We start from the raw sequence: 72,089 nt of genomic DNA on the forward strand, positions 1-72,089 counted from the left end.
CACACAGACTGATACTTTGTTCCCTTAACATCCTCTACAGCGAAGGGAGATGCCTAGCGTATGAGGCACACACCACAAGTACTTGTTGAATGCATGCACAAGCACCTTGTGCGTCCAGGTTGTGCTAATCCACGAATGCTGTATCTCGCACTCTGCAGCATAGTTTTTAAAAATCTACATTGCGGTTTAACTGAACGCATGTTGCTTCCAATCCTACACCAAGATCCTACCTTCCTCAATTTCCTCACCTCTCCCTTGCAAAAATAAAAAGCGAGGGAGGGACTGAAAAACTTAGGGTCATGATTTTGGTCTTTTTGTCACACTCTGTCGGCTTCATCAGGTTCAACGAGACATAAATTAACAGCACCAGAATCAGCGCAGTGAGCTTGAAGGTGGGTGACCAGCTTTCGCCAAGGACGAACCGCGAAGTCTCCGCAGGCCGATCTAAGACACTGCATGCTGGGAGATGTAGTCTCTCGGGACATCTGCTGCAGCTCGGGACCCCACAGGATGGTGGGAACTGAAGTAAAGGGCTGTAGAGACTCCGCCTTAGTGACGCTCTGCATGCTGGGAATTGTAGTTTTCTTGCGACCTCGCACCCCCAAGGTTGGAACGGCTCCGAGGCTGCCGCCATTTTAGGTCCCGAGGTGCGGCAGCAGAGAACCAGAGCGCAGGCGGCTCAGCTCGGCGCCGGGCCAGCCCCGCCTCCGGGGCGCCTGGCGCCCGCCCCTCGCTCAGGCCCCGCCTTTCCCCACGTGTCTGCTGCCGAGGGGAGGCGCCTGAGCCGGAGCGGGCCCGCCACCCGTCCGGCCCCGTCCTCGTACCGGCTCCTGCCTGCGGCGCCCCGAAGCGGCCCGGCTGCCAGATGCTTCCGCGCCGGCTGATGCGGACTGGGCTGTACGCGTAGTGCCCGGCTCGGGCCCCCCGAGGCGCCCGCTGAGGTGGGAGCGGCCTCGACCCCGCGGAGAGCGAGCGGCTGGCGGACGAGGCGGCGGCCGCGGGGAGGAGGAGGATGGGGGCGAACCAGTTAGTGGTGCTCAACGTGTACGACATGGTGAGTGCAGCCCCGGGCGCCGCCTGCGCGCTCCCCGCCCCCGGCGGAGTTCCCAGGGGTGGGGGAGGGGATGCGGTCGTTTTCTAATCCGGCGCCGGCGACGCACGGGTCGGCGCGACCCTGTCCGCCTCGGGGCTTCTGCGCCCGAGGCTCGGGTCTGCTGGACCCGCTCCGGGCCCGGCCCCTCGGCGGCGAACGTGCTGTGCTCTTTCGGTGGCGCCTCGGTCGCAGTTCCGACCTCCCCGCCACCACCTGGCCCCGCGGCTGCCCCGCGCTCGGCTTCTCTCGCTGCTGCTGCTATTGCTGCTGCTGCTGCTGCTGCTAGTGCTGCTGCACAGTGCGTTTGTCTGAACGCTCAAGTCTTCCGAAACTCCCATCTAAGTCCAGAAAGTCCCAGCTATCGCTCTTTCTCCTAGACTCTCTCCAAAGGTGGACGCCAGCCCGCACACCCTTGCCCAAAGCAGCTTCAGGAAAGTGAATGTGGTTAAAATTTATCAAGCAAATAGCCGCGCTGAGTTCTTTCGAGATCACGGTGCTGCTCCTTCCCTAGATCCCGAAGGCCACTTTCCAGGTGATGCAACAGGTGGATGACATGACCACCGGAGGGGAAAGAACTAACTTGTTTATTGTGGCACCTAACTTTGAAGTGCTGCCTGCAAGCACAGACTAGAGTCCCAGGACTGGTTCGCCGGATCGTTGCAATTGAAATACTCCCCCGGAGAGACTCTGGGTAGAGATTTACTGCCCTGGTTAGGTGCATGCTTGGGTTTATTGGCTTGTCTTTGGTTACCGAGTTGTGTGTTTTGTAAAGATTATCTCTGCCTGTAGTGCTTAGAATTTTCTGTAAGTAGATGACAGATGAAAAAAAAAATCCCCCATCGATATTTTCGTTGGTTTAAAGATGCCTTACAGCAGAAATACTGAAGTGCAGACTCTTGATTGTCATTCACTGATTTAAACTGTGCTCTTTTGAATTGTTTGTAAGAGTGTAAGTTTAGAGTGTAAAAAGGGATTCCGAATACCATATCTGGGAATTATGTCAACAGAGCGTAGAGCCTGCTCCTGACTTGAAGTGAGTCCTCTATTAAGTTGTAGTGTAAGCCCGGAGATAAAAGGTGAGTTAGTGGACGAAGAGGTAAAATTGATATAAAAAACTAAGGGGCAGAATAATCAAGACAAGAAATCTTAGAACAGCATGGCACTTAGTAAGGCCTTTATCTTATGCCACTGTTTAAAAATCTCTAAACTTTTTGTGTTTGACTAGACAAACTTCTTTTCTGAGACTTCATGTTGCCCTTTATTGTTTCAGTGCTCTCCACCTGAATTTGGTTTCTTTTTTATTCATAAAGACCATCTCAAACCATCCCTCGAGGTACATTCTACTCTTAAAAATGTATCTTGAGATACGGCTATTATTTATAAATTAGGATTAAGCAGTGGCCAGAAGCCAGAAGCCGTGGTTTCAGAGCCTCGAAGAAATATGTGAAAATATACAAAGTTGTTGGTTTCATTTTTTTTAGAGCTAGGATGCAGTAGTTGAGTGCTTGCCTGTAAGATGTCATGGTTTCAATTCATGGTACCATGATGGGGGTACTTTTGAAATAAAACTTAAAAGAATGTCTTGACATTTGGTAGATATTGTGTAAATCAGGAAAACTTTTGCTATTTCTTTTGAGAGAGGCTGGAGATACTCAAACCAGTACTTTATAAGGAAAGAAAGAGTGTTTTGAACAATGTTAAATTTTTACCTAATTAACCAACAGCTTATTTCTTAACTTTCATAAAAAGTAAGTAGTTATGGAGGAAGCAGGCAGTGAACAGGGTCAGTTGACCTGCCCATAGTATCTAGAATTTCTAAGGGATAGCCTTGATCCATCATTTTCTTTATCAAGTAATTCTTGTGATTATTTCTTATGTATTGGTTTTTCCTATCGACAGTAGACAGTAGGAGAAACATAACAGAATGGTGGATAGTTGAATAAAAAACTTGTATGTTCTTTTGAGTTTTTGGTCTACAAGTATTGTATTCAGTACTATAATTCAGTAACTTATTACTAATTTAATTTTGATTTTGTAGAAGCAACAATATGAATTACCCGTTTTCCTTTAAGGAATTTAGACTGTCCTGATAGCAACAGTTCAAAATATGAGAACCAGGATTTTGTTAAAAGCAGAAACAGATGCAATGGAGACTAGGTTATAGGATCAGGGAACGCTGAAAGATAAAATGGGGGAAACTTGAAACATTGGTAGGATCTCCAAAGGCAGAGGACAAACTGACAGGAGTAGGAAAAAACAGGATGTACTGCTGGTCCAGTATAACCAGCATACATACAGAGTGCTTGAGAGAAAACGGACAGCTGCACTAGAATTTCATAAGTGGAAGTGATGGTGGGCTTCCGTGAAGGGCTGAGGGTCCCTGAAGGAGGAAAACTACTACACATTGCTGTGGAGGAAACAGTGTGATCCATTACACTGTAATTTAGAAGGCAGACCGGTGGGTTGAGGTACACGTTGACTCATGCTTATTTTTCTCAAGTCAGTTTTAACTTTTGATGTTTTTGCTTGATGCCAAGGATGAATTCCTTTTATCTTTGGTTGTAATTCCTAGTCCTGTTAGATGCCTTTGAGACTGTTTTCTGCAGGCTTAGTACATCAGCTATCTGCTCCAAATTTGACATAAAAATCAACCATTGGTTTTTTGCGACTGTGGTTATATCTGTTGCTGTGTATCCTTGTGCATCTTTGTCAGATTGTCACCTGCTTCAAATCTGTTTCCTGTTCATCAGATTGAGGCATCTGTGTGGAACATTCCTCTAGTTCTGTAACTGCTACATATTCCTTAGTAGTTGTATCAAAGCTACCTGTATCAACTGCTGGAAGAATAGTGTTAGCCTCAAAAGGTTAGTCATGGATGGTGCTGCTACTGCCTGCTCTCTTTGTGGTGGTTACCTTCCTCAATGTACTTGGGGTAGTCTACCACCAATAAAGTGTATCTGGTAGTTACTTTCTGAATCTTGGAAATGAGGTTATTCACATATTTCAAGTTTATTGGTATATATAGCAAAGAAGCTGATTCAGATTAGTTTAAAGCATGAGGACAAATCTCTTTAGCAGAAGGTTTTTCTTTTTTTCATTAGTCCACATTTTCTTTTCCCTATTGTGCCTACTAATAAATACCTGTAAAGTATGAAGGTATTTGATAGTGTTTGTAGATTTATTCTGTAAACAACTTTCTTTCTGTGCTAAACAGTTTCTGTACATCTTTAGAATCTTTTGTTTTGTTTTGGGTACCAAGATTCAGACTCAGAACTTTGCACTAGCCAGACAGGCACTGTGCCACTGAGCTGTACTCCCAACCCACGTCTTTAGAATCTTAGGGGGAAAAAAAGACAGAAAAAAAAAAAAATATTCCTTAGGGCTCTTCAGATTTAGGCATTTTTGCCTGTACTCCATTCTTTTGCCCTGCCTTTTCTATTAGTAGAGTGTGAAAGTATATGTGGTTTATATATAAGGTCTTCACATATATCTGTATATGTAGTTCATAATTTCTGAACAAGTTTCAGACTTATACATCTGAATATACTCTTTACCTAATAATATCTTGAATTGTAATATTCATAGTATCTCTGAATCATCACGTCCAGAAACAAATGTCTTCCCCCTCTACCAGATCACGCTACTGTTGACCTGTGCTCTCACTAAAACACCACCACTTATGTTATAATTTTATTTTGGTAACTAATACTTTCTTTTACTCAGTAACCCAACCCAGAAACTGGGGAGTAAATCTAAGTTCCTTGCATTCCTTGACAGACCCTTCACAGTCAATCATTAAGCCTGGTCTGTGTTTCAGTGTGGTTGATCCATACAAAAATAACAGAACTTAACAATCAGTGTCTTAAATTGGAAGGATATTTAGTCCTGGGTTAGCTCAACAGCCGAGTCACATAATCAAGATTTTTAGACTGAGGCAGGAGAATTGCCAGTTTGAGCCCAGCCCAGGCAACTTAGTGGCCTGAAGAGATGCTGTCTTAAACATTTTTTTGAAAAGAGCTAAGGATGTAGCTCAATGTGAAGGCCCTGGATTCAGTCCCTCGTACCACAAAAAAACCTGAGATTTTGCTGGGGATTTAGCTCAGCGGCGTAAGCACCTGCCTTGCAAGCAGGCAGTTGTGAGTTCGATCCCCGGTACCGATAAAAAGGAAAAAAAAAAAAAAAAACCTGAGATTTTTCCCATTCTCATACTCTGCTGTGTTCAGTCTTGTTGCCTTTGGTTTGACCCCCATGACTGTGGATTTACTGCCATAGCACTAAGTGTAGTATTCCCAGCCAGCAGGACGTAAAGGAGGGCAGGGACTTTCCCTATACATATCTGTGTCCTTTCACAGACAGGAAGAACATTGCTAGAGCCCCTCTGCTTTCCAAGAGATGACCCAGCATTGGCTCACATGTAACTGCTGAAACTGAGTGAGTGAGTGAGTATCTTGCTTTTCTAGCCTATATAATAACCTGCAGGTAAGGAAGAAAGGCATTTGGAAAATGGCAGTTGCTGGGGAGCTTAGAATACAGTACTGTTATGGTTTACTTTCTGAGTACCTATTTGTTTAAATTGGTGGTTTTACTCCTATTAACACTATTGCTTATCAAGTTTAACATTAGGTCCACATTATATTGTTCTGTCTAATACTTCCTTACTAGTATAATGACTTCCTTACTAGTTTCAATCTCTGGTATTACTTTTAATTTTTTAAATTTCCATTCTTTTACAAAGTTATTTTCTCGAAACATGATTGTGCCATTCCTTAGCCTAAAATGTAGGATAAAATCTAATACCTTTTATAAGATGATGCCTTCCTGGCAGTTAAACACCCATGCCCTCTGTCTGTGTGTACACTCTTTAGGTTTATGCATTGAAAATCTTTAGTTACCCAAACAGGCCGTTGTATATTAATTCACATCTCTGTATTTTGACATATGCTGATTGTTCTGTCTCTAATGTCTTAGTCCAGCTCCTGCACCCTCTGGATGTAGCTTAGCCTTTGCTTATCATTTTTGGGTGAGCTTCCTTGCCCTAATCATACTTTCTGCTTGTTTCAGTTACTGCATAGAGTATATTGAATTCTGTGTGTCTCCTTAAACTGTAAGTTCCTTGATAACATTGTAACAAGTATCTACAACAGAGCCTGTATTTATAAGGTGTTATGTAAATATTTGCCAAACAAATGGGACTGTTAACTAGCCAATTTTTACTAGGAGAAGCATGGATGAAAACCTAATTTGGTCTTCTTTGTGCCATATCCCTAATTCAGAGTTTTGTTTTTTCCTCTTGTCTCTTTGCTTAGTACATTGCCAATTTTTAGCTTTGATTATTGGACCAGATGAAGATAGAGAGGATCATAGAAATGGAACAGAAGAAAAATATTCTTACCTTATAAAACATTATTTTCAATACTGAGGGACTAGACTAAGGGAGTGGCTTTACTTGTCAAAATTAGATTTTTTTTTTTAAATTTTTATTTAAGGAGAAAAGAAAAGAAAGAAAAAAAAACAGTGAAGGGGTATAAGTTATACAGATTTACAGAATAAAAAAATGCGCAGTAGGAAATCACTAGTTAATGGATTACATATTGCCATCTTAGAAATAATTGTTCAAGTCACAAAATTAAAGCTTGTAGAGTGGACTTTCCAACAATGATACTGCAAACAGTTCTGTTCAATGATCCAATAAAACTCTGTGATATCATTTTCTATCTTATACATTTAAATATACATGCAGTTATATAGTTTAGAGCACTTTCTTTTCCTCTCTTTTGTACAGTGTCTATTACACATTTTGGGTTTCATTGCTCCCACGGTTCTTATTGCTTTTTTGGAAGAGAGTAAAACCAAATGTGACATATCAGAACAGAATCGGTCAAGTCAAAAGGGTGGACATAATAGATAATATAAAAACATAATACAAGGTGATCAACAATGGTTACCATAATGCCTCCCGCTATTTCTAATAGAATTGCCTATATCATTAGTTGTAATACAATTGAACTAAACCGTAAAGAATAAAACCGACAAAACCAAAACATTGGAGATATTGTAGGTCTTCATAAGTAGATAAAAGTCAACGAGAATGGGCGTTATAATGAATCTCATTATCTTCTCAGCTGATGCCTAAACTTTCGAACCTGATACTATCCAGCAAAACAGAATAGAGGAACCTCAGTCAAAAACAAGATGGTGAGAGTAATACAGGGCTTCAAATCGAGATAATAGAAAGTCAAAGTGGGTTACTATATTATATCCTGCTATATTTTTCCCTTTAATTAAATGGATAAAAATAAAAAAGTAAATAATGGAGTGGAGATTGAGAAAAAAGAGGGCATAACAGCGAAACAGGGTAGATCAAAACATAACCATTTAAGCAGAATAGTGTTTCACCACCAGATAATCCTGACCCACAAATAGTTACCATATTGACTCCCTCCCTGAAGTCCTTGAGTACAACTTCATATACTGTAGCATTAAGTATATCAAAACAATGTAAATCCATTTAAGAGAATGACAGCATTATAGAGTATTTAGAATCGACTAACAGAAAATGAACAATGGTCTCTGTATAATCTCCTTGTCTTTAAAAGGTTTTTTCTTATACTATCGTACATAACAAAATCCAATAAGATACAACCTGTTTAGACCATTGGAGACAGAAGAACAAAAGCTAAATGAGACTTCAAAACAAGATGGCACTAAATCAGCATTACCTATTAAGATGTCATTTTCTCCAAAAAAAAAAGCTGTTCCTATCATCCAATCTTCTCTGTCTCATTTCTGTTGAGCTCTTTTTCTGTCAGTAGCTGTCAGTTTGTCTTCTTCATTTTGTTCTCTGCTCCATTCGTTGTGGCCTCCCCGCCCCTATTACTGGGTTCTTTGTATTTTTCTTTTTTTAGAATATCCTGCAATACTTTCTGTAGGGTTGAATTGGTGGTTGCAAATTCCCCCAGTTCCTCTTTATCCTGGAAGCACCTCGTTTTTCCATCAATTTCCAGGGACAGTTGTGCAGGATATCTCAGTCTTGGCTGGAGATTATTATCTTTCAAAGCTTGAATTATTTCTCCCCATGCTCTTCGTGATTTGATGGTTTGTGAAGAGAAATCTGCTGTAATTCTGATGGGTATTCCCTTGTAAGTGATCTGTTTCTTGTCTCTTACAGCTTTTAATATTCTGTTCTTGTATTGAATTTCTGGAATTTTTATTATTATATGCCTGGGTGTTTCTCTGTTAGGGTTGTAGGTAGCTGGGGTCCTGTATGCCTCATACATTTGAGTATCTTTACCTTTTGCTAAATTAGGAAAATTCTCCTGGATTATTTCTGTGAGTAGTTTTTGTAGTTCACTTGTTTGTGTCCCTACTTCTTCTTTTATGTTCTTAATCCTTAAGTTATGGCTCCTCTTATCATCTTCTTGTCTTTGTATTATTGCTGTGTGTTTCTTTGTTATTTTTAAGAAGTTTTTCATTTCATTCTCCCATGTTTCAAGTCTGCCCTCCAATTCAGATAGTCTGTCCTTAGTTTCTTTCAAGCTGTTATGCCAGTCTTGGGTAGACTTCTTAATGTCTTGATAGTCCCTTTGCACCTGCTTCACATACTCAATGCTTTCTCTGTTTTCTCCATCAAGCAATTCTCCCCTCTTTTTCTGTTCTTCCATTCCACCATCTGCTTTTTCCTGGGTGGTGCTTAGCATTTCTCTAACTATTCTGCATACTTCTAGCTTCAGGTCATTGATAACTTCGTTTCTGAATTGGTCTATGAGGCTCTCTAAATGGCGCTTAATGTATATTGGTGCAGTGTCCACTATTGCCTGATTCTCAGGATTGGGGGCCGAGGAGCATTTTTTGTTGCTTCCCTTCCCCATATTTTCTGTTCCTTATAAAATGCAATCTTACACAGGAGGCCCGGCTTCCCTGCCTGTCAGCCACAGCCTGATCAAATTGCGCTGGCTAGTTGTTCCCGCCCACCGCTGCGCCCCAGGGAGTTGCGGAGGAGGCAGCCTACGCGGGAGTCAGTCGCTCCTCCGGGCCACCGTCAGGCTCTGGGATCTGGGTTAGGCCAGCCTAGGGAGTCCGCCAGTAGCGTCACTCCGGCCAGGCACCTTTCACCAATCCCGTCCGAGAGGGGAATGTGCGGCTGGAGTTGCCACCGCGCCCTGCTCTTACAGGACTGCCCGAGCCCAGAAAAACCTCCGCTGGAGTCAAACTGTGGTAGGGAGTCAGTTCCTCGCTCACCTCGCCACCAGTCAGCCTTCCTCCCTGTCCGTCGCGTTTCCGACTCCGTTCGCAGACTCCCGTTCCCGAGCCTCTGCGTGTCTCTCCTTGCCGAGCCGCTGTGGAGGTAGCCGGCCGCCTGGCGGCGGGAAATCCAAACCGCGGTTTCCGATGGCGCGGGGACTCCGTTCCTAGACTCCCGTTCCCAGAGCTCGGCAGTCGCGTCTCTCCTTGCCGAGCCGCTGTGGAGGTAGCCGGCCGCCGGGCGGCGGGAAATCCAAACCGCGGTTTCCGATGGCGCGGGGACTCCGTTCGCAGACTCCCGTTCCCAGAGCTCGGTGGTCGCGTCTCTCCTTGCCGAGCCGCTGTGGAGGTAGCCGACCGCCGGGCAGCGGGAAATCCAAACCGCGGTTTCCAATGGCGCGGGATCGAGCCTCCACACCGAGATTTTTCTGTTCCTATTTTAGCGCCAGGACTGTATTCCAAGTTGGATTCTCTCAGCCCAGTTCGTTCCTGAGTCAGCAGAGCATATCTCTACTGGTTCGTATCTCCTTAGTCCGCATCATTCCTGGCCTCTGAGCCGAGCCTTTAGAGAGCGTTCAGTAGTTGCTGTTGTCTGTCCGCCATGTTCTGCAGTCTCCCAAAATTAGATTTTCAAAGTCTCCAAAACATTGTCAGTTATTGACTTTTAACACAGATTTAACTAATTAATAGGATCTATTTTTTATTTTCTTATAACAAAGTATGTTTCTTGGGCCAGTGCCTCTTACATAGTATAGAAACAGTGACCCATGAGTCTAAACAAAAAAGATGATTATAAATCTACACAGCCCTGCCTTGCCTTGCCCTGCCGCCTCTCAGTGTACATGAGAAAATTCAAACTCCATATTTATTTTTATTGCTACAGTGACAAATTGACAAAAACGTGGCCATCTAAAATCACACAGATTTTTAGTTCACATTTTTGTAAATTAGAAGCCCAGGTGTTCTAGGCTGGTTGCTCTGTGGCCAAGCCTGTGTCCAAACTCATTCAAACTGGTTAGCAAAAATTGTTTACTTAAGATTTATTTATTTATTTATTTATTGAGTAAGGATTTCACATGTTCAGGCTGGTCTTGAACTTGTAGTGATCCTCCTCCTTCAGCCTCCTGAGTGCTAGGATTACAGGGCCACACCACTATGCCCTACTAGTTACTTAAGGTTTTAAATCTGTCTTATTTTTTAAATAATTTTTTATTTTAAAGAATAAAACCAAGCAAAATAAAATAATAAAGATAATCAAAATAAAACAGTGTAAGGGGTACAGGATTTCAAAACAAGATAATAGGAAATCAACAATGGCTACCATAATGCCTCTTGTCTTCAAAATAGCTGTCCATCCCATCAGACATAAGAAAATCAAACTAAACAACAGAATAGAACCAATAAAAACAAAACAATGAATGTGATACAGCACTTCAAAACAAGATAATAGTAAATCCAAAATGGTTATCATAATGTATCTTATCTTTGAAATCGCTGCCCATGTTATCATATATAATAAAATCAAACAAGACAAAACAGCATCAAACCAAACAATGAAAACAGTGCAGGAATTTAAATCAAGATAATAGGGAATTAACAATGACTACCACATTCAGAAGGAGATTGCCCATAGATGCTGTGTTGTGTATTATCCTCTAAATAAATAATCAGACTACTGGCTTTACGCCTGAAAACTCAACAAAACACTAAACACTGTAAGGGTTAAGTTGTACTTTACTTCAGCAGCTATCATCTCAGCCTGTGTTTCTCTGGATCAGCCTGTCACTTAATGGTGTGGGAGAAGGCTTGGCTCTTCTTGTCTCCCAGCCCGCACACTGGAAGGGGCTGGCATCTGGTTCTCCCCGCAGCCCATGTATGACACTGACTCACAGGAAGGGGCAGGCTTCTTGTTTTACTTTAGTCTCATTTCTTGCTGGCTATCAGCTGGGAGTCTTGCTCAGCTGCTTAAAATGTCTTGTAGTCTTGCATCTTCAAAGCAGCAGTGTATGTTGAGTCCTTCTGCTTCAAGTGTCTCTGACTTCTCTGTTTTGCCACATCTGTTCTACCTGCAGTTTATGTAATTAAACGGGACCCACCCAGATAGTCCTGTGTAACTTACCTATTTTACAGGATTTTAATTACATCTGTAGTCATTTTGCCAGTAATATAATGTATACACAGGTTCAGAGAACAAGGAGTGTATACAATTGAGTCAGTTCTACCTACCACACCATCTCTGAAAGACATATGTAAGTGGGAAACCTTCAGTGTTCCCCGTTTAGTAATTCCTTGAGTTGGTACAGAATATTTACCTAGCAACTTAAAATAGAAAATTTGAAGTATAAAAAAGAAGCATAGAAACCTTTTGTGATTGACAGCTTCCCAGATGTTGGTAGGGTTCATGCATGTTGGCAACTAAAAGCCGCAGGGATGTAGTGTGTTTCAGCGCACAGCTGCAGTAGTTCAGTGTACATCAGTTCCATGCCACATTTATGATGATGGATAAAATTAACAAAATGGAACTTTGGAACATAAATACTTCTATACCAGGGAGAGCCTATTTAGATTAATTTTTTGTTGAATAAATTTTTCTTAATATATTTTCTTTTACTTACTGTCAGATTCTCATCAGAAATACTCAAAAATTAATTGCAAAGCTTCAGTGCATTTTGGTATTTGTTATGTGACTTCTAACCCCTAAAATTGTAATTTAAAAAATAATTGGCCTCACGTTATTCAAAATAGTCTTTCCCTGCTAAAATGTGATCCTACCATCAAATTCTTAGCTGTACACAATTGTTGATTACTACACAGTCACATTACTACACAGTCTTGCAGGATAGTCCAGACGTGCCTTGTATTCATGGCATTTCTCCTGCCTCAGCCTCCCGAGGGCTGAGACTACAGACACATGCCACACCATGCCTACCTACCACACTATTTTAATTGTTAAAACTTCACGTTGTATTCTGTACGTGGCTGGGCCAGTTTCCCTTCATTATTAGTCCAAAGTTTTCTTGGCTTTAACTCACTTTCCTTCATAGAAGTATGTTTCAGTGTCTCTGAAATATTTGCACAGATTTTGTGTTTTGTTTTAAAGGTGATGTTAAAATACCCATAAAACCTCACCTTCTTAGCCATTGTAACTGTACAGTTAATAGTATTAAGTATATCCACAGAGTTCTGGAGCTAATCTCCAGAACTTACTCATCTTGCAAAATTGAAGCTCTACCCATTAAGGAACAACCCTGCATTCTCCTTCTCTCAGTCCCTGGTATCTGCCACTCTGCTCTGTCTATAACTTTGATTAGATACATACCTTATGAGTGGATTTGCTCTTTTGTGACTGACTTATTTCACTTAGCATAGTGTCCTTATTGTCTATCCATATTGTGGCTTGTCTCAGAACTTTTAAGGCTGAATAGTACTCCATTATGTATGCATATATCCCATTTCTTTATCTGCTTATCTGTCAGTAGTGAATTCCATTGCCATTTGGCTATGGTTAGTAATACTGCTGTGAACATGTGTGTCCAAATACCTGTCTTAAGTCCTGGCTTCAGCTCTTTTGATGTATTCCACTATTGGTCAGCTTTTTGTTGTTGGGACAAAATTCCTGACATACACAGCCTAAAGGAGGAAAGGCTTATTTTGGTCTACAGTTCTTGGAGGGTTAAGTCCATGCTTGGCTGACTGCAAGAGAGAAACATCATATCATGATTAGAAGGATGTTGCAGAGGAAACATCAGTTTATGGCATCAAGTATCAGAGGGAGCAGGGGAAGAGTCAGAAAGGCATCTATCTCTGTAACCTGCTTCCTTCACCCAAACCCATCTCTTAACAACACCTTCAAATATGGACTTATCCTTGGATTAATCCATTGGTAAGGTTAGCACCCCTCCCTGATCTAATCACATTCAGAGCCCCACCTGTGAACACATGAGACTTTTCTGGAACATTTTAAATCTAAACCATAGTAGCTGGGTGTGGTGGTTCATGTCTATAATCCCAAGACTGAAGAGGCTGAGCCAGAAAGTTCAAGGCCATGAGTTCAAGGCTAGCCTGGACTGTGCAGTGAGGCCCTGTCTCAAAAAACTGTGGGGAAAAAAAAAAAAAAAAAAAAGCTAACCCATAGCAGTGCCCAGTCTATAGGTTTAAAAAATTTTTGTTAATTAAATCTATACATTAAGTTGAGAATTGGCATCTGTTTTATCATTCTTTTCCTTCCCGTTAATGAATATTTTTTCTTCTGAAGTTTTGAGAAAATGCATGCAAACAAATTAATGCCAAGTTTCTCTAACCATCTGCTGATAGATCAAAGCTATCAAGGAAAATGTATGGGTATATCAATGGCAATAATGCTAAAAAGGAAAATTAAGAAAAAGAGAGGGGCCAGGTGTGGTAGCACATGCCTGTAATCCTAGCACTTAAGAGGCTGAGGCAGGAGGATTGCTGTGAGTTTGAGGCTTGCACTGTATAGCAAGACCCTGTCTCAAAGAAGAAGGACTGTATAGGTCATTCTGGGTTTAGTTACAGGTTTGTTCTGTTTTAAAGTCTTTTTAATAAATAAACAAACATTGACCAAGTTTTCCAGGGAGGACTTGAACTTATGGGCCCTCCTTCCTTAGCTTCCCACAGTGCTGTGACTGGTTACAGGCTGTACCACTGTGCCCAGCACAGTTGTAGTTTACAGTGCAGTTTCTGATAGGGTAGTCATGAACAGTCTCACCAGGAGGCACTCCTGAAAAGTGAAGGGAGTACACCTTGAGGATACCCAGGGCAGGAGTGTTCCAGCCAAACAGCAGGTACACCGGCCCTCACTCTGGCCTTGCAGGGCCTCTTCAGTGAATGAATAGCAAAAAATAAGGGAAATTTTTGGTTTCTCTGCTCAAGTAAATTCATGGGGATCATTGAAAATATAACAAGCAGTACCAGAATGGGAATGAATCAGAGATTAGGGTAGATTCCACAAAGATAAAAAGCGCCAATAAAATTTCAGTAGGAGTTAATAAACAACTATTGGAAACTAAAGAGCACACAAGCTTTAGAAAGTCAGAACTCTGTTAGGATCAAGTGCTAAGCGGAATTTTTTCAAGTTAAGCAATTCAGTTAAAGGATAGTTTAACTTTGAAATTTTAGGAGTAAAACAGCAAAAGAATCTTTACAAATATAGTTACTACAAGGGGGCTGGGGACATAGAGCTCAGTAGCACAAAGCCTGCCTGGCAAGTGCAAGGTCCTGAGTTCAATTCCGGTACAAAAAAAGAGCAGTTAATCTCTTTTATGATGACAAAGCCTAGGCAGATTGGTTATATTGGCCAAACTTGGAGTGCAAGAAAATAAAAAGTGTAGACAGCAAGACAGAGAAGGAGAAGCTAGGCAGTAGATACTGGTGATTCTTGCTTGTATTGGAAAATTGTTCATATGTGTGTAAATTTTTTTACTAAGATATAAATATTATTGGGTTAAAAATCAGACCTAGAAAGGAAAAAGTGAAGAGGACAGTTGTGTCTTATAGCATCAGAGAAAAGACAAGTTAAAATTTAAATATAAAATGAAGACAAGTAGGACCAAGCGTGTTAGGTATGAAATGACAGTGAAAAATGAAAATCTCCTCTTACATTTCTTAACTATATTTATAGTGTCTTGCCTTTCAGAACTTTTAAAATATATGTGGTCAAAACTTTTGAGCTTTGCCCAACATGGTGGTGCACTGCTGTAGTCCAAGCACTTGCGAGGCTAAGGCAGGAGGATGGTTGCAAGTTTGAGACCAGCCTGAGCTCAAAGGGAACCCAAGGACAGCCCGAACTGCATAGTGAGACCCTGTCTCAAAAAGACAAAACAAAAAAAAAACTTTATGTCATCAGTAAGAAAATTTTCCCCACATAAAATTATAAGCAGCCTTGTAGCCTTGTACACTGCTTATTGAATAATTCATACTTCACCATGTTAATTTGAGGCACAACCTACATCTGTCCGTATTAGACTCTCTACATTGTTTATTTAGTTACTTCCTACACCATTATTAGATCATCTAGTATATTTTCATATCTGGTAATACCGAAGTGTCTCTTATTCTCTTCAGAACTGTATTTACCTTTCTTACAGTTTCTTATATCTATTTGTTTGGGGTTTATTTGTTTGTTTGTTTTGAGAAAAGGTCTTCTATGTAATTCAGCCTGTCCTTGAAACTTATTATTTAGCTTAGACTGGCCTTGAACTCCTGATGATCCTACCTCAGCCTCCCAAGTGCTGGAATTACAGGTATGCAAAACCACACTTGGCTTACACATTCAGTTTTCAAATTAAATTTAGAAGCAGTTTGTTAGAAAAAAAATCTCTGAAATTTTAAGCGTAATTATACTATATTTGTGAATAACTGGGGGGAAGGTGTGTTGGTAGGGTTAACTGGATTGAGTTTTGCTATAAAAAGAGCTAACACTTTCTGTTTTCTGTGTGCCAGCCATTGTTCTGGGTCAGTTCCCTAATATTTTGAAGCTAACAAAACTGTGGCTTTGTTGAAAAACCTGCTCAGAATCTTAGGGGTTTAAGCATAGTCTTCAACCAAGAGCTCTTGACATTGAAACTGTGCCCTTAGCCACCACATTAGATCTCATTTTCCTTAATTCAGCCCTTCCAAAGGTACTGTGAGGGTGGGGGTGTAGGTGGGTAGGAGAGCCCTTGCCTTGCACAAGGGGGAGAGATGTGGGAAGGAAAACAGTATAGATGTTAAGATTTTTAAATGCTTTTAACTTAAAATCAGTAGATCTTGGATAAAACAAATTATCTTTCATAATGTGGGTGGGCCTCATTCAATCAATTGAAGGCCTCCCAGAAAGTAATTCTGTCTCCAGATAAGCTGCGATATTAGCTCTTCCCTGGGTCTGCAGCCTGTGTGCCTGCTCTACAAATTTCAGACCTGCTTGTCCCCAAGGTCCTCAAAATCACTTCCCTCCTCTTCTCTTCATTTGGGATAGACTCTACAGTGACCGTGACAACATGCCCTCTGTCATGCTTGACTAAGGACTCTAGTTAAAAGCAACTGTCCACTCTACACCTCAGCAGCTAAATGCAGCTAGAAAAAACTTTTGATCATACTGACTGATCTCTCAAATTGTGACCACAAATCCTAAGAGTGCCAGAAATGCTATCTGGCAGCGCTTCCTTATTCCATTGGTCAGTTGACTTCCCCACTCTCTAAGACAACTACAGTATTTCTTACTCTTTCATTTCTTATTTTACTCCAAGAAATGACCACAGCCTTTTTGACCAAAGTGGAAGAGGAGGAGTAATAAATTGAAGACAGTGTTCTCATCCTGTTACCACCACTGCTGTTAGACTCTCTTCCCCATTTGTTCATGTCCCTACCTGCGGTCAAACCTTCCACTGTGGACTGGATGCCATCTCTTTTGTCTGCTGTGTTTACCTTTCGAAGTGGTTAGCACTCTATTCTGCCTATCGATTTACCACTCTCTACTGTATCGTTTCAGTCACTACTATTCAGAAAGTGAATATGAGTTTCCAGTCCTTCTCCTTCTCCATAAACCTTCATGATATGGTTTAATGTTTCCTTTATTTACCACCCACCTTAATTAATGAATTAATTAATATTCAGTACCAGAAATTGAATTTAGGACCTTGCGCTTGCCAGGCAAGCACTGTGCCACTGAGCTATATTCATGGCCCATTCACTGTCTACCTTATTGTATCACCTTTCAAGACTAGCAGAAAGAGAGCAAGACCTGTGTGTTATTCTGTCCCATTCATTCTGATCTGTTGCTCTTTTTATCTTTAGATACCAGATAATGCAGCAGCATAGATTTTTTTTTTTTTTTTTTTTTTTTTTTAGTTTCTCTACAGCGACTATAAGGGCAGATTTGCCATTTTACTTCTTTTTATCACCAGCTTTTTACACAGTAAATTACTTTAAAATGGCTAGTTGACTTTCATGAAGTTTCACTAGGACTTACCTCAAAACAGCTTCTTTCCTCATTGTGTCTTATTTGTCACTGCTGCTGGGAGGACAAAATTCTGCCTATGATTTGATCGATTTAACTCATTTGACTTTGTGTTCTGAGTTCTAACTTTCTAAATCTTGTTCTCTTTAGTTTCCAGTTGCTATTTATTAACTACTATTACAACTTGCTGGGAGGTACCAATAACAGCTTCTGTCTTTCTACCTCCGGGCTGGCTGTACACTTTGAGGCCTGCCCTTCTTAGCTTTTTTTTTTTTTTTTTTTTTTTTTTTTAAGTACTGGGGGTTGAACTCATGATGCTGAACTAAACCCCCGGCCCCATGCTTTTATTTATTTATTTATATTTTATTTTTTTGAGATGGAGTCTCACTGTGTTTCCCATGCTGCTGGTCTCAAACTCCTGGGCTGAAGCAGTCTTGCCATCTCAGCCTGCTGGGGACAAGTCAACACTGGCTTCTCTGCTACTCTAAAACTTGTTCCTACCTATAAGGTGACAGATGAGAACCCTGAACTAGGAATGGGGAGCAAGAGGCTATACTAGAAGTGGCATAATGCAATTTTTTCTCTGTAATATTCCCTGGAATTGGGATCCATGGATTTATATCTTCTGCTTTCATTTTTAGCTGTGTGATTTTGGAAAAGTTGCTTAATTTCTCTCTTGAGTAAAATGCATACTTGGTGCATGATAAATACTAGAAAAGTATTAGCAGTTGTTACTTTCAGGATTATTTTAAACTAAGTGGGCTGTCATTTGTATGTTTTCAGTAGTTGCAACACTTACAGAAACTGATGTTTAGAATTTCCTCACTCTATTTAAAGAAATGTTATACTGCAAAGAACTGTACTGTACAAATTGAAGCAGTAAAAGAATTCTTTTATGTTTGATATTTGCTTCAAATTTTGTTTTAGGGGATTTATTTTGTTTTTTGTTTTGTTTTGCACCAGGGATCAAACTCATGACCTCGCACTTGCCACACAGGCGCTTCTGTTGCCTAAAACTAGATCCCCAGCTGTTTCTGTTATCTTTTTTGAGACAAGGTCTCGAAATGTAGTTTAGGCTGGCCTTGAACTCATTTAGTAGCCCAGGCTGGCCTTGAACTCTCTGCAGCACTCCTGCTGCAGCCTCTCAGGTATTACAGGCATGTGCCACCACATCCAGCAGAATTAGAGTTTGTTGAGATTTAGAAGTTTTTTAACATGTGGAAGTTGAGACTCTAGTTTTTAAAAGGAATATATCCTTTAGATTTCCCCTTCAAATTAGAATTTAGGACCGACCTGAAATAGAAGTTTCTGCATTACTTAAATTAGTGATAAAAAGTGCGCATGTTATATAATGATTAGGCAAATAGTAAGTAATGGTGATTTCATCTTACAGTACTTATCATGGTGTATGAGGGATCACCGAAGCATCACATTTTAGAGAAAATGATGAATTAACCTCCATTTTAGTCTGAAGTTGTGCAAGATATTTCAAAATGTTATAAAGAAAATCAGTAGCACAAGAAGTTATTTGTTAGGAAATAAGGTTCATAGGAAAAGATAGTTGAAGGCCAAAACTGGGCTCTGCTGACATCCTAGTGATTCACTGTGTGACCTTGGGTCAGCTACTTGCCTGAACATAATTTGCGTATTTTATATGGACTGTTATTATGAAAGAATAAGTGAACATACATTTTAAAATGACATCCCCAGAAGTTATTATTTTACTATATGTGTTCATGTTTCTGTTTTAATTGTTAGAAATTATGATTTACATTCTTAATGAGTTCCTTATGGTCAAAGACAGAATTACTCATCCTTTTATCACCTTTTCTTAGCACGGTCCCTGACACAATATAGGAGACATAAAATATATTTTGTCCAGTCAGAGTTGCTTTGTTTGTAACTTTGCTGGTAAGTAAGTATTTAAAGTAAGATTTAAACAGATACAATTTAGGAGACCCTTCTATAAAGGTGTTTATTTTATCCTGAATCAAGTAAGAAGTACATTTTCTATCACTTATTATACGCATAACTAAAACCACATGTTCAGAAAATATCTTTTTATGTGACCTCTGATAAGTTCTGTTCCATTACATTTTGTCTGTTAAGGTAATGTGGGTGTAACCCATTGAAATGATTTCTGGATTCATCAATGAGTTGTGGCCTACAATAAAAAAACACCTCTTCAGGCCAGCTGTATGAGAAGAGGAACTTTGTCATGTTGCAGTACTTGGCACATAGTAGGTGTTCAATAAGTACTTGTTGAATACATGAATTTCTTTTCTGTAAGTCACATTTGAGAACAAGATAAGCAGGCTGAGGGTAATGCTCAGTGATACGTGTGCTGTGCCTGCACAAGGCCCTGGGTTCAATCCCAACACCAAGAACAAAGAAAAAAGATCAGAATAAGGAGAAAATATTACATCCTTCTTTCTGTCTTTCAGCTTATTAGTATTCAAGTGGTCTGCTAGGTATAATACAGTGCACTAAGCAATAAGGAGAATACATAATTTAAATAGGCTGTCTCTACCCTCATGCGGTTCAGAGCATAATCTAGTTAAATACAAAAAGGCCTTAAAAGAAATTTGAAGATGTTTCTCAAGGTACTGGATACCAGCTGAGGTATGTGGTGGTATGTAGTACAATTTTAAAAATGCTGAATTTTTAAATTTTTAAAAACTTTTACAGTGAAAGACATGTTTTCATGAATCTCTCTTAAAATAGTTCCCTTGTCTTAAAGACACCCCATTGTTCTTGCCACTTTCTGTAGTGGTCGTGGAAGTTGTCTTTTTTCAGTGTCAAGTTGTACTGTCAAGGCTGTCTCAGTGTCCTGAATCAATTCAAAATGTTTTTGACTTCAGGGAAAGCCGGAAGCTGCCTTGTGTCAGATTCAGTGAATAAGGTAGATGAGGGCACACCATGTTTTGGCAAACCTGCTTTTCTGTTGGATGGCACTCTAATAGCATTCACTGTATTTTTTATCGCATCTCATAAAGACATTAGAAAGGATTTTAGAACTGTTTCAGAAAGTGGCAAGAACAGTGTAATAAGCGTGTTTGAAATAAAGGGAAGGATTTTGAGGGGGTAGTGGAAATGTGTTTTTTACTGTGATAAATTTTTAAAATTGAAACTTTCTCCATATATTTTGATCACCCCTTGTAAGTGTCCAGTAAGAGAGATTTGCCAAGAACTTTGTTCTTGATCCTGCCCTGTCTGTGTCTCATGACTAGAAGAGTCAAGTACTGGTTATATAAAATAAAGTTAGTCTTAAAAATATTCAGGGAACATCTGATTAGACATTTCAAAAATCTATTCTTTAAGCAAATTAATAGTAGCAAGTCATATTGCTCCTGGGTCTAGCTTGTTGTGGATCCTAAAATTTAGATTCTTTGACAAACATGGTAATTTTTATTCTGAAGCTGATAAAGAGGAGGAAATTTTAGTTCTATCCAAAATACATAGCACCCCACTTCCTTCACTTAAGGCTGCTTTACACACTGACTTATAGATAGTATATAGGGCCTTTTAAGAGTCAAAGTTAAAGTACAATAAGCGGCTAACCTTCAAATTCATCCTTTGACTTCGGACTTGAGAATAAAAGAAAATGCAGGCTGAATAATTGTGTTAAAACAGATGTAAACTGAGACTACCCTCAGCAAATTAGGAAATATGGCACCCTACCTTTCATATGCATTTGGCTACTTTCTCAAAAGAAGAAAAATAACAAACTTTACAAAACATTTGAAAAACTTAAAATTATATTAACTGAAAAGTTACTGGCGGCCCAGGTATTTAGCTCAGTGGTGCACTGCCTACCTGGCAAGCATGAGGTCCTGAGTTTGATTCCCACCCCCCAGAGTTACTGGCAAATCTTATAAACAGAAGTGCAGTACTTGAAACTTCTGACTACTTTGTACTGAAAGTTATCGGTAATACATAAGTAACCTAATGACGTTGTTATATAAAGTTTGGTTTTTTTGCTAAGACTTAATGAATGATGTACTTATGTTCATTAATACTCCCTGGTAAGGAAAAGATTGAATTTTTTTTAAAGAAATAATAAAAATAGAATAAGAATGTGGTGCCATCTTACCCAAGATGTTTATGATTTCATTTCAGAAAAATATGGGAATATCTTGTCATGAGTGTTTATGACTCAATTCTTATAATTAATCTAGTCCGAAGGCACTGTAAACAGCGTTTCATGTGACTTCCTGTTAGATAGCCTTTGCTGTAAGATTATCTTGGATTTGTTCCACAAGTACCAAAAAGACCTCATGAGATAGTTTAGTAGTGAATATCAAGGACAGTTTTAAATGAGACAGCAGTGTAGCAATTAATTAGCCTACAATCTCCATTATTCACAATTTATTTGAGGCTTTTTAACTGAATAATTGAAATGCCGTCTGTCTCCTAAGTACCCTTTTTGGGGATGTAAATCAAACACTTGATTTAATACTCATGATCTACCATAAACACTATACTCATTTTAGTTTTTGGAGGGAAGCGATCATGCTTTATACTTACATTATGTACCTTTTATAGAAGTTAGGCCCAGGCTCTAAGTGGTTATATTAAGTGTTTTAAATTCCAGACATAGCATTGATCATGTTTGCTTTCAAACTGGAAGGATAAAATTTTGTTAAATTGATAAGGCAAATCAATGACTAAAATGAAGTTTACTGAAAGTTGTCCATCAAAAGAATAATCTGACAGTAATATAGCACATTCAGTTCACTTATGCATACAATGATTTATAATGAATGTAGTATTTAGGCCTGGTTCGTTTGTTTGTTTTTTTCGTTTTATTTTATTTTGTTTCATTTGGGCGGAGGAGGCTTTTTTTTTTTTTAACTGCCTTCTCACATACTTTTTCTATTAATTGCTCCCTCTCATCGTCTGTTAGGACTTTATAGTGCTTTTAAAAAGCCTTCTAGGCTTCCATGACAGGTAAGTATCGCAGTGTGTGATGGTGATCTTTCATTGGCCTTTGTGTACTTAACATTTCCGTGGATGTTTGGAAATACAGGACTGTGAAACGCTAGGACTAAAGTGAGGTATGGTCTCTCTGGTCTTTTATTCATGTCCCTCACAAATACAGACATCCTGTCTGTAAACTGCTGCCTTAAAGAGACCTTGTACTCAAATCTTTTACTTCTGAAGAATATAAATAATTCTCCTGAGAATCTTAAGCAGAGTCAACTCTGCCATTGTTTGCTATTCAATTTAGTGAGTCACTAACCTTAGTAATTTGACAATATTTTTGAAAATTCTAGAAATCAACAGATAGCCAGATTAATCAGCTTGTTTATGCATGCATACAATCTTTTCCAGTCTGTAGAACAAAAATGTTAGAGGATCATAATGTCAAATATATGCATGTAGTGTTTTAATTGTGTTTACTGTGGGTCAAGCACTCTTCTAAGTACTTTATACAAGTTAACTCATTTAACTCTCACGGTGTGCCTCTAAAGTGAATTGTGTTATCCTGCTTCTTCATAAGGGTATTACGGGATGGATGGAGAAGTTAAATAGCTTTCCTCAGGTCACATAACTAGTAAATAATGAAAGCAGAATTCAAACCAAGGTGTTCTGACTCAAGGAGTCTAAATTAGACTCAGTTTTAAAGACAAATTAAATACCTTCGAAAGTTATCAGTAAGTCTTTTCTCTCAGCGTTTTTGTTTTTTGTTTTTTGTTTTTTTTTTTCTTTTTTCTAGACAGGGTCTCACTGCAGTTCAGGCTGGCCTTGAACTGATTTTGTAGCCCAGATTGGCCTCAACTCACAGCAATCCTCCTGCCTCAGCAAGTGCTGGGAATACAGGTGTGCATCACCACACTCCCTCTTTTGCTGCATTCTTTTGTACTACAGTTAAATACTACATGTTGTTATACTTGGATAATTTTTTTATTCAAGCAATAATCTCTGTGATAACATCACATATAATAGAAATGCCCTTGTGATCTAAATTAGAATAGAGGAATATTGCAGATTTCCCAGTTTGACTGTCAGAGAGACAGATGCTTAGATTGAACTGACCAGACGATATCCTCAGAACAAACAGTTGAGATGAGTGGTTGACTTGGGATATTGTGGTGACTCCTCTATTGTTTTGTGGTTTCAGTGAGACCATTTTGTGGCAGCCTCTGGCTGATTCATTGTTTTCCTTTGGTGTGTTCAGAAGGATTTGAAGAGTCAAAATATGTAAGCTAACTTTGCAATGAAAACATCTGATCTCTTGCATGATGGCTGAGGGATTCTATAGTTTTCAGCGCTGGTAAACTGAATATGGCGTCTCCTTGAATGGGTCTGTTCCTGATGTCCGTCCGGAGTCATTCCTTGCTTGCACAGCACTGCCGTTGTGTGACCAGTGTTCTCTGCAAAGCTGGCCCATAGCACCTATGTGTGTGTAACTCTTCCTCCCACCCCAATGTCATTTTATATAACCCTTCATCCCACTTCAGTAATTGTCTCAGAGCAACAGTTCTTAAATTCATCTGTGCTGAACAGTACTTGTCCTGGTACACTTGGACCACACTGTAGAAATAAAAGTGGTCCTCTCAATTCAAGTAAAAGGCCAGCTTTTAGGACTGTGCTTGGACAGAATGTCCTAGAGTAGTATTCATTTTTCCCAAGTTCGTGTTTTAAAACTTCTGACATCTGCCACAATAAAACCCATAAGGACATGTCCAACACAGATTAACAGGAATCTTGCTAACATCCAGTCATATCTAATTCAACAGCTTGTTTTGTTTGTTTTTCATGGATATGTGTCGCTGACTATGATTTCATTTTGCATATTTATATTTTCTGTTAGAAAAATTACAACTTCTGGTTCGTACATAGATCAATATTACCTGGCATGAATTTACATGGGTAAGTTTGAGAAGCCCCATGAGTTTTGTAGAGAGACTTTTGCTCAACAGCTGCTGTGTGAAATAAGTTTTGGTAGTAGTAAGCTAATTTTTTAAAGTAAAACAAAAAATGGAAATCACATTAAAGAAGCATTAAAAAATACAATTGCTAATTTCATAAATCTTACTATGAGAGGATAACAATTCGTTATGGCAGGGGAGTTTCACAAGGGAAATTATTCATTAAAAGGCTTGGTCTCATATGCTTTCTGTTTGTTTACAGTTAATTAAATCACCACTTAAAATAGGCATCATCCATAATGCCTGCAGAGCTTTGGCAGAAGGACTTGATAAGGGATGCTGACCTTGAATGAAACTCAGGTCTTCCACAGGCAGCCTGCCCAGTCCAAAAAAATTGAGCCTTCCAGGCATGGTCTCTAGTAGGTGATCTAGGGAGCCCTAACAGGAGCAGAAACTTTGGAGGGCGTTTCTTTCCTAAACACCTCTCCCTGGAAGGGTTATCCTCTTTCCTTCTAAATCTATTCAGGAAAAAAAAATTAAAAATCACACCAAAGAAACACTTCTAATTGCAGTTAACTAATTGCATCCATTTTATAAAAAATACATTCTAACAGTTCCTTCAAGTTGTGCTGCTGTATAAAGAGTTTGTTGACCAGAAAATGTATTGGAGAGTTGTTGTTTCCTGCTATTGTTGAGTATTACTTTTTATACCCTGTTTTTCTTCGATAAAAAGCATGATTTTTTTTTTAAGGCAGCTAGTTAGAATTACAAATGTAGTCTGTAACTTAAGAAGTAACCTAAAGATTTTTTTATTGGGAATATAGAATTTTAAAAACTATTGGGCTCATTTGAAGTTTTACGGTATCTAGTACTTTAGTTTTTTCTCATGAGAATCCCACATCATAATTTATATGCAGGCATGTGCCATCTGATGGCAGTGTATGTCATTAGTTGCTGTCTATATTATCAGGCAGTTTCTTCATGTAAACATAATCGAGTGTACTTAACCTGCATGGTACAGATCACTCACTCAGCATGGACTGTGTTCCGATGCCAGGGCTCAAGCTCACGGCCTTGTGCATGCTATGTGGCATAGTGTTGTAGTCAAGCGCTAAAGGGACACTTGCACGCATGAGACTCCTGCCGTGTAACACAGCACCTGGTTTTATAGTAAGCCTTTTTCTTTACATAAGTAGAAGGAGGAGTATATTCTGACACTAAAGAGTAAAACCATAAGCCAGCAACAGTCATTTATTAGCAAGTTTTATATGTCACTGAATAAGGTTTTAGGGGGCTCCTAAACCCACCCTACTCGTAAAATTAATTTGCAGGTTCACTGTCTCACATTACAAAAAAAGGATTTTCATGACATATCAGTAAGAGGCATTTGTTAGAATTTAAACACTCAGTGAAATAGAGTATAGGCCATCAAGCAAGGGGCACTGTATGTTCTGGTGCTGGGTGTATTTATGGGGCCTGGGGTGCTGCTTCAAGATAGCTGATGTAGAACGTGTAGTCCTGTGTCTGTCACGGTACTCATGGAGCGCTGTGTCAGAATGTGAAGCATGCACAGTGTCACAGTTGAGATACGCTGCCCGCTAACATTACTGCTGCTTTGAGATGGTGTATGGGAGGAAGTATCATTTATAGGTTTGTGTTGTGTCTTTAAGGCCTTCAGGAATTTTTTTTTAAATGAATTTCCTGAAAGGGACAAAGATTTGAGCAGCTTTTATGTCTTGAAGCTTCTTAAAAATAAAATTAAGATTTCAGTGTTCCTTGTCTCTTTCTACCTATATTTCTTCTACCTCACTGCATACTGTGAATAATTTTATGTTCTGTTAGGAACACAGTTTGTTTATATCAGTATTATTGTAAACACATGAATAATGGGTTCCACTACAACCTTAATATGTCTAGGGTGTCACTAGACAATAGGAATTTTTCAGCACTGTTATTTATAATCTTATGGAATAATTGTTGCACATGAGGTCTGCCTTTGACTGAAACATCATTCTTTTTTAAAAAAACAAAATGAATATTATATCTGAAGAGAAATTTATCCTTGGGGGACTCAAGGTACAACATATATAAAAAATGTTTTGTTTAGTTAAACAACTAGTTTGCCAGCTTTAAAATTATCTAGTTTGTTACAAATTAATAGAGCCTTTACTTCAGTTACTGCTGTTCTTTTTTTAGTAACAATTGTATTGAGATATTGCCACTCACCTGTTTATAATGTACAGTTCTGTGGGTTTTAGTGTGTTAGTTATAGAGCCATGATCCCCACAACTTTAGAAAATTTTCATCACCCAGGAGGAAAATCCATACTCATTAACCGTCATTTCTTTGTTGGAGGAGGGAATATAACTAGTTCATACTGAGCAATGTCCTCAACCCCTTTTGTATCTTGAGACAGGGTCTCACTGAGTTGCTGAATTGGCCAGATTGGGCTGGAACTTGCAATTCTCCTTCCTCACCCTCCCAGGGTGCTGGAATTAGATATCCACACCACCACACCTGGCTAAATTCCCCCAAACCTCCCAGTCTTAGGAAGCCACCAACATGCTTCCTATATAGCTGTATGGGTTTATCTATTCTGGGAAAAAATATAGTTTTTAAAATATAAACATACATATATGTGTGTGTGTGTGTGTGTGTGTGTGTGTGTGTGTGTGTGTGTAAAAAATTTTTTTTCCTCATAAAATGCAAAAGGGTCTTGCCAGGTAATTCAGGTTATCCTTGAACCCACTATGTACACCAGGCTGGTCTCAAACTCATAGCAATTGATCTTCCTGCCATAGCCTCCAGAGTGCTAGGATTATAGACATGTACCACCATGCCCAGCCTGGGTATTTCATATAAATAGAATTGTTTCATATCAATAAAGCCTTCTTCCACCTCTCAGGTTTTCAGTGCCCGTTTAGTAGTTCATTCCTTTTTGTTGAGAAATAGTATTGCATTCTATAGATGTATCACATGTAATTATTCATTCATCAATTGGATTATTTTTACTGTCTGGTTATCAAAAGTATTGCTATAAACAACTGATTACAAGGTTTTTTGTAGCTGTGCATATTTTCATTTCTCTGGTATGTGCATAGAGGTGAAATTGCTAGGTTATATGGTAACCCTAAATACAACATTTTGAGGAACTGCCAAACTGCTTTCCACAACAGCTATACCATGTTATATTCCCTCCAGTAATGTATGCGGTTCAGTTTCTCTACATGCTTGCTGGTACTTTATGTTATCTCCCTCTTTTATTATGGTCATGTGAGTGCATGGAAAGTGTGCCTAATGATGGGTTTGATTTGTATATCTTTTGTCAATTTTTTAATTAGCTTATTTGTCTAAGATTTATGAATTCAACTATAAGTCCCTTATCAGATAAATGATTCACTAGTATTTTTCATTGTGTGCATTACCTTTTCACTTTTTAAAACACAAACATTTAAATTGTGTTGACATCCATTTTAAGTGTTTTCATTTTTGTTCATGATGCAGGGTATTAAAACCAGGGTCCTATGCATGTTAGGGAAGCACTGCCACTGACCTCCTAAACATTTAGCCCTTTTTTTCCTTTTGTTGTATATGGTTTTAGCATCAAATCTGAGAAACCAGTATTTAGTCCAAGAGCACTTGGGATATACTTACATTTTCTTGCAAGCATTTTATAGTTCCAGTTTTTGCATCTTTTTGGATCCATTTTGAGTTCATTTTTGTACATGCAAATGAATGGACTTGGAATCCTACCTCATAAAATGCATTAACCCTAATCCTATTTTCAATCCTATTTTCACGTACAGGTTATTATACGTTTATCCCTAAGTTTAATTTTTATGTAGTGTAATTGTTTTAATTTCATTTTAGAGTTGTTCACTGACAGTGTGTAGAAATACAGTTAATTTTTTTACATTGATCCTGTGCCTTGCATCCTTGTTGGACATCTTAGTTTTAATTGTTTTTAGTGGGTTCCTTAGTGAATTTATGAGATCCTGTAGTCTATAAATAGAAACAGTTAACTTCATTCTTTCCCAGTCTTGATGTTTTTACCTTTCTTCTCTAATTGCCCTGGTCTCTATCACATATTTAATAGAATTAAAAAGAACAGACATTTTTCTCTTCCCGATCTTAAAGGGAAAGCATTTACCCTTTCAATGTTAAATATGATGTTAACCATGAGGGTTTTCAATTATGCTTTTCATCAAGCTGTTGATATTTCCTGTTCCTAATTTGTTGAATTTTATCATGAAAGGATGTTGGATTTTTATAAAATGCAGTTCTACATCTATTGAGATGTGGATTATTACGTTAATCTTCTTTTATATTAAATCCTCCTTCCATTCCTGGGATAAATCTCACTAAAGGCCAGGCAAGCATGGTAGCACACACTACAGTCCCAGCCCTCCCACTTGGGAGACTGAGACAGAAAAATTGCTGAGGATTCGAAGCCAGTCTGGGCTACAAAAGTGAACTGCATAGTGAGACCCTGTCCCAAAAAGACCAAAAAAAAAAAAAAAAAAAAAAAAAAACCAAAACTCACATGTTTATGATATATAACCCTTTAATATGTGGCTGTATTTGATTCGCTAGTATTTTGTTGAACATTTTTGAGTCTGTATTTGTAAGAGTTACTGATCTGTGTTTGTCTTGTGATAGCTTTGTTTTTGTACCTGGTTAATGTTGGCCTCAGAATATGCTGGAAAGCATTCCTTTTGTATTTCTGAAGAATTTGTGAAGAATCGGTATGTAGTTATTAATTTAGTGGAATTCACCAGTGAGATCATCTGGCCCTAGGCTTTTCTTTGTGAGTGGTTTTAAAATTATTAATTCATCTTTCTCATTGGAGGTCATGATATGCTATTTTCTCTTGAGTGAGTTTTGGTAGTTTGTATCTTTCCAGAAATTTGCTCATTTCATCTCAGTTATATAATTTATACTTCATAATAATTTTTTCTCTCTCTGTTAAGGTCAACAAAGCTGACTGTGGATTTTTAACCAGTAAATAATTACTTAGACCCACAAAGAAGTTAACTCTTAAAACTTGGGTACCTTACGAGGAATAGGATATACTAAGAAGCATGAAAAGTAAAGAACTGTAGTACAGAGTCCCTCATTCTTACTGCTATTAATGAATGGGCACATCAACATTAATTTCTGCCAACCACAGAATAGCAGTCTTCAGCAACAACACAAATTGCTAGAAGTGGAGTGTGTAACTTCTGTGCAAAGGAGTATCTAGGTTTTAAGAATCCTTTCTTAACAGTTTACAGGCTTCCTATAACCTTGAGCAAAAAATACTTGATGTGATTACCCAACTAGCCATCTAAAAGTGGAGGCAAACCGTTTGCAAAGCTGTCAGGTATTCATTTTTCATAGTAACTGTCTCAGCAATTCTTTAGGAACTTTATGTAGGCCACATCTCATTAAATTCCAAAGTACTGATTTTTCATATTTTGAAACTGCATCAAAAAATACCCATTTATTTTTTAGTTTTGAACACAGGAATTCAAATTGAAGTATTATAGTACCCAGGCAACATGTAGGGAATCTGAGCATGGAATCCCTCATCATAGAGGAAATTGTTTTCATTTGTTTGTGAAAAGGAAGAGAATAGTATATTGATGAGTCCAGGATTGCCATTCCGACAAGTGCATTCCCATCTTTCAGCCCTTTGGCTAAGTCAGAGTATAATTTTTTTTTCATGAAGACTTTGCATTTTTTTAACAAACATTTTGGGTTCCCGATATAAGAATTTATTTTAAAGAGCTTTTGAAAGGATTTTTGCTATTTAAGAGATTGTTATTGAACATTAAGTAGAAATGTTCAGTTTACTGAATTTAAAACTGTTTGATTATTGCTAAAAAGCCATTATGTATATATCTCATTTTTAAAAATATTGTATGTTTTGAAAGAGAAGCACACAAAGAGAAAAAGAGAAAAAGCTTCTTTAAAATAGAGCTATCTACGTGCTTCATTTCTCTGAGCACCCATATTCTGCTCTTGAATACATCCTATATCTATCTACCTCTAATAAATTCTTCTCTTGCTTGTTTTTAAAAATAAATAAAGGAGACCTATCCATACCCAAAGCAAAAGCCTATTGATGCTGCTGTTAAGAGAAGCAACAGCATAAACAACAAAGTATTGCTTGCAAACTGTATAAATGATCAAATTTCTCAATTGGGAAAAACCACTTGGGTCCTATAAGTTGACTGCCAAGGAAACTACTGACTGGAAAAAGATGAACAGAATTTGTATGTAAGCTAGCATACTTTGTGGTATATTCTGCTTTCTTAATGACAAAAAGAGGTAGCAAATAGGATAACAACGAACTTGGAACAATCTTGCTTCTTTTATGAAGAGGCAGAGGACTAGATTATTCTATTTAGTTCCTCCTAACTTTGAAAGAATTTAAGCCTCAAAGAAAAATTGAAAGAAGACTACAGTCTATATCCCCTTTACCTAGATAAATCAGTTTTAAATCTCTTGCCACTTTTGCATCTTTATATTTCTTCTCATAGAAAGTAAGTCACAAACTTACCTGTGTATCCGTACTTTAGTATATATTTTCTAAAAACATTCTCTACCTAACCATAGTACCATGATCACAGTCAGGAAATTTTTAAGTACTACAGTATCATCTGATACATAGCTTATATTCATATTTCCTCCAATTGTTAATAATATCCTTTTTGTCTTGTTTTGTTTTGTTTTTAACTTATGATCCAGTCAAGTTTCATTACATTTTCTTTAAGGATAGGCACCCTTCTTTTGCATTCTTTTTACTCTCTGGTTATGTCCCACTGTGTTCAGACCTGATTTTGTTCTTTATGATTATATTATTTTCCACATTTGACAAGCAAACTAACACAGAAATTTGGACTTGTGCCTGGAGAAGACAAAGCAGAACCTCATCTTGGGGTCACCAGACCTGAGATGTACAAATGATCTGTGCTGCTGTCTGCCTGCCTCTCTTCCCCATTAGACTTCCTAGAATTCTTTGAGATCAGAGCCTGCCTCTTCCCCATCCTCATTTACTTACTAATACATCAGCAAATCATGCTGATGAAAGCAGCGGTAAAGAAATAAATAAACCTTACACAAATGACTTACCCCTGATCCTCCATTTCGTTATCCTTAAAATAGGAATAACCTAATAAATGAGAGCACCCAATGTGGAGCTTAATAATAATATAATAAACTAAAAGGAAATGTAACCTTTGTTTTATTAGAGGTATATGATATCAGTTATCAACTATTGATGGAGAGTCATCTTAGCCATTTGAATTAGATGATATTTGCAGTATTTTTCCATTGTATTTTTCTTACCGGAGATCGAACTCACAACCACACACTTGCAAGGCAAGTGCTTATACCACTGAGCTAAATCCCCAGCCCCTGAATAAGCAAAAGTATCTTTTTGACTTGTAATTTAGGGTAAATGAGAGGGGTGACAGCTTTGAAACTCCAACTACCTTTCTTCCAGTGCTTCGTCATTCAAGATCCCTGCCTGAATCAGCTGAGGGCTGCAAAATGATGATTATTCAATTCTGCCCTTACATTTACATTTACTAGCTTACTGTTTCTATAAAGAAGGCCTTTTTTCCTCTTCACTTTCTTTTAGTGCTGTAGACATACAAAACATCTTTTTATTAGGTGTTCTATGGTCCATTACTCTTTATTTTTTTGATATTCAAATGTTTCCAAAATTGCCCTAATGGAAGACTCTTCACATCACATTCTGTATCATTTTGACATATGTCCAGTAGGTGGTTACCATTCAGAGTGATTCAACTTAATAAGTTCTTGACTTTACCATGGTACCAAAGCATTCAGTAGAAATTACACTTAGGATTCTTGAATTTTGGTCTTTTCCTTGGCTACTCTCAAGATGCTGTGGTAGCAAACTATACCTCCTGGTCAACCATAGAAACAGGGAGCAACCAGTACTCTGTAGTACTACACTGCATTGCTGTAGGCTCAGGATATTCGGTGCATTTTCAGTATGAGTATCTGAGATGCATCTCTGGTATTTTACCTTAAAATAACACTTGTCTAATCGTGAAAATAAAAATCTTGAAATACAGAGTTAAAAATGATTCTTCTACATTCCTCCATTTCTACTATAACCCTGCCTAGCAACCATCCTCCAAATTGTTAACAATTTGCTTCAGACCTTTCATTTGTTATCTTTGGTGGTCCTAATACAGATAGTAGTAGATGTGTGCCAAAAAATACAATTAATGTTTTAAAACTGTAACTTATTGCAGTAAAAGACATGTTGCTATTAATCACCTATAAAATACTCCTCACTTTAAACAGACTTGTTCCTCATTCTTTCTACTTTCTGAAGCAGTTCTGAAAGTCTTTTGTGTCTTTAGTTGCACTATGGTGGCTTCCTCAGTGCCCTGAATTGATTCAAAATATTTACCTTTCATGGCTTAGGGAAAGAGCCAGGATGTGCACAGTGCAAGCTCTGGTGAATAATGTAGATGGAGACATACTGTCATGTTTTTACAAGCCTACCCTTCCATTGGATGGTACTCGGTAACAGCATTTACCACCAAAAAAAAAAAGGTGTTTTCAGGATTCAGACTGGCCTTAAACTCACTATGTAGGCCAAGGTGGCCTTGAACTCACGACAGTCTTCCTGCCTTAGCCATGTGAGTGCAAGGATTACAGGTGTGTTCACCACACCCAGCTAGCATTCACCAACCTTTTTATCCTGCCTCCTAAATGGATGAAAAAGATTTTCCAGAGCTGCTTCACAAAGTGACAAGAATGAAGGCTAAGTGGGTCTGAAATAAGGGAATATAATTCAGAGGGATGGCTTGAACCACTAGAGTACATACATGAGTATACCTTCAGGCAGCCTAGAACAGTCACATGGAGTGGTACAAGCCACCTGATGGGCAGTCATACATACATGTATGACCCCATTGCAAATGTGTTCATGACAAAGTGTTTTACTATAATAGGTTTATTTACTGTATGTTTTTATAACTTAGTCTTTTTCACCTTATGTAGTTTCTTAAAATGTTCTTACGTATTGTTACAGCATTCTTTTTGGTAATTGAATGATACTTTATGTTAGTTACTTTTTTCCTTGCTGAAACAAAATTTGGGCCTCACAGGGAGCATGGTAGACAGGCATCTGGAGGAAAAACAGTTCATAGTAGGCAGAAGGGGGGCTGGAGATTTAGCTCAGCGGCATAAGCTCCTGCCTTGCAAGCAGGCAGTCGTGAGTTCGATCCCCGGTACCGATAAAAAGGAAAAAGACAAAAAAAAAAAAAAATAATAATAATAGGCAGAAGGTAGCAAAGCAACAAAATAGGAAAGAAGCAAGCCCAACTGATTTTACCAGCTTCTTTGTGTCTCTTTTGCATTCAATCTACGCTACTGGATTTAGGATGGGTGCCAAACCAGTCAGTGGACTGATTGATTTATTAATCCCACATTCTTAATCCTAGCATCACACATCTAGATCCAGCCACCCCTGAAAAGGCCCCACCTAAGCCACACAAGGCTTTGGCAGGCTCATTTAGACGCAAGTCATAACATAGTTCTTGGTAAGGATTTACCATATCTTTACATTGTTTCCCCTACAAACATTTAGATTATTTCAAATTTTTGAATATAATGGACAACTGCAAGCTAATATCCTGTTTTAGACCATGTCTTCGCATTTGGGCAAATATTTGTATAGAATAGATTCTAAGAGGTGGAATGGTTGAATAGCTATCATTTATTTACACTTGTGCACTATTTTCCTTACTGAGTATTGACATTGTTTTAAAAAAAAATAAACTTCATTTAAAGGAGTTTCGAAAAAGAGTAGAGGTTAATTACTGTTTCCTTCATTTTACTCTCCTATCTTTCTAGTCCCTCTCTTCCGTTCCTTTCCTCTATCTTTGTCTCTCTCTAGGGGAGTTTTATTTACAAGTGTACCTGAGTGTCTGAAGTTTGGCTGCCCCAACTCTGTGATTAAATATAGTTGGGTATATGTTTTGTAGACTCTTGCTGTATGCTACCCTCCCTCCAAAATCACATTGAATAAAGTTAAAAACAAACAGGACTGGGGCATAAGCACCTGTCTGACAAGCACAAGGTCATGAGTTTGATTCTTGGTGCTAGAAAAAAAAGACTTGTATCTTGTTTATCTGGCGTCCGCCTTCCAGAAAATCAACAAACAAAAAAACTATCCTTGTTTTCCAAACTTGCCCCCCAAAGTCTGACTGTCCAAAACTGGGGACCCAGATACAGAAAGACACTTAAAGTTTCATGCCAGTGTTTTTATTTAGAAACACTAGAATTTTTAGATAACATAAGATGTATTTTTGTACACTACCAGTTTTGTCAACATGCTTTCAGTGTTTCCTTTGTCATTAATTTTAAGTTGTGATAACCATGTACATCAAGTTTTTATATATACAAGCACCTGTTTATGATGTTCTTAGAACAGTGCACATTGTTTGAATATTTTGATACCTAGTTGGGAAACTTGTTCTTTGTAAACTGTTTCTTTCTATTGTAAATGTTCCTCTCGTGTACATAGGACAGAGGGACAACTCATCCATTTATGATTTGTGCTTCCTCTAGCAATGTATAAGACTATACATTTTTCCAGATCTAGGGCAAGTTGGCGAGGAATCTGGAACCAACATTATTATGCTGAATAAATCTGAAAAGGATTGAGGACAAATCTGTCCTTTAACCTAGGAGAATCCAGTAGATTTGTAACACTATTGGAGTGTTTTGTAAGCGTTTACCTCTGACCAGTCCACTCTTCATAGCCATTCCATGTAACTCCATGTTGTACTCCCTCTGTACATCCACCTTCCCCTCCCACCTCCCACTGCTTCCTGTTCACCTTCTCCCTCCATTCAGTTTTTTATCTGGGGAATTATTTGTTCCTAAAGACCAGTTCAGATGTTAGCTTTTGTGGAATGTTTCTCTTCATGCTAACTATGGGAGGGTTGTTCTAACCTCTCTGTGCTTTATATTATTTATTCCTATATATTATCATTAATAACTTTAAGCTGAACCAGGATATACATAACACATGCCATAAATGTTTGTTGAATAATAATAAAATATCCTTACCTTGAGAGAATTCACCATAGAATGAAAGCAGAAGCTTACAAGAAAAATAGATCTAAAGCAAGCAGACAATATATGGTTTTTTTTTAAATCACTAACAGAAGAGCTTGCTTGCATTTCTATAAATTTGTTGCCAACCTGAGCAGACTGAGGTTTTATTGCTTATTGCATAAGCCCTAAATAATGTGCTGGACTCAAATTGAGACATTTGCATTGACACAGGAAGATATTACAGATGAAATGTTGTGTAAGCAAAGACAGGAATATACTATTCCATAGGGTTTTTCAGAATGGAAGGGAAAATACCAAGAAATGCGATTACATACTTCACATAGTGTGAAACTGAGGTGTAAATAAATGGATAATCTGACTCTTTCTCTCTCTGTCTCTCAGTACTGGATGAATGAGTACACCTCATCCATTGGAATTGGAGTTTTTCATTCAGGAATTGAAGTATATGGTAGAGGTAAGTGTGCCCGAAGTTTAAATATACTTGCTGAACATTTTATCTGTTAAAGGAATTGCAGAATTACAACTATAACTTTTTTTTAAACCACTTCCATATGTTATTGGAGAAAGAAAAAATTCTTCCATATTTGTTTATACTGTGTTTTGGAAAACTGCCCATAGTAGTCTATATTCGGGGGGAAAAGTACTCAGAACACAAGAGTGTACATTCATTTCACTATCTCTTATTCCAAATTCTGTCTTTAAAAAACATTTGTCTTTTGTAATTGTTACACCCTTTGTTAGTTTCTTGTGCACTGATATGTATTAGAGTTCTGAGATCTTTGTACTTTGAAAAATGGCATAACAAAAACAATCATTTTGATTGGAAAGGGTTTGGTAATAGAGAATGTCAAACCTGAAGTGCCAATTTTCGGAGGGAATTTCAATAATAGATTTTGGTTTTTGTAGACTATTAAGTGTGTATTTATAAAGTCTAAAAATACCACAGAGCAAATCCTGCCTTTATTTACAGCTAGCACAGCCTTTGTCTTTAAATCAGCCCCTTTCATTCTTGTTATCTTTATTATGATAAACATGACTGGAGCCACACAAACCAAGAAGATGTGTTCTCAACAGCTTTCTCCTTTGTTCTGCTTTCCACTCTTAGTGTAAAATGATCTCCTTATCAAGTGGTGGTATATCAGTTGGAATCTTGAATCATAAGCCCACCTTATAGCAGAAATGCCTTTACTTGCATCAACCAGGCAGATTTTGTGGTCACTTAGAGTTGCAGTTAACTCAGGGTTACCCCTAAGACTACATACCAACTACAGGTAATACAGAGAAAAGCCGCTCACTCACATATTTGTGTCGGTACTGTTTTTATACTGTTCCCCCCCACCCTGCTCTGCCACTGAGCTACATCCCCAAACCTTGCTCCTTTTTATGTTCCACATTAGTGGATTTAGTTTAGCAAAATAAATAAATAGATCTTAACAATAAAAATCTTACCATTTAAGCTTCATTTTACTTACAAGGCCACACTACCAAGTTGCCCCATGCTGAGTAGCTCTTACTGAAAGTCAAGGTGATTAAAGTGTTGCTGTCTATGCATTTGCTCTTTTCATTAGTCTGATTTTTGCCTAATTTATGTATTACTTTTCGATTTAAACTTGGATGATATGTGTTGAACCATGTGTTTATGCTGTGAAGAGCATGTGCCATTTTCTTAATTTTTATATGATGAAACTGAGACCCACGGTCACATTGATAATGACTAACAGAACTGGGGTTTGGACCCAACTGTTTTGTATTTTGGTAGTAGTGAGGATTGTAGGCTTTCTCACTAAGCGACATCCTTTTTTTTCCCTTGAGGCAGGTTCTCACTAAATTGGTAAATTGGTCAGGCTGGGGCTTGAACTTTCTGGCTGTTGTACGCTAGTCTATTGCCCTGTGACATTCTGGTTATTGACCCCTTCATAACATGATTTAGGTATAATTAGAAGTATAATTTAAAACATGTCCATGCAAACTTACCAAAACTAGAACCAAATAAATTCTTGAAAGTGAATGATTACTTCGTGTATAAAATTGTGTCTGTCTTTCCTTTTATAAAGTTAAAAATTCAAATGTGATTTTCCACATCTAATCTGATTATCTGAAATACTTTTATAAAATTATATCATTAAAAGATTTAATATTTATATTTCAAAATCGAATCCTAAACAGTTTCTCATCTGTGTTGGTTTTCTAGAGTCTTCATTTCTTTCCTACGCATTGTTCTAAGACCTTTTAATATTATATTTAATAAATCTTAATTGTCCAATAAGATTTAATCTCCTAAATATCTAGGTGAGATTATCAGAATTACAGCCTGAAACTTTTGTTCCATCCTGATTTGAAATCATTTTCCATTGTTCTGGATGAGTTTATGTCAGGAAAGATGGACATAAGTGCACTATAATACAGATGGTGCCTTCCTAGGTAAAAGATTTGATGTGCAAAATAGGGGGGCTGCCTGTTAATTTCACAGGCTAATATTTTCTTGAATGAAGAGAATTAAATTTACTGTTTTGTGTTTGATAATGTTACGTCCTTAAAAAGTCAAGAGTATTTACTCAAGGTACCATGAGAACTCAGTGTCTTTAGGCAGTTTTCAATGAATGGCAGTTTGAAAAGAGCCAGAACACAAAGCTGACCACCAGAGACTGTTTAGTTTCAAGTCTTTCGTGACAGTTGTTCAACACTGGTAATAACTGAGATGTTTGTGAAAGTATTTTATAAAATGAAAAAATACTTAGTTGGTATCATTATCCTCATTCATCGAAACTAATTGAGAATTTAGTTAAATTTTATGTGATAATCACTAAAAATTGTGAGTTTTCTCTTTCAGAATTTGCTTATGGTGGCCATCCTTACCCTTTTTCTGGAATATTTGAAATTTCCCCCGGAAATGCTTCTGAACTAGGAGAGACATTTAAATTTAAGTAAGTAAAGGAGAATAATTTTTGTTATCTGTCTTAGGTGCCAAAACTTGTTTTTGAGGCATACAGAATTAATTCTGTAGATTAAAGTGAAAATGTTTAAGTTATAGCTGCTGACACTATTTTTAAATGAAATCTATTTAAGTTGTTATGTAAAGATGGGTTTCCAAAGCAAATGTCTGATAACCATTTATTAAGACCTATATAAGTTATTGTTTCTAAAGTATTTTTGTCTTTAACAACATATGTACATGTGTGTATGTATGTGTATATGAAAAACATAGTTAAGATAGTTATATTACTGATTTCTCTGAGTTTGCTGAAGAGAAAGATTTGTGCTGGTATTGTTTGGACAGTTGAATGTAGATGTCTTGTGCTCTGGGTGAATGATTTGGGGATGACAGTGCTCAATATATATATCATTTGTTGCCTCCCCATTGATGTGTTTTGAAATTTTGGTTGTTTTGTTTTGTTTTGTTTTTCTTTGTTTGTTCTCTCTGAAATAAAATGGATTTGGAGGGGGTGAAAAGTATTTTTGTCTTTTGGATCCTGTCTCAGGAAACTTGCTTGCTTAATGACAGACAATCGCTAACCCCCAGCATCCTATTCAGAGAGGAAAAGGAAAGCTTTATTTTTACCCTATCTACCACTGTTAGAAATCTCTTCCTTTTGTTAATGAAAGAAACACATGAATTTGGAATAACAAAACAATTGATCACCCTGGGCACTATTGTTAAGATACAGGTATATGGGTAATGATAAACCTACAGTGTGTGGCTTTGGGTGTTCCTTAGAGCCTGAGAAGCAGCAGTGAAAATCTAAATGATTTCCATTCCTTAATCAAGGTTTGTATTTAAAGTATTATTTACAATCTTAGTTTCAAGAAGCTTTAAAGAAACTGCTGAGCAGCTTGCCGAGTGAAAAATAATGTAATGACTATACAATACAGAAATTCAGTTTCAGGCTTACACACTATTAAGTTTATGGTTCTTTTATTTTTATTACTGAATTAAAACACTTATACATAGGAGAACAGTAATACTGTACTTCCTCAATCTATTCCTTTTTGAAACACTAGCTGATAAGATGACTTTCTAAGTGTTTTCAGCTGCCTTTTTGGCCTAACTTAAATCTGACTAAAATTCTGCTTTTTATTATTACAGTAGGTAGTAATTTTTTTTAAAATAATGCTTCTTAAACATTGATCAATTTTGACCATTTGTTTCACTGAGAAATAGTGGCAAGTAACTTACCTAATTGTTTCTAAATGAAAATAACCTGAGTGGTTGGTGGAGGGGTGGTTTTGTTTCATTATGATTTTTTTGGCTTTTCGACACTAGGTTTCACCATGCAGTTCAGGCTGGCCTTGAGCTCACTTTGTAGCCCAAGCTGGTCTCAAACTTGCAACCATTCTTCTGTATCTGAGTGCTGGAATTACAAGCATGCACCACCATGCTGCAACTAATGATAGCTGTTATTAAACAGGAATATGTTTAGCTTGGGTATGGGTCTCTAATGATATATGTTTTATGATGAATTCAACTTGGGTCCTTGTATCTTTCAGAAGTAGTAAACTTACAAGTTTATTGCAGAAAAGTAAAAACTAAAATAAATGAAATTGTTAAAGACTCTCATTTACCTATGACTCTTACTATGAACCCTGATTTATTGCATCAATCATAATATTCCTGGAAACAAGCAAACATTTAAATATACTTATTATAAATACCTGAAACTCACACAGCTGTGCTCTTCTTTTGTTGTTGTTTGTTCTTTTGTTTTGTTTTTTCATTTTGTTCTTTAAGAGAAGCTGTTGTTTTAGGGAGCACTGACTTCCTAGAAGATGATATAGAAAAAATTGTAGAAGAACTGGGAAAAGAATACAAAGGCAATGCCTATCATTTGATGCATAAAAATTGCAATCACTTTTCTTCAGCTTTATCAGAGGTAAATATAATTTTATCCTAAAAGCTCTTTAGATAAGTAATGTTTACTAGAACACTCACTGACTCTCTGAAATCAATCTTGATTCATTTCTTTTTCTGATTATTCATGTTGTGTAAAACAATGTTGTATTTCTGTTGTATAAATGACCTTTCCAGAATTAAGAGCTTGAGAGTCGGTATAGGTTTAAATGATAATTGTTCGTTTCTTTGTAGTGGGTAGAGATTGAGTTTTATTCTTCATTCATTTGATTATAGCTTCTCATCGATGAGACAAGTACCTGAGGAAAATACTTCGGCTCACAGTTTTATTTAGTCCATGGTTGGTTGGCTGTGTTGTTTGGGACCCTGTGGCAGCACAGCATGATGTGTCCAAGCGGGGACACATGGTAGAGCAAAGCTTCCTGATGTCCAGGATGCAGAAAGAGGGAAGAGGAGCACAGCCCCAGTGACCTGACATGACTTCTTCCACCAGGTCTTACTCTCGAAGTTGTGCCAAATCCCCATTGCCCTGCAGGCTGACATCCAAACTTTTAGCACGTGAGCTTTGGGGAGAGATTTAAGCATAGCAAACCGGAACTTTTCATTGTAAGAAAAATAATATACTTAGGAGACTGATGCTTCTTAATTACTAAAATTTCTCTTTTGTTAAACTTTACTTAACCAACCTGAATTTTTTTTCTTGGCCCTTATTTACGAGTAATTCATTTCTTCTATCTGAAAATCTGTTAGCCTGTCACACAGACTCTTTAATTGCCTTTCCTATTCTTAAATTCCAAACAGAAGATGGAAAGAAGAAATGAAAATAAAAGTCTAGAGAATTAAATAACACATTTCCTCAACTTTGATTTTTAGCAGATAATTGCACTGGTTAGCGTCAAGGTGCCACCGAAATTGCAGAAAATATAAAGAAGAAAATGACTACTGTTTTAGTGACTACTGTGCAGAAATGCTTGGCTACCTGGCCTTTTGCACTTCCCCTTTCCAACAAAGTTATAGTGGTCTCTCATCATTCTAGTCAAAGTATGTTTCATGAATGAGCAGTATCACCTAGAAATTTGTGGAATAAATATCCCTGCCCCATTATGTATGTACTGAACCACAATATTCGTTAACAAGATTTCCACATGATGTATATGAAGATAAGAGTTTGATGTGCTCACTCAGTCTAGAACATGCATCAGTATCACAGAGGGGACTAGTCAGTTTTGCAGGAGAGGAGAAAAGGTGATTCTGAGCTTTCTTGACCCCAGATATTAGACATGTAAGGAATTCATTCAAAGTTTGAAATGGATGCTTGAGTAAATTTAAGACCACCCCACCCAGAACTACGCAGCAAGACTCCGTCTCAAAAAAGGAGTTTGAAGAAAATGTTAGTGGAACACAACTTCTAAAGGCCAGCGATTAAACAGCCTAATGTATATATTCTTTAGCCGGTCTTAGGGCTTAAGAAAGCCTTTTCTGTCTTTTGAACTTGGAAATGTGGCCTTCTGGCCTTCGAGCATCACAGCTTTACACCAGAGAAAAGCGTCCAGCTTTGCATTGCTTTCTTCCCACTAAATTCATAAATATTAATTGCTTAGGTTTGACTCTAAACTAAAACCAGGCATTGTCTGCTATCGACAGTTTCAGCTTCACATAACCTCAGTTAAACTGCAAGGTGTAGGCTCAAGGAATGAGATTTGTATGTGGGAATCACTGTAGATTTAACCCCCCTCCTGTGAGGCCCTCAGCTATGTAAATAAGGTTGTTGACTGAACGGGACATTTGCACATTTCAACAGGAAAGTGCTTTTCTAGTGGGATCATCTGAAACCAAGCGCTGGTCAGCCTGGTGTTTCCAGTACAGGGACGAATTCTGTTTCCGACTTTTAATTATTGCCAAAAATTACAAGTGATAGGGAAAGCCCATCACCAGGACTGTGATTCCTGTGCCCACCATTGACAGATGTGTGACTGGAGTCGACTCAGGACCTTCTTAGATGAGTAGCTTTTGGTGATAGTGGGCTGATAGCCTGGCTTTCCTCCACATTCTTCTGGTACACCATCTTCAGTTTTGGTTTTGGTTTGAAACTATGTCTCACTGCATAGTTTAGACTGGCCTTGAACTTACGAGGTAGCCCAGGCTGGCCTCAAACTCATAGTGACCCTCTTGCCTCAGCCTCCTGAGGTGGGATTACAGGAATGCACCACCCTGCCAGCCACACATTTTCATAAGATGGTTTTATTACTAATTATAAGTCCCCAGAAATGGAATGGTTTTCTCACTAGATCAATGATCAGAGTGAAAGGGTTAAGTGATTCTATTAGCCCATTTTGAAATTTTCTTTTTCTTTTTTTAACTGCTACTTTTTTTTTTTTTTTTTTTTTTTTTTTTTTTGAGGCAAGATTTCACAATGCAGTTCAGGCTAGCCTTTATGTAGTGCACACTGATCTCAAATTCACAGCAGTCCTCCTGCCTCAACCTCCCAAATTCTGAGATTATAGGCAGGCACTACCACACCTGGCTCCATTTTGAAATATTTTAAAAATTTAGGATTTAATTTTGACCAATTCCTAAGTTTTTTTGGTTATGTTATATAAAAATACTTAATATTTCCCTATGAAAATTCTTTATTTCTCTTTAATACATCCTTCCAGACAAAAGGTCTCCATGAGAGTAGGGAATCTTTTAGAATGTGAACTTAGATTGATCATTGGAACATACTGATTTTGCAATCAAAATCAAAATCTTGACACCGAGGGAGACTCAAAGGATGACTTAAGCTTTCAGTAGTGAATCTTCATCTTTCAGTACTGCTATTTCCTCTTTGTAGAGAAAAATGTCCCTTGCTTATTAAGCACTGCCCACATTTTGAATGCCAGGCACCTGAGCCTCTGCTGACACCTGTCAGTGCTGACTCCGGGACAGCAGAGGGGAGGAGACCTCCAGATGCCATCCACCCTGAGGGGAGTGGTGTTCTGGTGTGGACGGACAGACCTGGAACTGACTGCCTCAGGGGATCCCTCCGGAAAGAAAGACACACTGACTTTCCCTGGACTGGGAACTTAGAGATTCCTTCAGACTTCACCTGTGTTCCCCCTTGCTAATTTTGTTTTATATCCCTTGGCTGTAATCATAGCTGTGAATATAGGTCTGTGCCACGTCCTGTAGTTCCTCAATAATTCTTCAAACCTGAAGGTAGTTTTAGGGGTCTATGTCATAATTTGTTCCCTGTCGTTCTCCAAAGGTAACCCTTTTCCTCTCTTGAATATTTAGTTTTGTGAATTTCCTTTCTTCTCTAGATTTAAAAATATTTTGTATGTTTCAGTTCAATGCAGTTACAGCTTTTGGCCCATCTCCTATCCTCCTTCAAGTCTTAATTTGCCTCAGTAATTTTTAATAGACTTTTTATTTTCTGGCATCAAATATTCCAGGCTCATCTGTATACTACATTTCTTAACCCTGTTTGCTTCTAATAAATATTTAGAAACCTTAATCTGGGTTCCTTCTTACTACTACATTGATGTAATTTCTGGATTTCTTTTTCCTCCAAGAGATAGATACATGACTTTTTACAGGCACATTCACATTTTAAATCTTTATCTTTCAAGATCAGTTTATTACAGTGTCCACAAACCAGCTGATATGTGTTAATCCACACCAAAAGAATCTATTCAGATAAAAACTGGGAAATCACAGAAACTACTTAGGACTAAATTTCATTATTATTAGCAAAAAATAGTATTGGCCGTGGACTGGAACGCAGCGAGAGGGGCTGGCACCAGCCTCCTGGGAGTCCCCCAAGTTCTTAAAACTTAACACTAAAAAACACAGTTAAATAGAGTTAGAGCTGCAGTTTTTAGTTAACCTTATCAGTGCTATATATTTTTCTCAGGTCAGGAATTTCATTTGTCCACAACAACGTAATTACTCTTACTTTATCACTCTATACCTAAAACAGCTTTAGAATAATAGGCTCACCACTGCCACCAACAATACAATTACTGGAAAGTTGAAGTTTTCTATGGTTCCTTGTCTTTGAGTATTACTTAATAAAGTGATACAGTCAAATGAGTATATATTACAATTAATTGAAATAATTGCTTTCTGTATGGTTGTTATCACCACTTTGGTTCAGTTCATTTGATTTTTTTTTTAAAGGTTGTGTTTGTTGTTGTTTAATTTTTTGTTACAATAAAATCTTCCTACCATTTCAAAGTGATACCTGGAAAAAATGGTATATTTATGGAAGTCTATCTTCATTGTATTCTACTCTTCTCTGGCTTCTAAAACTGTAGAAAAATAGTAGTGTTTTAACCTCCAAGTTTTTGTTACAACAGTCATGGAGAGTTAGTACTGTTGCTGGTACCTGGAAATACTACTGTAACAGATACCTCAAAGTAAGACAGTTTTGGAATTAGATGACAGAAGAGAACTGGAGCAGTTTGGAAGGGCTTGATAGAAAAGGCCTAGATTACCTTGAACAGACTGCTGTAATAATACGGTTACGAAAAGTGCTGCTCATTAAGGCTTAAGAAGGACATGATGAAGATGTCACTGAAAACGAGATAAAAGGAGATCTGTGTTACAAAAATGTGGTTGAATTGTGTTCTGCATTTACATGGAAAGCAAAACTTATAAGCAGTAAACTTGATAATAATCTGCTTTCTTGTTGCTTACAGTAAAATGTGAAAATACAACAAATAGAAAAAAACTAAAGCAAAAAAGAATCACTACTTGATGATTTGGGAGATTCTCAGCCTGTTGAAAGTGTAAAAGATGCTAAATGTAGAACTTTATTGATAGGAAAACATATTATAAACTGAACATGGTGGCACATGCCTGTAATCCCAGCACTCAGGAGGCTGAGGCAGAAAGATTGCCATGAGCTGAAGCCCAGCCTGGGTTACATAGTGAGTTCAAGACCAGACTGGACTACAGAGTGTGGCCCTGTCTTTTTAAAAAAAAAAAAAAAAAAAAAGTTATAGGGAGACTAAGGTTATAATGGGACTACCTTTTCGGCTCCGCAAGAACTTAAATATATGCCTCATGGATCCTCTGAACCACCTCACCAGAAACCAAGAAAAGAGGTGGATTATCCAGAAAATCTAATGGAATCATTCAAGGAGGTTACACAGGAGTCCTCTATTTTAGAGCTTGTTATATTAGCAGAAATACTGTCCCATTGGACTGAAAGTACAAAGAGCACAAGATGAAAGAAGATGTGGACTACAAAATTTACAGGCAAGAAATAGGTTGGTGAAAGAGGAAGTGTGAGTCCATGGGCAGACTTCAAGGACCCATTTAATATTTAATATCCAGTTGGATTTTAGAATTGATAAGGACTAGTAAGTCCTTCTTCCCATCCATGTTCCCTCTTTTGGGTTTGAAATGTCTATTGTAACTATTATCTGTCCAACCTTTATTTTTTAGGCATGTCATACACTTTTCTCTGCTTTGCTTTTTTTTTTTTTTTTTTTTTCCATTAAACCGTATGGCAGGTCCCCTTATCTAAGGGTATATGTTCCCAGACCCCTAGTGATGCCTGAAACTACAGATGGTAGTGAATCTCAGTTTTTCCATATATGTATATACCTATGATAAAATTTAATTTATAAATTACGTACAATATTAAAATACTTCACACGGTAATAAAAGTTATGTGAATGTTATCTATCTCTTGAAAGAGTCAAGACAATTTCAGTAGTTTTGGATCACAGTTGACAATAATTACCTGAAACTCCAGAAAGCAGAACCTTAAGGGGGATGCTGTTGCAATGCACCGCTGTGCTGTGTACCTTAGAGCTCATTGTGTAGCAGGTACAGACTTGTGCTTTCTTTCTCTCAGCTGAGTAGTGCTTGTGTAGATGACCATAATTTATTCAGCCACTGTCCTGTTAATGGTATTTGGGGCCTATTACAAAAAGTACAGTTTTTAAAAAAGTTACATACCTCTGCATATTTATTTTTACAAGTGTGTCTCTGACATAGGTTCTCAGGATTACTGGATTGAAGACTAAAAGCAAAGGCATTTTGCTGTGTAAACCAAGTATTATTGGACCACTAGCCACAGTAGGAAGTACATTTTAGGGGTTGGGAATTTAGCTCAGTGGCACAAGTACCTACCTGGTAAGCACAAAGCCTTGAGTTCAATTCCTGGTACCAAAAAAAGAGTACATTTTAAATTATGATTGTGAACATGTACACATGGGCATATTTTTATTGAGTATCAGTTACCTCATTTTTGACAATCTTTCATTTTAAAAATTCAGAATGCAATGCTAAATGACCTACTAATGGGTTTCACTGAAACTTTTAACATTGACATCAAGGTTTGCTTTCTTTGTATGAAAAAACAGTACCTTTTTAGGTTTATAAACTAACAACTCATAATCCCACCTCTGCTTCTGCCACTGTAGCCCAGGAGTCATACACAGTCGCTAAGTGTGAATAGGCATGGCTAGTCCAGTAAGAGTTGATCTACAAAAACAGGTGTCTGAAGATTACAGAACTGTTTTAGGATAATCAAGCCATGCCCCAAATCAACTTCACCTGTATGCAGCACATAGAAATACAGAAGAATAAAGTTGCTGAATAAAATTAGAGCTCAGAAATGAAATGATTGTTGAATAGGTAGAGTGGCTGTCACAAGAACAACCTAAATATTCTTAATTACCACTTAGTGGTTACTCTCCAGATAGCAAATATTCCTAAATATGTCTCAGGTTAAAAGATACTTATCAGGCCAGGGGTATAGCTCAGCAGCATGGTGCGTGCCTGACAAGCATGAGGTTCTAAATTTGATTCCTAGTTCCCCCCCAAAAAAATGCATTCAGTTTTTAAAAACTGAAAGATGTTGGAAGATTGGGTTTGATGCTCAACACAATCAAAAGAAAAGGAAGCGGGGAGTGGTGTCACATAAAGTTATTGCTCAGCTTTCTCCCAGATTTAGTCTATGTGTACATTCTTCAAATCTTTTAAATACCTGTCTGCCCCTTCAGGCACTGTACGAAGTACTGGATAATCAAAACTGGTCAGAAGACACTACTTTCCTTGAAGTAAAACCTCCTCACTTTACCTGTAGTTCAGATAGAAAAGTTGTGTTGCATTCATAGGTACCAGCTTACTTAAATTTTAGCTAATTTTTTGGCATAAAATACTTTGAAACCTCTTTCCAAGTTCAGTAAGATACACAGATGCTTTAAGATGGCACTTTTCAGATCCTGATCATAATCTTGGACATGTCTTAAGGTAAAAGCACTAAAGGGGCCGGGGGAGTACGGGCTAAGTTAAGCCCACTATTATATCTAAGAGCAGGGGAGGATAATAAAGAGAACGTTCTATGAAAGATCCGGTGCTTACTAATTGAAGCAGGAGGGACTCAGAAATCCTGAGAACAATGGAAGGTTGAGAAGTGGGTGCATGGATACAGTACATCATCAGCAGCGCCCACTTGTGCCCCCAGTTGTCTTCATGCTGAAGCATGCCCAGACTTAATACCGAGCTCTGCAGAGGAGTCACAGGGCCAGGTGGGCACACTTCTTTGTGGATCAGGACAAGCTTCCGTGAAACAGTTGTGGACAGAAGTAAAGGGATAAAATGTAGGCCAATAAAAATGAAGTGATAGAGACCAGAGGACAGCAGAAAAATATCTTTTAAAAAGGAGAATTGACAGGAAAATATTGAGGATGACTCAGCTATATGGGTTTCTTTTACTTTTAATAACGTGTTGTATTAACAAATGTCCTTTTTCTATGTTTAAAGTACTTTTATGTGTGTTTCAAAGTAGTTGAAGGATCAAAGAAAAGAAAAGCCAAGTGGAATTAGCTTGATTTTACTTTTACGAGCAAGCAGCTTGACAAGGTCCTTCAGAAAGGAAGAAATAGTACTGACAGGATCTCTAGGCTCCCAAGTTAAGGAGCGGCTTGTTGTCAGAAGCCTCGAGGGACAGTACAGACAGCTGGCTGGTTGACAGTGGCTTTTCTGTCCCTGCTCCCGCCACCTGCCCTCCACCTGTGTGGCTATGGACCAGGTAACGTTAGCCCCTCTGACCTAATGCAGAACTCTTTCCCCTCTGTAGATACTTTGTGGAAAAGAGATTCCTCGCTGGATCAATCGACTTGCCTACTTCAGCTCCTGTATCCCCTTTCTACAGAGCTGCCTCCCAAAGGAGTGGCTCACTCCTGCAGCCCTGCAGTCCAGCGTCAGCCAGGAGCTCCAGGATGAACTGGAAGAAGCAGAGGATGCTGCTGCATCTGCTGCCATGACAAGCACTGCAGCGGGCTCCAGACCTGGGCGTCACACTAAACTATAAATATCTCCAAAGTCACACCTGCAGAGCTGTCTCTGGCAATTGAAAATCACTAGAGGAAAGTAAACAGAGTAAGCATCCTTTGGATATTTTGTATGCAAAGATGGCTCTCCCCCAAATCCCAGTTTTTCAGCTCAGGATTATATTTGTAATCAAAAAACAAAAAAAGAATCACTTGGCGCAGGAGGGAGAACTTTGTACAAAGCTGCCCTCTGTTTTTTTTACCCACTTGTACATTTGGATTTACTTGTTCTGTTTTATACAAGCTCTGTTAAGTTATGTTTACAGTATTTTGTATCGCTGTTTACAAATCTTGCATGGACTTCTGCCGTCTGAAAGAAGAAAATCCTCATCTTCAGAAATTAGGCAGGTAATATTTGTACACTTCCTGACAATTGCCAGAGCTATGGCATAATCAGTAGGCACACAAAAAGGTACTTACAGAGTTAAAAGTTCTCATCTCCTGCTTTAGAGTTCTTTTTTAGATTTGTATTTGTTTTGTTACTGTTCGGGGCACCAGGATGCAGAGAACCAAACTGGCCTGCTGTGAAGGAGCACACACAGCCCAAGGGCGTGGGACCCTGGGCCACTTCCTCCTCCACTCCTCCTCCCACTCCAAGTAGCACATCTCCCAAGGTGCCCGTTGGACAGTTGGTGTCATCCCAAGTATCTGTCCACCAAGCAGGGTGGTCTTTTTGTGTCAGTCTGGCTTTGATGCCTCCGATTCGACAGGATGGTTTTGTTGAAGATAGTCTTGTAACTGATAAGTGTTTTTGCACACATGTGCGGGGGGGGGGGCTTCATTTTTATCTTAATACATGATAATTTCCTCCCCACACTCAATTTTGTTAAACGGATAGGAATAACCTAAGCGGTAGCCTTCTGAGTAGCAGTATGAGTTAACATTCAGCTGCTTTTCACTGTTCAGGCTATCTTTTATACTAGACCTTGAAAAGTAGATTCTAAAGAAACATACCTTCCCAGGGTCGTCTTTGATATTTCATACTTTTAATGTACCATATCAGAAAGCATATTTTGTTACGGGAGTAGTTCCACCTCATAAATGAATGCCTATTCTCATCGACTTCTTGTTGAAAAGTTGTATTTGTGTATTTTAACATTCACCTTTTTATGTTCTCAATTGTGTGTCTCTTTTACCTCATGCTTTAAGGAGGAATTTGTCACCAGAGATAAATCCTCATTAGCAAGGATGCTATCTGCTCAAGCCTACTCCCAGTTTGACCCTTGGATGTAAGAAACAAGTCATTACCTGTTAAATTGAATTTTTCTGCCTTAAGAATGAATGTCCTAAGTAAAATATTGGATGCAGTATATAGATGATCCAAGGCAGTGACTTCAGATTTAGATGTTAGTTTTAAGATTATTTACATTTATTTAAACTTTTAGATTGGACTATTTACTATTGCTCTCTGTGGTGATACATATCTTTCAGTAAACTACATTTTTAACTTTTCCATAAGCTGATTTTAATTGATTTTTATCAATTTAAGCACACCCTGTTGATAGGGAAAATAAACCTTGGGTTATAAACATTGGCCTGAGGAAAATGAAGCCACTTTATGCTTTTTGACTATTCTATTTCCAGAGAGAAAAGCCTTTACAAATTAACTCTTAGAGGATGGAGCACTTGCTTTAAGAGATGTGAAGGAAGGAATTTATGATCTTTATGAAATGTTGATTTAGTTCAGGTCTAAAAATGAGACAAGACAAAGCACTAAGGCACTAACAGTCCCTAATTTGTTCACTAAGAGTCCTTGCACCAAAAGCCAAATTAGTAGGAAGGGTTTTGTTGCATTTGGCCCAGAATTTTCTGGTAATGATGGATTACAGTTTTCTCTGACCCATTCATATACGCATGTTTTAAATGTGGGCTTCTGGCCCAAAGGAGTAACCATTAGTTAAACACTTCTCGATGAATAACTAGGGACATCTGATCTTTGCTTATCCACAGTTCAAGTTAACACACAAACCATTTTGTTACATTTACTGCAGCATTTGAAATTTAAGAATAGTACAAAGAGTATTAGAAACAGTGGCCTGTGGCCAATTATCACACTAAAAATTTGAGCTAAAATTCTGGACATGTAGCTGGCATGGTGGAGTATGTCTATAATCTCAGCATTTGGGAGACTGAGGCAGGAGAATCCCTGCAAGTTCAAGGCCAGCCTGGAATACATAGACCTTGTCTCAAAAAAACAAACAGAAACAGCCATAGTGACTCTTACATGGCTGGTCCTCCCTCCTGCTGTAGACTGCACTTCTTCTCTACTTTTTACTTGGCCCAAACTTGCCCTGCAGAGCTTGTTTCTTGTCCTACCCTTAATAAAACTTTGCTACCATTAAGACCGAAATCAGAAATTCTGGACATGAGATTCGTTGCATTCTAATTATTATACTTGGGGGTTGAGAGAAAAAGAAATGTATGTCTTTTTCTCATTCAAGCCAGTCCTTTACAGTTTAAGTCAAGAATGGATTTAATTAGCATTTAACCTGCTTTCCTTGCCCTGCCATCTTGTTTTTTTAAAAAAAAATCTCATGTCAAAAATCTGGTCACTAGCATATATGTCATTGATGGAGTCAGATACACTTTTTATTGTGATGACTAAGCAAAACATTTTTCCTGACGGGTTAAACAGTAATAATCATGTTAGAAGGTCAGAAGTTTCTGCTGTTCGTTTTTAATGGCCCTTGGGGTTGTTCATTGGTTTTTGGTTTTATCTTTCTACCCTAAGAAGGGGCATCAGCTTTGGAAAGCGTGACTTGTGGGATTGTGGAAGGTGGTGGTGCCATCTTACAGAGCCTCCACTTGATGCCTGAACTCCAGCCAACTATTGCTCTGACCCACAGCAATAGCGCAAGTTACCCATCACCAGCATTTGTACAGAGCAGGGAATTCTGGTTTTAGTTGATAGATAACGTTGTGTGTATGAGGAGATTCAGCACCACAGACAGCTGCAGGACTCTGTTTCCATGGCTTCTTCCATCACAAAACGGGTAGAAACGTTCACTGCTTCAGGGTTCTAATCTGTGTGTCTTATGGCTCCATATCTGTAAGGTACCCTGTGATTTGATACATGCGTATTCCTTTCGGAAGTTGAGTTTATTCAACAGGTTGGCCATACTGCCATCGCATCCCCTTCTCTTCAGTATGGTTTGAAGTCAGCTCAGTCGTGAGGCTTTCATTGTCTACTCAGTCCATACACGTACATCCACCGTCCAAACGTGTTTCAGCTGTCAGAGTCTTCATGGACCTGAGAATAATTTCTTGTAAAGTTGAATGCAGTGTACTGTCATTCATAGTGTTTATATAAAAATACCAGGAATCTTCACTTTTGCTACCTTGATATAGCATTGAGCTATCATGTTAAAACATTGATATACATCAATTTATTAAAAAATACTTTTATAAGAAATGTTTTATAGTACTTTCTGACCTCCAGGAGACTGCTGTTGTATATTGGGTTGGGGTAAGGGGTGGGGGAGGTTACAGCCAGACCCTCTTGATCACACCTTCCTCTTAACCATCACTGGGCACTTTTTCTCATGTGTGCCAAGGTCTACGGGCCAGAGCCTTGCTGTCAGAGAGCACGTGGCCATTCCTACTTGAAAGCCACAGTGGCAACCTAGGATTCTGGAGAATGGAGATAAGGCAGGCACCCCAGAAGGGACTCCCCTGAGAGAGCAGGGGGAAACTTACAGAGCCCCACCCCCACCCCACCCGTCCAAATCTCAAAGCATGAATTGGTATCCTGAGTGACCAGGCTCTTTTTTTTCCCCACCAACCTGTTCTGCTTGGTGCCTCCAACCTGAGGCTTCCCCTTTTTCCACTGGTCTTTCCGTTCCTTGCTGAATGATATTTCCATCCACTAATTTCAAAACTTCTCTTGAAATAAGTATTATTAAATAGATGAGTAATATCCTTAATGGTCTATCATTGCCTGTCCGTCCACCCTGCTGAGAATATAACTCACCTGTTCTCAAGGATAGGAACCAAAAGGTAGCCTGTACCCGTGGTGTAGTACTGTTTCTTGGTAGACAGTAATAGTTACCAACTCACGCCTGGTGAAGCAACTTCGGGGTCTTGCTGATAGGAAGGATGCTGGGAGAGGTGGGAGGTTTGGGGTTTTGTTGGTTTTCCTTTATTATCCACCCTGAAGTTCTCCCATCACCCTAGTTCTAACTTTACAGAAGTTGGTGCTTGTAAAGATTAGTGACTTGCTGCATTTTCCAAGAGGTACATTAGTGCCAAACAATTGCTTACTTCCTCATTGATTTGAAAATCCAGGCAGCTGCTGAGCCCTGCCACATCTCCCTTTAATCTCCTCTCTAAAAGGACAGTCCTCCCAGAAAGATCATACCTTGAGCCTATGTTGAGAATTTTTCTTGCTGTCCAGGCCAAATAGAAAGCTAAAGAAGTGTAAGCGACTCTTCTCAACAAGATGAGGGAGGCATTTGGGTTGCAGAAGTAAAAGGAGCCCAGCTGTTGCCACCCGGCCCTGGTCTGAGCAGGCCGTGCTCATGGTCCTGCTGAGAATGCTGTTGACTGGAGGAGGTGAGGCCTCCCTGACCCCGACCCACTGCCCCCTGGTTCCACTGCACGCTACTCCTTGCCACTTGGCAGTCCTCGTGCTTAGAGAAGCCTCGGCTGCCACCCTGTTCTCTCCACACCCCTAACTTGCAGACAGTCTGTGCTCTGTAGTACAGGACAGCCTTCAGGTACTTCTGCAGCCCTAACTGTACGTTAGGTTGTCCTTAGGCTCAGGAGTATCAAGTCAGACTCCTTCACGTGACTCCTGCCTTACTCTGCACCGGAAGAGGTATGCGTACTAGACATAAGTGAGAACAACCCTGGGGGAAGGCATTGCTGTCGACCCAGTGTATTCAGCCCAGCCAGCCCATGCGTGTGTGCTCAGACGGGCTGAGCGCCCAGACTGCAAGTCAGAGTAAGATCTCGGGACCAGGGCAGAAAAAACTAACGTCTTCCTCTTCTGCCAGAATCAGTAAGCAGGTGCCACAAAAGGCCAGCACCCCTGCACACAGAAAAAGATTATCACTTAAATGGTAAAAAGTCAGGCCAGGGATTATAGCTCAGCGGCATAAGTCCTGCCTGGCAAGTGCAAGGTCCTGGGTTTGATTCCAGGTATCAAAAAAAAAAAAAAAAAAAAAAATAGTGAAAAATCATAGAATTGAGGAAAAAAGACAATAAGGAAAAGATTTTTATTCTACCCTTGCAATGTGCTTGAAGCTATGCTGTACTCTACATGCACTTCATTGTTACTGCAGCCTTTAGGTTGTGCCTACTTTACACAAGAGGTTATTAGCCCAAGTCCACACAGTAGGAGGCATCCCTCCTAGACCAGCCAATTCTAAAGCCTTCCATTTAGGCATGCTGCTGTTTTGAAATGGAAACTCCAGCCCAGCCCAGAAATACTGAAGTCAGCAAGTCCACATTTTACCAAGATCCCCAGGTGACCGCAGTGACATTTGAGAAACACTACTGTGTGCCGTTAAGACTCGGTCCTGAGTGGTATGAGTGCTCTGCCCCTTGAAGTGGTAATTGACTGAGTGAAGTGAGCATCGGCAGCCGCACAGGTGAGGCGCAGAAGGGCTGGTAGGCAGTTCCCTGCCAAAATGGAGTGCTGAGATTCAGGCACTGAGGACTCGGGGCCAGTTCAGCTGTCCTCTGCCTTCCTGAGAGCGCACCAGGGCAGGGCCCGTGGTGTGATTGTCCCAGTTTACATCTGTTGTCACTGAGGGCCCAAGCTGCCCGGGCCTCCATCCCATGTCCTCACCCTGCCTATTCCGCAGTGCCCGCAGTTGAGCCAGCACTGTTCACCGCCCCATGTCCAGAGTGTGCTCTGAAGCTCCCATCAGCAAATGCCCAGCTGGCACCATCCTTTGAGACGCCTCAAGAAACATTCTGCTTCACCTGAAATCCGGCTACCCCACTAAGGAACTCTGCTGCTCAGCAACTCTGCTCTCTCCACACCATTGCTCTCCTTCAAAACTTCCCAGTGACCTCGCACCCACACAGCCCATCCAGTGCTCTAGCCCCATGTTCTCAGCTGTGGCTCTGTTGCCGTTTGTGTTGGGATGGTTTTTTGCCCATGACAGCACTTCAGTCATCTCTAGCCCTGCCCCTGCTTAGCAGCGTTTACCCCCTCCACAACCACTGCAACACTAAATGTACCCCAACACAGACACATTCCACCCCCACAGAACCACCAGCAGCGTCCCACGTCAGCCACACACCGCAGCCTCTGCCTGTCGTCACTAGCAGTGACCACTTCTAGAATCTTCAAGCAGCTGGGGTTGCTGATGTCCCTGCTCACCTTCGCACCATATGCTGCAGCAAGTCTGCCTTACCAAGCTCTCAAATCCATCACATCCAGGGCTCCTTTACCAACATCCACTCCCTTTGCCGGGTCTTCATTTTCTTCTTGCCCAGCCTAAATGGCATCCTCAGTAAGTGAGTCATTTCCTGCTCAGTATCCTCCATCCGCTTCAGTGCCCCTTCCTGCATTACAAGGCAAACCCTAGACTCACCCACCCCCATGTGTGAGCCCCATGAGCAGAACATGACGAAGGAAGTCACAGCTGGAATGAATGGCTTGATTCTGACACTCCTGCTCACAGAGCCGGCATGGGCACCCCGTGCTGTGGTGTACCCCAGCTCCCTGTCAGTGCCCCCACCTCCCTGAGGTCTGCCACGTGCTCAAGTGTTCCCACAGTCACCTTACCCCACAACACAAAGGCAATGTAGGCAGTTGACCCTCTGCCTCCCAAACTACAAAATTCACCTGAGCTAGTACCAAATCTCTATGCTGTTCCATAGCCTCTGCTGCATAGCAGTCGCCCTCTCCCTCGTCAGTGCCTCCCATCACCTTGCCAGCCCTCGGCTCCAGCAGCCACTCCGGTCCCTTGAGCATCGGATTTCTTCTACTGAATCCTCCCCATCAGCATAAAACATATTACAGGATTTCTCAGCAAAAAACACGCACTCTGCCTTGATGCCCTCCACTCTAAGCAACACTGCCACCCTCAGCTTCTAGAAATACCTTGTTAATTGGGACTGGGGACATAGCTCAGTGGTAAAGTGCTTATCTAGTGTGCACAAGGCCATCGGTTCAATCCCTCACACTGCAAGAAAAAGAAAAAATACATAGAATACAGGCAGTTTGGAGAATGACAAAATGACCACCAGCCTGTACTAACTGCCCAGCTTAAATAATAGAAATCAGGACTACAGATCACATGTAGCCCCTCCCCAGGGATGTGTTACTTCCTCAGCTCTGTCACACCATCCTGAGGTTTGCATTAATCATTTCTTCACTTTTCCTTTATGGTTTTATCACCTACATATGCATACTTAATGTTGCTTGGTTTTCCCTATTTTTGAACTTTATATAAATGGAGTCATAATGTATATTCAGTAATTTTAAAATTCTATATTTTTAACTTTATGCATATTAATGTACATAGTTGAAATTCCTTTTCATTGCTGTATCATAGCGTATATAAATATACCACAATTTTTATGTTTAATGGACACTTGGACTCCTGCCAATTTTGTCACTGATAAGCAATACTTGTGTGAACAGTGTAATGAATATCTACTGCTGCAGATGGAAGGGTTCTCTAAGAATGGAATTGGAAGGTGTGAAGAATGTATGTGTTCAACTTTATTGATGTAGAAAAATAATATTCTCTTCTACTATACTTTTATTAAATAAAATCCTATTCAGTCCTCTTTCAGTCTGCTAATCAGAGTTACACAAGCTAAAATATTCTTTTACAATGTCACATAATGAAATTTCTCAGTGCCTGGCGTTAAAAAGATTTTTTCATTAGTAGCAAAAGTCAAGAAGATGAAAACCATAATGAGCTCCCGCATAGCCCCTAGGAAGATAAGAATATCATAAAGTATTTTTTTTAAAAAATCTGACTGAGCATCTTGTTTCATCTTGTGAATGAAATGACCATTCATAAAGATCCATCATGATTTGCAGCTCTGTTGAAACCACAGGCCCTGGTTAGAATCCACAACTTCAGGAAATAAATGAAAATATTGTGAAGATACCCTCCACGAGGAACGTACATCCGGCTCTCGTCTCCCTAGAAAATTCACTGCCTTGGTTAAAATATTGTAAATGGCATCTCCATCTCCATGTTCCTTAAAGGTTTGCATATTTGGAAGGTTTCCCTGACAGATCAGGGAGCACCGCATACTTTTCCCCTGCACGTGATGAATAGCAATGAAAAATCAAAGCCCTTGACACCTCCCAGGAAAGATTATTTAACAAGTTATCTCAAAGTTCATGCTGCCTCTAACTCAAACTAGATCATCAAAATTATTTTCAAGGGCCTGGGATATAGCTCAGTGGCATAAGCCCTTGCCTGGCAAATGCAAGGTCCTGAGTACCCAAATAAATAAACACAAACAAAATTATTTTCAAAAGTGCCTGTAACACTCTCACCAGTAGATGTGGGAAAGTTTGCTCCATATCCTAGCCACTTTATACTGAGTGACCCTAAAGTTTTCCAGTGTGATAAGCATCTATCTGTGCTTTCCGCCTACATTTTCCTGATTATTAATAAGGCTGACACTCTTTATATATTTCTAAACCATTTATGTTTTCTATGAAATATCCTATCTTTTGCTCACTTTTCTATTGGGTTATCTATCCTTTACTAATTTGTAGGACTTCTTCACATATTCTGGCTATCATTCTTTGACCGTTCTATAGCTACAAGTATTTTCTCCCAGTTTGAGACTTGTCTTTTTATTACCTTTAAAGTGTTTTCTCTCTTCAGAAATCTCTCTGTCCCTCTAAATTATAAAAAATATTGTCTTATATTTTCTTCTAAGTATTTAGTGTTTTTCTTTTGAATTTGTCTTTATAATTCTCAATACATGATAAAGCAAATACTCCCAGATTCATTAGGGTATCTTTGTTATTCTTGGCCTTTTACTCCTCTATATCAATTTTATTTTATTTTATTTTCTTCTATATAAATTTCAGAATCAGCTCCCCATGTTACATACACATGCACACACTCTGTTAGAGTAGAATATGTGTATTAACTTGTAAAGAATCAACATCCCAACCACATCATCCATGTATCATTAATACCTGAACTTTTTTTTTTTTTTTTTTTGTACCAGGAATTGAACTCAGGATCTCACGCTTGTCAGGCAGGCACTGTGCTTATGAGCTATATCCCCAGCCCAATATCTAAACTTCATGTTCGTGTTCTACACTAATTCCTATGCATTTTCAACATTCCAACAATATCTCACATTCTGCCTCCAAGGCAACAAGCTTTAATCAGAGCAAAATCTACCTCCAAACTGTCTGCCTTAAAAGCAAAACAATATGGAGCCAGAATATCAACTTCCGTCTATTTACATGCCTGCCTCCCACGCTGATTCATGAACTCCTTGACACACAGACCTATTTCCTGTCTTAACAGTGATTACCAGTGTAACAATAATAGCGAATGGCTATGGGGGACTTACTCTGTGCATGCTCTGCTCTAAATGTCTTTACATGAACTATGTGTTTTGTGCTCTCAATAAGGTAGATTTTATTATGGATCTTTTTAATTGAGGTTCAAGAAATGAAGTCACTTGCCCAGGGTCATGCAATTTGTAAGTGAAAATAGGATGCAAGCTTCGAGGGCCTAGTTCCAGACTCCTTGGAAGCTTCTCAGTTCTGCCTCCACGGGAAAACATTCACAAGTTGTGCATCATAAAGACATTCTCCAGAGGAGCCCAAATTGAGGGACATTTTACAAAATCCCCGCAAAATTGTTAAAGTGGGAAACTTTAAGTCTACAAGAACCTAAATGATGCGTGCGTATGGCATCCTGGATGTGATGCTGGTACACAGCAAAGAGATGCTAGGTAAAAACTAAGGCAACGGACCACCTGCGGCGCTGATGCAGGCCCAACTGTGGGCACAGCGGGGCGCTGCGGAGGCTGCACCCTTGGGCTCAGGCATGAGTTCAAATTGTGTGTTCCCAGAGTGATCACACCCTCCTCCCTAAATGATAAACGAAATTTGCCCATTACAGGTAGGAAGACCTGACTCTCCAATTCCTGAGGAGATCTATCTTCAAAGGACAGAGTATATTTCTAAGTAGAGAATTCCAGGAACCTGTGCAAGGAGCTCTTTTCTTGCCCAAAGTCTGGGTGGGTGATGCCTTAGCACTTACTGAGCAACCAGAATTAGCAGCTAAAGTGGACACGGTTTGGATAGGGGAGGGGGCATGATAGTTCTGTTTATACCAAAGCCGTAACTTGGCCAGGCCATCTCAAGCTATTTGTGACACAGATCGCGTAGGAATTTGATAATGACACATTTTCCCCAGCAGCTGATTTACTAGAATACCCAGGTGTGCTTTCTGAGACCTAGGAGGAGAAAAGCAGTAAATACAAGCTTCAACTATATGAAAAGGATGATTACTATGAAGGAGTATTCTGATCTATTTCAAGTTGTTCCCCTTCCTTCCAAAAATTGTATATTTATACATAAAAGGAGAAACACTAAGGAAACTAATAAAGCATAACTTCCATCTGGCTGGCCACGGTGGTGCACGCCTGTAACCCCAGCGCTCAGGAGACTGAGGCAGGGGGATCACCAGGTCGTCAAGGCCAGCCTGAGCTATATAGTGAGTTCAGGCAGGCCTGAACTGCAAACCAAGAACGTTTCTCAAAAAAAAATGGGAGAAAAAAATCATCTCCATGATACTACATTTTATCCAACATGATAAGTATCACTCCATGTAAACTGATACATATGTGTTGTGCTGAGAACTGGATTTAAACTCACTACCTGTGAGCTATATCTCCAGCCCTTTACCCCAGGAATGATGAGCCTCTGCCACGAAGATGCAGTCTCCAGGGATTGGCACTGAATACCCCCAGGTGATTAGCAAGACCTTCCCGGCCTGGCCACATGGAGTTTGACCCTCCCAGATGGAGTCCTGAGAATTACTCACCTTAGAGTTCCTGGCTGCTTAGTACCTAGAGCCGGAGCTCACGCTGCCCCTGTGTGGGTCCGCAGGAAAGTCTGAGGGGACAGGGACTCCAGGAGCTGTGTTTCTTCTGCACAGCTGTCTCCTGTCTCAGCTGTGGCCTCTCAGTTCACATCGTCCTTTGCCTTCCTGGATGTGGTTTTCTGTCATCAGCAGAGTGATACCACGGTCCCAAACACAGCTCTGAACAGAAAGCCAGGGCCAGTGTGGGCTTCTGCTCTCACAGTGGTTTCACAGACAGCCCTTTGTCGTAGCTGTTCGTAGCAGAAGTTTCATTTCATTTTGTAGAATCAAACTGGGCCTGGTGATTTTTTTTATAGTTTGTTTGTTTGTTTGTTTGTACCAGGGATCAAACTCATGACTGCACACTTACAAGGCAGGCACTTATACTGCTGAGCTAAATCCCCAGCATTATGGAAATATTTAAAATATTGATTCTATTAACAATTATCAGAATATTTGAATGTGTGATTGTTTTTCAAGTATATTACTAGGTTCTATAAGAATATATCCATTTTATTTTATTTTTCAAATACAAGCTGAGCATCACTAATCTGAAAATCCAGAATCTGAGATGCTCAAAACCTGACATATCACCCAAATATTTCAGTTTGGGGAACTTGGAATTTTTAGGACAAGGCTGCTTAAAAAGTAAAGTCTATGTAAATATCCCACAATCCAAAAACCTCTGAAGTCTGAAACATTTCTGGACCCAGGCATTTTGAGTAAGGGATATTTAAACTATATATTGCATGAAAATATGAATACCATATTTTTACCTTTTTAATTATTGCTAAATATCTAACATCCTCTTTTTCACTTAAATAGTGAAATGACAATAATGTCATTTCTTTGTGTGCATACACACTCATTTCCCTTTTAAGAGTTTGTTGTTTGTTTGCTTTTTTCCTTTTGAGACAGGATCTCACCATGTAGTTCAAGCTGGCCTTGAATTTACTAAACACCCCGGGGTGGCCTCAAACTCACAGGCATCCTCCTGCTTCAGCATCCCAAGTGCTGAGATTACAGGTGTGCACCATCACTCCCAGAAAGTTTGGTTTTTCTGTTTAGAATTTTCCCCCAAACAATTAACTTTTGGTTACATTTACACTCTGTTGTGTGATTGTTTTGTCATTAATTTCTACTTTTCACTTTTTTCTTCTGCTTTCTTTGGTTTATTTTGTTGTTCTTTATGTTTTGACATCTTCCAAACTTCAGAATCTTCTAATTTAGTAATTTAAACCGTATACTTCCATCTAAGTATTGTTGCAGCCTTTAAATTTTATTATATAATATTAGAGATATTTAACATAGAATATTTTATAACTATCAATGTTATTTATTTTTTGGGCCATAAGTTATTTAGAATATTCATTAATTTCCAAACATAAAGGATTTTTAATTATGTCTCTTTGATTTTCCATTTAGTCTAATAATGCATACCAATTTTTTGAAAATTATTGAGTTAATAGATAGCATAGCATGTAGTTAGCAGTGTACATGTTTACACACCACTTGTGTATATTTTCCTCTATATGTCAATTAGATCAGGTTTATTATTGTGCTACTCAAATCCACTATCACCTTACTGAATTTTTTCACATCCTTCATTATTGAAAGAGGCGTGTTAAACATCCACCATGGGTTCAATGATTTTCTCAATTTCCCATATATTTCCGCTAGATTTTGCTTCCTGTTTTTTGAAACAATATTAAGTATATACATATTTAAAATTATTATAACTTTCTGGTGAAATAAACCTTTTATCAATATATAGGGACTTATTTCTTGTGAAGTTTCCTACTGTGAAGTAAATTTATCAAATATAAATACAGATGTGCACACGTCTGTTGGGTAGCATTTGCCGGGCACACCCTTTGTAACCCTTGTGCATCCTTCGCTCTCTTTACAGCAGAATGTGGTTGGGTGTTGGTTTTTCTTAATCTGAGATTCTTTGATCTTTAACAAGGTTTAATACATTTCATATGGTAACTGATGTACTTTACTATGTTTTAACCTGTTGATGTTGGTCTCTTTATTTTCCCTGGATTTTCTTCCATATCCCTGTTCTTTCTTACAGTCTGGTTTACCTATTTCTATTGAGAAATCAGCCATTGTATAATTAATTGCCTTTTCTTTAGAGATGACTGATTTACTCATCTTTTCTTTCAACAAATATTGATGTGCCAGTCACTCTTCTAGCTGCCAAACAAGCAAAGTCTCTGTTTGCCAAAGATGATATCCTAATGGTGGTGGCTTCTCTCACCGAATGCCAGGTCTTCAGTGTCCCACAGTGACAGTACAGTGTGTAGACGTCTATTAAACAAAAACAGACCACTCCGTTACCTTTGAGAGAGTCTTCTGGCTTTCCCAATCTGAAGAGCAGTGTCTTGCAGTAATTCTGGAGAAACCCTGGCTATAATGCTGCCAGATATTTCTTATCTGTTCTCTCATCTCTCTTCATAGAATTCTAGTCAAATTTTTATTGGATCTCTGTTATCTGTATCTTCTTTTTTTTTTTTTTTTTTTAATTTTTTAATTTTTATTTAAGGAGAAAAGAAAAGAAAGAAAAAAAAACAGTGAAGGGGTACAAGTTATACAGATTTACAGAATAAAAAAATGCGCAGTAGGAAATCACTAGTTAATGGATTACATATTGCCATCTTAGAAATAATTGTTCAAGTCACAAAATTAAAGCTTGTAGAGTGGACATTCCACCAATGATACTGCAAACAGTTCCGTTCAATGATCCAATAAAACTCTGTGATATCATTTTCTATCTTATACTTTTAAATATACATGCAGTTATATAGTTTAGAGCACTTTCTTTTCCTCTCTTTTGTACAGTGACTATTACACATTTTGGGTTTCATTGCTCCCACGGTTCTTGTTGCTTTTTTGGAAGAGAGTAAAACCAAATGTGACATAATAGAACAGAATCGGTCAAGTCAAAAGGGTGGACATAATAGATAATATAAAAACATATTACAAGGTGATCAACAATGGTTACCCTAATGCCTCCCGCTATTTCTAATAGAATTGCCTATATCATTAGTTGTAATACAATTGAACAAAACCGTAAAGAATAAAACCGACAAAACCAAAACATTGGAGACATTGTAGGTCTTCAAAAGTAGATAAAAGTTAACGAGAATGGGCGTTGTAATGAATCTCATTATCTTCTCAGCTGATGCCTAAACTTTCGAACCTGATACTATCCAGCAAAACAGAATATAGGAACCTCAGTCAAAAACAAGATGGTGAGAGCAATACAGGGCTTCAAATCGAGATAATAGAAAGTCGAAGTGGGTTACTATATTATATCCTGCTATATTTTTCCCTGTAATTAAATGGGTAAAAATAAAAAAGTAAATAATGGAGTGGAGATTGAGAAAAAAAAGGGCATAACAGCGAAACAGGGCAGATCAAAACATAACCATTTAAGCAGAACAGTGTTTCACCACCAGCTAATCCTGACCCAAAAATAGTTACCATATTGACTCCCTCCCTGAAGTCCTTGAGTACAACTTCATACACTGTAGCATTAAGTATATCAAAACAATGTATATCCATTTAAGAGAATAACAGCATTACAGAGCTTTTAGAATCGACCAACAGAAAATGAACAATGGTCTCTGTATAATCTCCTTGTCTTTAAAAGGTTTTTTCTTATATTATCGTACATAGTAAAATCCAATAAGATACAACCTGTTTAGACCATTGGAGACAGAAGAACAAAAGCTAGATGAGACCTCAAAACAAGATGGTACTAAATCAGCATTACCTATTAAGATGTCATTTTCTCCAAAAAAAAGCTGTTCCTATCATCCAATCTTCTCTGTCTCATTTCTGTTGAGCTCTTTTTCTGTCAGTAGCTGTCAGTTTGTCTTCTTCGTTTTGGTCTCTGCTCTATTCGTTGTGGCCTCCCCGCCCCTATTTCTGGGTTCTTTGTATTTTTCTTTTTTTAGAATATCCTGCAATACTTTCTGTAGGGTTGGATTGGTGGTTGCAAATTCCCCCAGTTCCTCTTTATCTTGGAAGCACCTCGTTTTTCCATCAATTTCCAGGGACAGTTGTGCAGGATATCTCAATCTTGGCTGTAGATTATTATCTTTCAAAGCTTGAATTATTTCTCCCCATGCTCTTCGTGATTTGATGGTTTGTGAAGAGAAATCTGCTGTAATTTTGATGGGTCTTCCCTTGTAAGTGATCTGTTTCTTGTCTCTTACAGCTTTTAATATTCTGTTCTTGTATTGAATTTCTGGAATTTTTATTATTATATGCCTGGGTGTTTCTCTGTTAGGGTTGTAGGTAGCTGGGGTCCTGTATGCCTCATACATTTGAGTATCTTTACCTTTTGCTAAATTAGGAAAATTCTCCTGGATTATTTCTGTGAGTAGCTTTTGTAGTTCACTTGTTTGTGTCCCTACTTCTTCTTTTATGTTCTTAATCCTTAAGTTATGGCTCCTCTTATCATCTTCTTGTCTTTGTATTATTGCTGTGTGTTTCTTTGTTATTTTTAAGAAGTTTTTCATTTCATTCTCCCATGTTTCAAGTCTGCCCTCCAATTCAGATAGTCTGTCCTTAGTTTCTTTCAAGCTGTTATGCCAGTCTTGGGTATATTTCTTGATTTCTTGATAGTCCCTTTGCACCTGCTTCACATACTCAATGCTTTCTCTGTTTTCTCCATCAAGCAATTCTCCCCTCTTTTTCTGTTCTTCCACTCCACCATCTGCTTTTTCCTGGGTGGTGCTTAGCATTTCTCTAACTATTCTGCATACTTCTAGCTTCAGGTCATTGATAACTTCATTCCTGAATTGGTCTATGAGGCTCTCTAAATGGCGCTTAATGTATATTGGTACAGTGTCCACTATTGCCTGATTCTCAGGATTGGGGGTCGAGGAGCCTTTTTTGTTGCTTCCCTTCCCCATATTTTCTGTTCCTTATAAAATGTAATCTTACACAGGAGGCCCGGCTTCCCTGCCTGTCAGCTACAGCTTGATCGAATTGCGCTGGCTAGTTGTTCCCGCTCACCGCTGCGCCCCAGGGAGTTGCGGAGGAAGCAGCCTACGCGGAAGTCGGTGGCTCCTCCGGGCCACCGTCAGGCTCTGGGATCTGGGCTAGGCCAGCTTAGGGAGTCCGCGAGCAGCGTCCCTCCGGCCAGGCACCTTTCACCAATCCCGTCCGAGAGGGAAATGCGCGGCTGCAGTTGCCGCCGCGCCCTGCTCTTACAGGACTGCCCGCGCCCAGAAAATCCTCCGCTGGAGTCAGACTGCGGTAGGGAGTCAGTTCCTCGCTCACCTCGCCACCAGTCAGCCTTCCTTCCTGCCCGTCGCGTTTCCGAGACCGTTCCCAGACGCCTGTTCCCAGAGCTCGGGGGTCGCGTCTCTCCTTGCCGAGCCGCTGTGGAGGTGGCCGGCCGCCGCGCGGCGGGAAATCCAAACCGCGGTTTCCGATGGCGCGGAGTCGAGTCTCCACACCGAGATTTTTCTGTTCCTATTTTAGCGCCAGGGCTGTATTCCAAGTTGGATTCTCTCAGCCCAGTTCGTTCCTGAGTCAGCAGAGCATATCTCTACTGGTTCGTATCTCCTTAGTCCGCATCATTCCTGGCCTCTGAGCCGAGCCTTTAGAGAGCGTTCAGCAGTTGCTGTTGTCTGTCCGCCATGTTCTCAGGAATCCCCCTATCTGTATCTTCTAACTTTTATATTTTCCCACTCCACTGCTGTTTTTGTTTCTTTATCTAAGAAGAGATATTTGTTTGTTTGTGGAAATTTTTTTGTTGTTTTTGAGACAGGATCTCACTATGTAGTTCAGTGTGGATTTAAACTCACCAGGTAGCCCAGTCTGGCCTCAAAACTCACAGTGATCCTTCTGCCTCAGCTCCCAAAGGCCGGGAAGACAGGCATGTGTCATCACATCTAGCCGATACCTCTGTTCTTCTTAGTTTAAAGGGAAGGTTGTAACAAACACAAGAGGCAGAGGTCAGCCAAGCCACTGACTTGTGTAAAGACAACACAGCAATGTGTGGTGCCCAGGTGCAGGCAGACAGCAAGCGAAAAGGCTGTCTGGAGGTAGCAAAGAAAAGTGAGCACCTTTTACAAGGATTGAAAGAAGGCAAGGAACATTAGGCAGGAAATTTTTTTTAAATTTTTATTTTAAAAAGAAAAAACAAAACTCAAGAAGCAAACAAATCAAAAAACAACAACAAAAGCAAAATGATAACAACAATAAAAAAATAGCTATACAGGCTTTCAAAACAAGATGATAGGAGTTTAACAATGGTTGTTATATTGCATATTGTTATCTTCAAAATAGTTGCTTAGGTTACCAGATTCAAGAATAGAACAGAACATTAAAATGGAAAAAAACATTGGATTTCAAAAATAAAACAGAAGAAAATCCCCCACCATGTGTTATCTGCCAAGTAGTTGCTCAGACTACCAGCTTTAGGTCTGCAAAGTCAATCAAACAATACAAGCATTATTAAGTTATTTTTTTTTTTTACTTCAGTTGCTATCATCTCAGCCTGACTTCCTCCAAATCGGTTCACTGCTTTGTGGGGGCAGGGGTTGCTCTTCTTGTTTACATCCCACCTACCAGGGAAGGCATGGTCTGCCGTCTTTCTTCTCTTTCAGTTCCCCATGGTGGCTGCCCCTGGCCCATGGGAAGGCATGGTTTGGCTTCTTGATTCTCTTCTCAGTTCCCATGGCAGCTCTAGGCAAGAAGATTGTCAAAGTTTTCTGGCAGCCTTACTTCTCAGTGGGCAAATTCGTTGAAGAGTCCAGTGTAAATCTTGGGTGTCTCCAGATGTCCCAGGATCTGCAAGATTCCCTGTCCTATCTTATCTCCTTTAGACATCCTATGCTTGCCAATGACATCCTTGTATGGGGCACTGGGAGAAACTTTTGTTCTGACATTTGGGCTTTGACCTCAGTTGCTGACATAATTCTCCTGACTTTTTTCAGTTACTGTGTGACAGGAATATCTGATACAGAGCCCCTAAAGCCCTTGGTCTTTGCTGGGAGATGGGAACATATTTTGTTCTAACAAGACAAAATTTGGCTCCTGTATAGGCTCAGATTGGAGCTAGTTGCTAGAGAAATCACCTGTATGACTAGAAGGTTGGACCCTACTCACACCCAGGCAGAGGGCCACAGAAGCACCAGCATTAGTCAGAACAAGTCATAGCCATCATCTGAATGAGAGACAGTCTCGTGGAACTGGGCTTTAAATGCGGCCCTTGACACTGTCCTCAGGCAGATGGTGCCAGCACTGGATTGAATGAGTGGATTCCCAGTTGATGTCTGGGAGACAATCTGCCATGGAATTGCTTGGTGTATGTGGACTTCTCCAAGTGTCAGGGGCTGAGTGGAGAGGAGAGAGGAGAAAAGGCCTCTGGGGCTTTGTTTTTCCATCCTTATGATGACGTTTTTTTTCCTTTGTGTTTGATTCAGATTGCACCCAGTGAGTATAATAACCCTGCTCACCCATGCGAGTGGAAAGTCCTTGGCAGTGAATGTCCTTGATTAACCAAATGGGGAGAATAAACTGTAGTAGAATAAAAAATTTAAAATATGAAATACTAAGTGAATACAGATAGCCAGGAGGATTAAACAAAGTCCACAGGAACAAAAAGTAAAGCAAGTGTAAGTGACAGCTCTACTGGGAACCAAGAGGCCAGGGCCAGCCCTCTTGGCCTGCCAGTCGCAGGCATGAACAGTGAGCATGCGCGCGCATGCGTACGAGGCGGCTCCCAGTCCACAAGGCACAGCGAGACCGTATTGCGCACACGCTCGTGGGTGGCTCCGGTGCTCGCTCACCCCTGTGGTGCCTTGTTCACTTTTGTATTTTATTTTTTTACTGGTTTTGAGAGATTTTTGGTCTTCAGACTCGTCCTTTCCGCTCCTAAACGTGTCTTTCTAACCAGCCCCAGCTTCTCAGTAGCGAAGGCCAGAGCTGACGTGAAGGTATCACACCAGGGAGAACCAGGTGGACCACTCGGGCCTAGGCGCTGAGCACAATCGTCAGGAACCAGGAAGTGGTACCGTTTGGACTGTAAGTGACCCTAAAAGTCTGTAGGGTAAAGGCTTGCTCCCCAGGGTGATGTGTAGGGAGATAGTGGAGCCTTAGGAGGTGGCGCAGGTGGGAGGCCATTGAGGGTGCTCCTTGAAGAGGACGGGGAACTTGGGCTCCTGCTCTCACTTTCCCTCCTTGGCCTGCAGCTGAGCAGATTTGCACTGCCGCATGCTCCTCCAGCGTGCCCAGCAGAGACCTGCAAGCAGTAGGGCTGACTGGCCACCGACTGGAACCTCTGGGTCGTGAGCCGAAAGAAGACTTTCCTCTTTATATGCTGACCTTGCAGGCATCTGTTACAGTGATGAAAAATTGACAGAGCAGAGTATTGTCACATCTCAGATTTGTCCTTGATCCAGCCCTCTGAGGACTCCTGTCTGATGCATATAAAAAGAGAGCTAGCTGTCCCTGGCCTGGTGGAGCACACCACTGTAATCCCAGCACCCTGGGAGGCTGAGGCAGGAGGGTGGTGAGTTTGAACCCACCCTGCACAACTTAGTGACTTAAAGACCCTATCTCAAGAAAAAAGAGAGGGAGAAGGCAAAGGGGAAGGGAGGAAGGGAGAAAGACAGGAAAGGGAAGAGGAAAAGGAAGAAGGAAGAGGAGGTTGTGAAATTTCTGTACTGTGACACTATTCTGCATGACCCTATGAAAAATGGATATATTATACATAACCCACAAAACATAACCCAGTGAACCCTAATGTAAATTCTGCACTTCGGGTGATCACAGAGCATCAGTGTGGCATCATCACTTCTAACAGATGTATCACTAGCTGGGATATTGACAGTGGAGGAAGCTTTGCATATGGGAACTCTGTAATTTCCCTCTGTTTTGCTCTGAATCTAAAATTGCTCTTAAAAATATATCTAAAAGGAGAAAAGGAGAGAGGGAAGAAGGTGTAGCAAAACCCAAAAGAGTCATTTCGTGCCAAACTAACTCACTGGGAGCGACTGCATTCCCGCCCCTCAAAGCCCAGTGTTGACTTGGCACTACCGTCCCCACTGTGGGGAGGTGTCACCTTGGGTGACCCAGGCACCTGTCACTCCCCAGATCTGCACCAGAGTTCAATGAGTGCTCTCCCCCAACCCTCCCCACCAGCTCCCCAGAACCTCTCAGGTGTAGACAGTGGTGTAAGTCGCTGACCAGGTGCGCAGCCATTCCCATGACTCTGCTGCTGGCCCAGCTATTGGCCAGATGCTGGGTCCCACCATCTTGGCACCAGGGCCAGCCCTCCCCTCTCTCCCCTTATGTGTCCAGTCCCCAGCACAACACCTTGGGGGACCCCATCATGGACATCAGGTTTTCCAGAGTACTGCCGGTGCCAGCTGGGGAGGGTGTGCAGGTGCTGTGGCCCTTCACAGCATGAGCTTGCTGTATATGGGTCAGCTGTGGGAAACAAACTTGCATATTAGTGTAAATAATGAAGAAGCAAATAGCATGTGAGATCCTGACAAAACTCAAGATGGGTCAGGAATAGTTAATAAGTTAGTTACCAGTGAGACATACCTGACATTAGGTAAAATAACTTGAGCACATGTATGCTGAGCTTCACTGGGACAGATGCAAACACCTGAGGCAGGGCCAGGTGTGGTGGCACATGCCCATAATCCCAGCATTCAGGAGGCTAAGACAGGATGACTGCCATGAATCTGGAGCCTGCTTGGGCTATGTATGTAGAGTTCAAGACTAACCTGAACTATATAGTGAGACCCCGTCTCAAAAAAAATATGGCACACAGAGTGCCAGGATTTGTTACACCTTCTCTATACACAGTACACTTGAAACTCCAAACCCCACAGAACAGTAAATGCATGTTAGGCAGCCAGGCACCAGAGTCATGATACATCGTGTAACATAATACACAGGAGACGCAAAACAACCCTGAGTCCTAAGCCAGCCAGTGTTTGAAAATGTACCGGGGATTTACTTTGATCAGACATGGTAAGATGTGTAGACACAGAAGTAACTGTCAAAGTTTCATATTCATGAGTCCCAGAAACAGGAGGCACAGCCTGCCCTTTGGGGCCATGCAGAGAGCGCCGGACCAGGGTCAGCCTGCTGCCTTGTGAAGGAAAATCTGGGGCAGGCAGCCGATCTCCCCTGTGGTTTCACAGGAAGGAATGGGCAAGTGGGGTAAGCAAACCCAGCAAGTTAGGTTGAATACCCCTGTTCCAACTCGGAACTGCAGGGCTGGTCCTGGGTTGCTTTGTATGGGCCCTGGGGTGGTTAGGACAAGGTTTAGTGTCCACCACTGCAGGAGCCTGGAGGCAAGAGGCCAGTGGAGCAGAATAGACTCAGGATTGATTGGCTCACAAATCAAAAAAAGTGCTCTAGCAGGCAAATTGCCAGCTATCTCAGAATCAGCTCATGCTGATATCCAAGCATTTTTTAAAAAAGGATTAAGACAAGCTACCTGTTGACAACAGCAGTCGGGCTCCAGCCTGCTAGATGAACTCGCCAGCAATCAGCCTAACCAACGAGTCACAGCTGAGGCCAGGCAAACCCATCCTGCAGGTCTCAGCCACAGGGAGCATTGACCTTGGATGCCATCCAGCTGCTGAGCCACCTTGTCCAGCTCAGGTCTGATCCTTGTGATACAAGGGAATGAAACTCCTGACCTACTATGTCCGGTACGAGCTCATGTTCTCTAAAATCGAACAATGAATTTTAGGAACAACGGAGGTTAAGAGAAGAATATATTTATTGAAAAAAAGAAAGCTTCTATCTGACGAGAGACTGAAGGGGTCCTAGGCGGGTTGCCAAGAACTGTCTTTTCTAGGGACTTTTATATAGAGTAAAACCATGGGTTTAAGGTGGGACATAACTATAGTTAGTCAATAAGATCAATAGTTGAGGTAAAACTGACTACATTAGGAATAAATGGGGAAGTGAGTCACGTAGAAAGCAGGCATTCTTACAGAGCTGTGATTCTTTCCTAGGGGGATGGGAACTATTTAGGGTGTCAATCCCAGGATATTGGTGCATGTGTTTGGTCTTTTGTCTTGAGGCCTGGCCCACAGCAGGAGGCATCAGCTGCGCTGGCAGCTGATTGGTGTCTGCACTGGCTCCATAGAGGACCTAGCCCTGTCTCACTGCCTATTATATATATATATATATATATTTTTTTTTTTTTTTTGTCTTTTTCCTTTTTATCGGTACCAGGGATCAAACTCACAGCTGCCTGCTTGCAAGGCAGGCACTTACGCCGCTGAGCTAAATCTCCAGCCTATAATATTTTTAACTAACTCAGCTGCCTGAAACACTTGGAACACCTTCAGAGAGGAAATCTAAGGCTCAGAAGAGTGGGCTACTGTCACAAATGGAAAAGGGAAGCCAAGATGCCCCCAGTGAATGTTTTGGTGCCACCTCCCTGGTATGCTTATCCTGTATGTGTCATCGCCCCCTTCTCCTCGCTCCATTCATTCTCCATACCCTTCTCCTCGCTCCATTCATTCTCCATACTTCTTTTTAACAGAATCAGTAGTGACTTAGCAAGACTCTGTGTCAATTTTTTAAACTTCGGGCTAGGGATGTTTTTTGGTATGAAGCCTTGGGTTGAATCTTAGTACACTGGGAGAAATCAAGTGTGTGATCAGGGCATGTCAGCCTGGCTGTGAGACTGTTCTTTGGCCTGCGAGGCTTGTGTGGCAGTATACTTAAAGGTTATTAGTGTATCACGGTGGCCTTGCCTTCCTTGCCACTTCACAAACCGGGTACTTTGGGAGCAAGAAACACCTTAAAGTTCACAGTTATCCATGATCAGTGGTGTGCAACTTGTAAGTCTGTACAGTATGAAAAGTCAATATACAAGAAAGAAAAGAAATAAAAATCAATTACTTGACTCTTGAAGAGTCAGGTTCTTTTGCTTTTTAAGATCTCTCTTGGAAGAACTTTACCAGACACATTCACATGCAGAAGCTTCTTAGTGGCCTTGGGCTTCCTTTCCTCACCTGCAACAAGGAAAATTCCCCAAACCCAGTAAACTAGTGAAGAAGAAAGAAGAGAAAACAAAACAAAAAATACACAGTCTCACCAGAAAAATAAAATAAATTTCTCTATGATTTTCAAATGTGTGGTTTCTTCCACACAATTTGGGGCAGTGTGAGTGAAGACATGTTCTTACTCCTGCTGGTAGGCAAAGATGACAGTCAGACCCCAGGCCTGTGCTGGATGTGGGCACCAGCTGGCAGTAGGAGTCCAGCAAGGGTGCACTAGGACTGGGCTGACCTCTGGCCAGGGCCATGGACCCTGTGTTCTTTAGAGCAGACCTCTCAGGGAGTCTCTTTCCTCGACCGTGCCCTGACCTTGGCCGTCTCCTAAGGCTGTCTCTCACCCAGTCACTGTGGGAACCTCACACTGGGAGTCCCAAAGTGAAGCCACCCACAGCTGCTCTGATTCAAACAGTCAGTGCTTCCCAGAACAGCATCTGGCCAGGCACTCTCTCCAGGAATATGGAGAGCTGGAGTCGCTCACCAGCTTTGCCTGTCCAGAGATTCATGTGGGAGCGGAATCCT

At 39.7% G+C, this 72,089-nt stretch overlaps 1 protein-coding gene across 1 annotated transcript; it reads left to right on the forward strand.

Moving 5' to 3' along the window:
• Positions 1-768: 768 nt before the first annotated feature.
• Desi2 (desumoylating isopeptidase 2) lies at positions 769-56,209 on the forward strand. The gene is made up of 5 exons (XM_003474256.5): positions 769-1,054; positions 35,663-35,735; positions 38,112-38,205; positions 40,008-40,149; positions 48,208-56,209. The coding sequence occupies exons 1-5, from the start codon at positions 1,013-1,015 to the stop codon at positions 48,439-48,441; spliced, it is 585 nt and encodes a 194-aa protein (XP_003474304.2). The 5' UTR covers positions 769-1,012; the 3' UTR covers positions 48,442-56,209.
• The last annotated feature ends 15,880 nt before the right edge of the window (positions 56,210-72,089 follow it).

This window comes from Cavia porcellus, unplaced genomic scaffold (assembly GCF_034190915.1).
Source record: "Cavia porcellus strain 051 isolate PalLab524CR breed Dunkin Hartley unplaced genomic scaffold, mCavPor4.1 scaffold_26, whole genome shotgun sequence".
In the NCBI taxonomy this organism is placed as follows: domain Eukaryota; kingdom Metazoa; phylum Chordata; class Mammalia; order Rodentia; family Caviidae; genus Cavia; species Cavia porcellus.

What these genes read in the sequence shown, in the direction of transcription:
- Desi2 (XM_003474256.5), top strand. Translation starts at nt 1,013, where the DNA reads ATGGGGGCGAACCAGTTAGTGGTGCTCAACGTGTACGACATG. An exon ending in AATTGAAGTATATGGTAGAG is followed by an intron (nt 35,736 to 38,111) that starts GTAAGTGTGCCC and finishes TTTCTCTTTCAG; the next exon opens with AATTTGCTTATGGTGGCCAT. An exon ending in GGAGAGACATTTAAATTTAA is followed by an intron (nt 38,206 to 40,007) that starts GTAAGTAAAGGA and finishes TTGTTCTTTAAG; the next exon opens with AGAAGCTGTTGTTTTAGGGA.